This window comes from Antedon bifida, chromosome 10 (assembly GCF_963402885.1).
Source record: "Antedon bifida chromosome 10, ecAntBifi1.1, whole genome shotgun sequence".
NCBI lineage: Eukaryota > Metazoa > Echinodermata > Crinoidea > Comatulida > Antedonidae > Antedon > Antedon bifida.
Genome location: NC_136235.1, coordinates 3,165,208 through 3,226,155, shown reverse-complemented (window position 1 = coordinate 3,226,155; position 60,948 = coordinate 3,165,208). Strand labels below are relative to the sequence as shown.

Here is a 60,948-nt window from a genome sequence, read left to right as displayed (position 1 = left end):
CAGCGCTTCTACGTGCCAAATTTTTTTCCAAATCTTATATTTTTTTGCTCAATTAATTATCTTTCGAAATTGTCATCTTAAAGTTTAGTTTGATAACGTCATCATGCCAAAAAATTAGAACATGTGTGTCCCGTAATTTCACCTATGCTACACTGTATATAGATATACAGTATATACTGTACATATTGTATATGGCATATAGGCACAACTCAGCACTATAAGCATATAATAGGATGGCATACATCAACATTTTCCGATCGTATGTTAACGTACGTGCATGTTTAAAAAAAATTAATTTCAGTAAAATTATAAAAATGATCACCTATAATTCGTCAAAGTGACGAATTAAATTCTAGTTCTTCTTTCTTTCTGTCATTTTTGTGCAGAGCATATCTCTAAAACGTGTAAAGTTAACATTTTATAACTTTGTCAACATGTGGGCATTCACTTGAAGTTGTGCCTTTTTTATTTTTGAATGACGTCAGAGTTGCGCAACATGACTTACGCGCGTTTTTATGAATTTCGCGTATTTAACATAGATCGAAAACCATATAACAATTTAAATTGAAACTTAGCAAAAGTCTAATTTATATCGTGCGCTAACTTTTTTTGCACTAAAAATGGCATGTTTTACACGAAGTTACGCGCGCACACGCGTTTAAAATTTTACAATGCGAAAAATCAATTTCTAATCAACTTTCTACGCGTTTCATGTCATTTTGAGCATGTCAAAAATTCCCACACGTGCGCAAATTTTTACGCGCATGGTGCACACGTAGCGTTAAAAACGTCATTTTTTCGAGTGATTTATGTTTTTCCAGCCTTTTCTAGTAATTTTACCAACTTTTAAACAATTTCGACTTTAAATTACGTCATACGAGCACGTAGAATATGATAATTTGCGCGCTTTTTTGATAAAAAACTTCAAAAATTCGTCAAAATTAAGCCTTTTTTTAAACAATCGTAGTTTTTAAACTAAACGGTAAAAATTATTTTTATTAAACATTCTGGAAGTTGATGAGTTGTAGATATCAGATCATGCATTAATTTGGCTAACTGGACATTGTGACGTCATCGTATGGCCACGCGAATATGAAATTTAGGATTTTTGTATCTTTCGTCATAACTCCTCACATTTAATAGAGCGCATCTCCACTTATCCGTTTTCCATTTTCACCCCGATTTTGATATTGTCTAGGTCAATCAACTATCTTTCGCATGAGTTAAAAATATTTTAATTTTTTTGACGTCATCATGCCTAAAAATTTAAATTACGTGTGGCATTAATTTCATCTGTACAGTAAATTTTAATCTGTTATAGCTCGTAAGAATAAAATGTGATAATCACGATTAAAACGTTTTCTGGAAGCTATTGGATTGTAGATACGAAATCATGTGAAAATTTTGCCAATCTGATGATGTGACGTCATCATATGGCCACTTAACTAAAAAAAGTCGTATTTTCATATTTTACGTCATAGTTCATCACATTTAAAAGAGCGCGCATCAATATTTCACGTATTCAAATTTCTTCTGCACATTAATATGTTGTTGCTGAGATAATATCCTTCCGAAATTGCTATCTTTGTATTTCATTTTGATGCCGCCGCCATGTTAAAATTTGGAATAAATGGCGGCTCCCGTAATTACACCTAATCTACACTGTATTTAATATGTAAACAGATTTTACTGTTTATACCGACTGTAATGGAATAGCCCAAATCGTTTATTTCCTACCTATTTCTATAATGTAGCAGGCCAAATAAGGCGTTATTTTTACAGGATAGAGGGAGGCAAACAATATTTTTCTCGTATCAGAGCCGTTCATCGTTGTTAGGAGATATGTGATTTCTATTACATTTTCTGGTTTTGTTTGTCAGTTGCTTGTCCGGCCTGTAGGTCATAATGCCAACGTGAACGCTTCCTTTTGGCCTCAACCTATCCCCTTAATGTTAAAAGGTACGTCGTTAAACGTCCATGTTTCACCACTTGCGCAGCGGATAACCAAACTCGTCAAAGTGACGAGTTTCATGTCTAGTTGTATATTGTTATTATAATAACTCACTCCCTATACAGGAAGCACCTGAGATTATATTTGAAAAGAATAACAAGTTGATTAGTTATGCACCACTCATTTTTAGGGTAACAATTGTGTTGCATTCCGTTGAGCCCATTTGTTCGTTGAATAATTTACCAGAATAGAATCTGAATGTCAGTTTGCTATGGACTTTACTCCAACAACGCTAACGATGGAGCTGGTTCGTTAAAAGCACATGGAATTTACCTACTGTAGATTTATATCTGGTTTTATTGACACATTTTAAACCAACAATAATAATGGAGAGTATTCGTGCTAGAGAGTAAGTACACCATTCGTTGTTCATGTTAACCTTTCATTATAATCACCTTTCACTATGATTACATTTCATTATGACCACATTTCATTATGATCACCTTTCATTTTGATCACCTTTCATTATGATTACATTTCAGTATGACCACCTTTCATTATGATCACCTTTCATTACGATCACCTTTCATCATGATCACTTTTCATTATGATTAAACTTTATTATGATCACCTTTCATTATGATTTTATTTCATGACCACCTTTCATTATGTTCACCTTTCATTTTGATCACTTTTTTCATTATGTTCAACTTGTATTATGACCACATTTCATTGTCCATCTTTTATTCTGTTCAACTTTCTATATGTTCACAGTACACACCAATCATCATGCAGTACACACAAATGGTCATACGTAGTACACACCAATGGTCATTCATTTAGACGGCTGTAAAACTAAGACTATTTAACCTTCTTTTATGGAATTCAATAATTGCAATGGCCTCCTAGCCGCGCCTATGTCTCGCATAATAAATTATTGTATATATAAATAACAGAGCATTCACAGAGATGTGTAGCGGTTAAAATAAGTACAGTATGTCAAGCATAAAAGAAATCTTAGAGTCGATGGCCTTAGTTTTACAGCCGTCTAATAAACGTCACGTGATATTCGAATTTGTCGATAGGTGGCGGTATAAATTACGCAGTATTTGACTGCATGACGATTGGTGTGTACTGCATGACGATTGGTGTGTACTGCATGACGATTGGGGAGTACTGCATGACGATTGGTGTGTACTGCATGACCATTGGTGTGTACTGCATGACCATTGGTGTGTACTGCATGACGATTGGTGTGTACTGCATGATGATTGGTGTGTACTGAATGATGTTTGGTGTGTACTGAATGATGTTTGGTGTGTACTGCATGACGATTGGTGTGTACTGCATGACGATTGGTGTGTACTGCATGACGATTGGTGTGTACTGCATGACGATTGGTGTGTACTGCATGATAAATGTGAACTGAAGGCAGAGTGTATTTTATGATGAGTGATGAGTGACAGTGGCTGTGTGTGAACTAGTACACCGGGGTAACCCCATACTCGTCTCGAAAGATGTACTAGGTTATTTAAGTGCACATGAGCTAGATTTGTACATTGGACATATAGTTTAATAGTCCTTATCCGAGAAGACTTGTTCTACCACCAAAACCCTGGAGCGAGTGAGCCTCGAACCCTTGCCGATGTTATGGCTACGTAATGATGGTCCCACTGTCTTAATAACCGCTCGGCCACTCACTCGCTCGAGCTATGTCATCCTTTCATTGATAATAACTATAATAATACAACCAACAGGTGCTTAATGATCACCTTTATATTCATCCTTTTCTGACAAGCTTTATGTTTTGTTTACACTTTATTTAACAGCAACAAATTGTGGCAAGCTATTGTTTCAGAGAAATGGCCAGAAGTTGAACGACTGTGTGCATCCGAACCACAACTTGTAAATACTATGTCAGACGAGGTAGGTTGTTATTTTATATCAAATGATTAGCCTAAAAATGTTTTGATTTATACAAATTAAAACATGTACGTTATTTGGAACAAGGCAATCAAGATTGCCTTGTTTGGATTTAACCTTCACGAATGTTTTGTATATAAATCGTATGGTAGGCTTGTCTCATGATGCTGACTGTACATGTAGAACGTTAAATAATGACACTTTTTGTCTAAATTACGTGAATTAAAATTAAACTCTAATGAAATTTGATTTATATTGATGTATCAGTACAGCTAAAAATTACTGCAACGTAACCCACGTTCCAGCTTCGTGCCTACTTCGTGGCCACGATTTATAATTGTTTTTAATCGCGATCCTACGAGAGGCATTGTTTTGCCCCACGCGTCTATTGTTATGTGTTGTTACAAAGTAAACAACATTGTTATCAATGAATCAAAAGGGCAACAGTGATTGAAAATACAGCAGTTACGCCCGATATTTGTATTGCTAGCTAGGTCCAGAGTCTAGAGATTAATGTTTTAAAAAACGAAGTTAGTACCACACACCCTATGCTATTGAGTTCGTACAGAGTACCAATCTAGCATGCCATGCAGTATAACTACTAGTACTAGGCCTATTATATTAGGCCTACCGCAAATGAAACCTATAAAATACGTCAGAATGTTGCCTTAAATGCAATAAAAATATAGTATACGGCCACATTGTGAATTAATCAAATTAAACATCGTATCGCTATGTTTTAAATTCGACGACAATATTATTAATAAAATAGGAATGTTCCCACTACTAGGCCTAACGGCACTCATGCGGCCGGTGAACCTCAGTGAAGTGGGCCACGGCCAACTTCGTTTCAACATGTTTGATTTGCGTATCCGGATATTCACCCCCTGGACATTTACCCCCCGGAAAACTACCCCCCGGACAACCACCACCTGGACAACTACCCCCTTAAGACAACTACCCCTTTAGGACAACTACCCCCCGGACAACAACCCCCTTAGGACAACTACCCCCTGGACAACTACCCCCCGGACAATTACCCCCTAGGAACAACCTGACTCTGCAACAGTGTATAATAGGTTGTTGACCGGGGGTAGTTATCCTAAGGGGGTAGTTGTCCTAAGGGGTAGTTGTCCGGGGGGGTTGTTATCCTAAGGGGGTAGTTGTCCGGGTGGTAAACATCCGGGGGGTAACTGTCTAGGGGGTAGGTGTCCTAGAACCGTTTGATTTGCGTTGTTTTTATTACATGTGATAATGAAATTCGCTCGACCACCGATGTTTCGCGTGTTTTTTTTTTCGCTACCAGTTGGTGCGTGGTGCACTCTTTAATGTGGGTCATAGGTTATTAGATTTTATTCAAAGAATATATTATTATTTTAGCGGTGTTGACTGATTCCTTCGTATAGGGTCATATTTATAATTACTTTTTACGCAATCGTAGTATTATTTTGGGATATATTGTTTTAAATCAATTTTTCTAGACAAACTCTCGTACGACGAAATGAACCGAAGCATTTTTATCAATATTTAAATATCAACAATCGCTAGGCTCTGGGCCTAGCCAACAAGGCCTGTAGTAGCTAGGGAAGGCAGGCCTACTCGGGCGTAGCTGTAGGGGTAGAATTCGTCGATCCAAGGTGGGTTATTATATTGGCATTGTTCTCTTTTGATAGCTGGTAACAATGGTGTATATTCAAGACCTTCCATCGTAGGCATAGCAAAACAAAGCCGATCGTATTATCGCGATCCAAAAACAATACCTTCCCGTCGTATCGCATGGGAACGCGTAGGAACGCGTGGCAAAAGACAATACTTCGTGGGTTTGGCGATCATAAAACAATGCCCCACGCGTAGGCTAGGTTACGCGTGGGAACGAAGCAGTAATTAATAGCTGTACTGAAATAGTCAGTTGAGATATAATTAAAGACCCCTTCCCTGCAATTTTGGACGTTTTTTGGAAAATAATACATATATATCACTTTAAAAACATTAAACCATGTCATTCCTTGTCTTAAATGTACGTTTTATGGTAAATTATGATAAAAAGTGAGAAACAATGCACTACCTAAGTAGCTCGCGGCGATCGACCTCTCGTGGACGGTCTTAGGCCTAGCCTAGCTAGGCTTAGTTTTGTAGGCCTAGCTGGTAAACATCGGTAACGTACGAACATCGTACGCTAGCTATATACCTAGCCTGACGTTGTATAGTTGCTGCATTAATATTCTTTCTATTTTTGCCAGACTCCGTTGATACAAGTTGGGGAAAACCCGGTATTTTCACTGAAAAGTTAGGAGTCTTCCATTTGTTTTTGCCTTACGATCGATCGAAAAGTGGGCGAATTACAGGTGAAAAACAAAAATATCAATCCGCGCGCAATGCATTTTGGGATTTATAGCGGGCCGCTAAAATTATTAGAATCGACTTATTTTTCACATTTTTAACCGTTTAAAGACGAAAAAAATTATCGCAATAGGACCATATAGTATTATTTTTACATTAAATATAGTTTGTGATGTTAAATTAGATCTAAAAAACGTAGGGAAGGGGGCTTTAACTGTTATTTTCCATACAATAATAATAGATAGGTAGGCATATGTATTATCAACATCAACATACAATATCATATTATCAAATATAAAACAATTTTTATTCACAACAGTACACTTTTTTCTGAATGAAATATTTAAGAATAAGGAAAAAGAAAATTATAAGGATATTCATAATTCAATAATGATGATGATAGTATATATTTTATGCATAATTATTTATTTTTAATGTCTCTCTTGAAAACAAATTAAAACCTGTACATAATCCATATACGCATCGAGTCACTTTAATGTAGTACTATGTATGTTTTTTCTTGTTAGGATGATGAAACGTTATTAATGAGAGGTTTGTGGATGTATGGTATTCCAGAAAACTTAGTAATTCAGCTGATTGCTCAAGCATCAGATGTTTGCCTAGATTTCAGCTCATCACATGTAAGGACAATCAGATAGAAAACACAACTAATGCGTATACCTTTATTTACCTTGATCTTGGACATCCTACCTTGATCTTGCAAATCATATATGTTTAGTTCCCACGGTTGTTGGGTCTTTTTTTAATGGGAAAGATTTAACATACTCTTTCCCAGTGTATGTTGAACTTCAGAAACAGTAAGAATTCTGTCCTTCCTATCTACAGTGCACAGGCATGAAGACAGTTAATTAAAACAAAATATGTATCGTTATACGTTATGTTATTTTATATGTGACGATTGTTTTATGTAATTTTGTTGTTTGTTCACAGTGGTTATATACTATTGTTCATTGCTTATCATTAAGAGGGTACTCGATCGCATTGAAACATGTTTTAGAACGAAACAGAAAACACGTGAATACAGGAGGAGCGGTGAGTAGAGTACACATTAATAAAACAACTTGCTTTAAAATACATTTAAAAGGTAGACGATCGACGTTCAATGCTATATGGTTATATAAGATAAGATAATGTGTTAATGTCATGGTCACAAACATATGTTCTATGTAAATGCATTTCTATAAGCAAACCAACGTAATAATGTAAATAAGATTTCCTATTATTGTATGTAGTTTAAAGACTGCTTACACACTAGGACGATAACAATCGACGATAAAAATTGAACATAACCCTTTCCTTACATAAAACAAAGGAAACTAAGTTTTCATTCTAGAACTATAAAATAACCATTTATGATTGATCAAATGACGTCATGATCAATAAGAACAATAACATCGTTGTATCGGTACGATATTATTGCTCTTACTAATCATGACGTCATTTGATTGGACATGAGCAATATTATTTTCGTCAAAGACAGCATAAATGGTTATTTTATATACAGAATGAAAAATCTTCTAATTTCTTTTGTTTTATGTTTATCTTTTTATCGTCGATCGTTATCGTCCTAGTGTAAATGGACATTTAAGCGATTAAAACTGGATTAATTAAAAATGCAATCGTTTTCATGTACGCCTTCCTCTCTTCCATCTACTCTCAACCCTTATAAGAGTGTTATTGATCCCTAACTGTTCCACAATCCACTGTACAACACCGATGTATCAGATTAATCTCTGCCCGTACGTACAATAGAGAACTAATGCCGAAAATATTAAAATTATAGGGCTATGTTTTCTTGTGAATAGTTATAGAACACGTTATTGACATTGATTTACTTACTATTTTGCTATTTAATTACAGACTGGCTACACACCCTTGCATTATTGTTTCATTGCATCGTTTACTTACAAGCAACATCATGATACATCCATCTGCCTGATGACGTATGGAGCATCGTGTTCAACAAAAAATAATGTAATAATCAAATATAATTATATTATTAAATTAAGGATTAGTTTTTACTCAAATTAAAATCAAGTTTTTTAGTAAATTAATGTTTTTACGAGTAAACACTTTTTGACACAATAAACAGTAGACTTAATGATTAGATTGCACAATTTAAATGTTGTGATAAAACAGTAGTTAGACCGCAATTTGGGTACAGAAGGTACAGTATGGTGAGCGTGTGAGTCATTACCGTGATAGAAACATTTCAAATAAAATCACACAGTGATGTAATATAGCCTGTTTCTCCGTAAGCATTAACATCCGATTATTAAAAATTAATGGGTTCAGTCAAACTCAAACTTTATTCGAACAACGCTTTTGGATCAGAGGCACACGCTTATGAAACGGTGCGTTCTAACATTAACAATGCAGTTACAAAAATAAATTACATAACAATTAAACAATTAATAAAAACGATCAGTAGGTAAATTTAAATAAATAAAAATAGTATTGCAGCCAAAAAATACTTAAATCAATGTGGATGATTTTTCAAGATTATCAAATATTGAAACTATTAGAAAAAGTATTTTATTAATAATGTAGATAAAATAATAAATAATATTTAAAGTTATTCATTTACGTGATGGGCGGTCAATCTTAGTATAGTCTTCTATACCTCTATGCAGTAGTTAAGTATTGTTTACAAGGAAATAATATAAAAAGGTCATCAAGTAGTACATAATGTTGCTTTTCAATATTACCATTAGAAAAAATGTCCAAAAATGATCATACCCAAAATATACAAGATCATATACGTGAATTAAAATGTAAGTCTGTCATAGTAGCACGTTTTGCACATTAATATAAAAAGTGGTCTGTATTTTCTACGTTATGATTGTTAGGCTTACATAATTTGCAGAAACCAAACTGTGTATTCTTCGACCATGTATTCATTAAATTGAATCGGTCTTATATTTATAAGTATTACTGTATGCTATTAATTAACACTATTTGGTGTTTTAACTATTATAAGTAGGCTAGCCCTATAACGAATAATTTATTTTACTTGATTGATTACTTTAATTGATTACGAAATAGTTTTGTAAAATGTTTGCATTTATTATTTGTTTAGGAAAGCAAAACACCGATTGATCTGTATAATGAAAATGAGTGTTCAAAGTATGATAAAAAAACTAAAAAGGAAAAAAAACGAGAGCTCATACAACTGATAGAAGGCAAGTAGATTTTTCACACCTGACATTGTTATGTATTGTTAATTTATTGTTGGAAAATATAAATTAGGTGTGTGAATAAATGAGATTCAATGAAACGTAACAATCGTAACTGTCCATGATAGGTTTGTTATTATCTATTAAACCGATGGTAATAATTCAAATCCTGTTGATGGATAAAAATAAACAGAAATTCGATTAAGCTTCTGAACAGACAAAAGTGGAACTTATTAATGACCATGTGACTATAAAGGTTCACTGAATCAGGAAACACGTAAAGATAAGCTGGTTTATCAATGTAGTATTGTGACATTTTGCTGGAAACAGTTTACTAAACTAATATGAATAGTATAACGACGTGCTTGAATGTGGCATTTATTTGTTAGTGATTACTATTTCTCTGTTTAGCTTTAGCAAGATTAAAAAACGCATCCTAATAAATTGAAAATTTACTATAAAATTGCGTCTTACATGGTAATCATACCACTGGTCCAAATACTTACAATCTGAACAATTCATTTAATATAACAGTTTGTTATTTCACTTAATGTTTAAAATAAATGCATGGCACCAATAATTTATTATCCATATATTTGTGTCTTAGAGTTTTCAATTCCAGCTGAAGTAATTGCTAGAGGTAAGGAAGCAACTGCAGTTTTCAAAGAGGCTCTAAAAAATGGTACAGTTACAATAGTCAATTCAAGAAGTATGTTCCTTGGGAAAGAAGGAGCTGGCAAAACAAGTTGCGTGAAAGCTATTCTTGGAAAAAGGTATGTTTTTTTATGATAATATGTAGATTATTCTACTGAATTATTCTATTGCGTATAGAATTGTCGGCGAATTTTAATCCTAGACCTAACAGAAGATTAACACAATTCCCAATGTTGTATTATTATAATTTAAACATTGTTGGTGGTCGTCAATTTTAGTGAAGCCAACTTGAGGAATCCTATACTTAAAGTTCATGTTTCATAGTGTAGAGATGTCCAAAAACGTCTCAAAACAGCAGTTTGATGAAGCTTTGCCTAGGTAAAGCACAAAGTCAACATGCTTCAAAACAGTTAATTTCAATAATAATTATGTAAACATTATATTATGACTGTTTAGTAATGTATATTATCGTTTAGATTCGATCCCAAGGAACAGTCTACCGACGGAATAGTTGTCGCAAACACACTGGTTGAAGCGTCAGGAGACGATTACCAAAAGTGGCAGGAACACAATATTGACGGTATTGAAAAAGTATAGTGTTAAAGGTTCTTGGTTGGTGATTTTCAAAATTAGTTAGTTATTTATTGGGAACTAGATCTAATGAAACAGATTTTTTCCAATTATTCATTTCTAATATAGCATGATCTATTGCATCGATGGAAGATCGCAATAATGTTTAAATGCCGACCATTATAAGATTGTTGGTATCTTTAACATACTATATACAGAAAAAAACACATACATTCAGTGTGAGGAATTAATGGTACAAAAACAATTAATATTTACTGAATTAGCACCTGAAAGAATGTAATGATGGTGGTAAATACCTTCTAAAATTTACTAAGCCTGAATAAACATCAGTTCGAGTAAAACAAGGAATTTAATTGTTTAATTAAGGGTAAATTGGTATTATAAACCTGTTTGTTGGAAGAAGGTTTATCCCACATAATCTATAATGCCTCCTTGATATTACGTAGTTGTAATATAACGTTATTATGTATTTTATAGTAATTCAATTATCGAATGAGATTCGAGAAGAAGCAGTGACAGAATATGTGGCAAAACAATTACTACAAAGAAAATCTAGCACGACTTCGACATCATCCATCGAATCTGATCAGATAGAGAAACCGGTTGAAGTTATGGTACTTTTTTCTCTTCTACTACAAATTATTAGAGTATTATTTGTTGAAGAATTAGACAAAATTTTAACTTATCTTTCTGATTATTCGTAGGATGTTATAAAAGAAGAGGAGGAATTGAATCTAGAGGAAAAGGGTATAATTATTATTGTCCGTTTTGTATTTTTATTACGATCAGAATTATCATCAGTATCGTTTGTATTTTTAATGATGAAATAGGAATAAACAAATAATGTTGTGTTTGCCTTAGATGACAGAGGAAATACACTGGCAAAGAAGTTTCCTGAACCAATTCACAAATTACTTGTTACTAAAATCAGCGATAAACTTGACACTACGGCACATACCGGTAGAACACAGAATGTTGGTGTGCTGGATAAATTTAAATTTTGGGCATCAGGAGACAAGCAGCAGACATCGAGCCGAACTACCAAACCTCAGAATATTAGCAGCATTTGGGATTATGCAGGGCAGCTGACATATTATATAACACACCGAGTGAGTAGCATACAATACATGGTCAAAGTTTTAACAATATTTAATCTTTTGCATGACTTATCTTTTAGGCATATAGATAACAAGTTTAGGTCGAAGGTAGAAGCGGGAGGTATCAGTGTTATTTGTGTGGTTTGCCGTTCAATTACTTTATTAAAGTACACTTTATTCCGTTTAGTTGTTCCTGACAGGAGGCGTTACGTACATTGTAGTGTTCAGTGCAGTAGATGGACTCCATGAGATGGTAAAAATAAGGGATGTAAATCAAAGTACCAACAAGAAAAAAGCTCCAAAAGATTGTGTAAATTTATATATTATGATTTGTCTTCTTTTGAATTATAAGGGAAAGTTGTTACTCCAAGCCATTGTGCCCCAGCAGTCAATCCGAAGTTTCCTCTTCTTACCGTTTCAAAAGTAATTTAATTTGCGGTAATATATGACTGGCTGTTTAGAATGTATTGTGCCTGTAAATTATAGTTATTGTACAGTTATTTATTGTTTTCAGGGATTTTGGGGAATGACGAATTTGGGAATGACTGTTTTCTGGATAAGGTCCATTTATGAATACGCCGTGGTGCGGTATAGGCCTAGCATAGAGAGAAGCTTAAACGGTGTAGTTTTACCGCCCATTATACTAGTCGCTACTCACAAAGACAAAGTTAAAGGAAGAAACGAAGCTGAGAAAATTGCCAAGGTAAGCTTGATAACATTTATTTTAAAGATAAGTTATGTATATTTACATTTGAGAGGATTAGCTTTTTTACCTTTACTTTCTCTACACTAAAAGAGAGATGAATGAAAACAATAAGAATACTATTAAAAGATCACCAAAAGATAATGCTGTTTGAAATACATTTTAAGATTAGAAATACATTTTACACCAATTATAATGCAACATATTTTTAGAATCAACGCTGTAATGAATTTTAATTCACAACATAATATTTCTATCAGTAATACATTTAATAATGGTGCCATCAATATGAAGAAACTGTATTCTCTCATCGACTATATTAGACTTATAGTATAATTTATATATACAGTATATTGTACTGGTTATATGAATACATGTTTAATTATGTTTGATATTACAGATTGAGGCTATGGGTCAAGAAATACTTGAAGCTATCAAAGACACACCGTACGAAAAACACGTAGATCCTGAGATATACATGGTAGATAGCAAATCTCGTAGAGGAATTGAGAAACTCAAAAAAAGAATTGGAGTTTTCATGAATGAGATGAAAAGAAAGATTCCAATCAAATGGGTTGATTTCCAGACCAAGATTCAAGAACTTGGTAAAACAAAGCTGTTGTTGTCCTTAAATGAGGTAAATTGTAACTTAAAGTTAAATAATCGTCGCAATGTTTTCTTTCAATCAAGTTATGTTTTTTAAATTTTAGTAATTTAATATCTGGAAAGAGATTTAAATTGTTTGTATATATGACCCGGAAGTGTGACAGATTGTCTCCTTCACTTCTAAAATGCGAATGCAATTTATATATGTGGTTCATTCCTGTGTTCCAGTGTTGAACGCGCAACACGAGACGTATAGGATGTTAAGTTGATTGCGCGTTCGAAAATCAATATGTAGTTTATTTATCAAAACTCATTTATTGAAAGTGTTCTATTACAACCTTCTTCTAGATAACCAAAATCGCAAATGAATGTGAAATTGCTGATACAGAACTAACTATGGTTCTGGACTACCTGAATGACACAGGTAATATCCTGTACTCTAAGAATGAAGAGAAATTAAAGCATGTAGTGCTAATAAATTTACAAACGATGGTTGAAATGGTGACAGAAATCTTCACTGACAAAATACCAAACAGCATCGACGGAAAGGTAAGTTGCTATCTTGCCCAGCTTGATTAGAATGAGATGTGATACATAAAATAATGGAATTATCACAATTCGAACATTAAAAAGCATTTTATTGTTTTAACATCTCTGTTACTGCCTAAGTACTGCTTCTGAAAAAGTGTGTTATAAATAAAGTGATTGTTTGGCATAAACACGAATCCAAAAAATAGTAGCTGTGATCAAAATAAAATGAACTAATGCTAGTATGTACTGTATGTCTATTACAGGCAATTGATACATGTGTTTTTATGATTCATAGTTATCTATTAATTTTTGTAGTATGTTGTTTTTTTATAGTTGTCTAGGTTATGGAAAAGATTTAGTGTCGAGGGAATTCTGGAAGAGGAATTAGTACGTCATTTATGGTGGAAACTGATTAAATTAGATGAAAGCTACTTGGATATCTTCTTAGATATATTGAAGATGTTTCAACTTGTATTCGAAACGCAAACTGTGACGGTGAGCTTTTGTTGCTTCTTAACTATTTTATGAATTTACACTGAGGGTTATAAATAAATTGCTTTCAATATGGGCGCTTCTAATTCTTACTGACATTTTACAATTTCTACAACATTTAGTCACATGAATTATATTACAATTGACCTCGACGATGATTCAATAATAAGTAGAGAACAAAATCTCTTTTATAGGATGAGGAACGAGAAAATGACAGTGACCGAGTGTTCCTGGTTCCTTCTCGGATACAAATTAGAGACGATGCATTGGAAGTAAGGGAAGATTCCAGTAACACGGTGTCGATCTATTTGACTACCCCCAAACCTATGGACTTTCTTCCTGACGCCGTCTACCACATGCTGATTGTTGAGTTCTTACACCTCTCGAAGATTAAAGGGAGGAGAAGTGATGATTTTCAATTATACCAAAATCGTAGTGATTTTGGATTTGATAACCACGTTGTCAGTTTTGGTGCCGTTGAACATAAAGAGGATAACAAGCAAAGAAGACGACAAGTTAACGCGTTGAAGGTGCGTATTTATTTTTAGTATAATCATTTTTATATTATATGGAAATAGTGAGTAGTAATGTCAGACTTCCCTGGTATAGCCTGTCTTAATAATGGATTTAATCACTAGTTTTTAAGATATTACAATCAATCTTGAATTGGCAAAATGTGCATAATAATATTTCCACAAATGATGGCAAATACAAACATGCATGTAAATCGTGTAAGATGTTACAATTGCGCAGGTTTAGCAGTCAGAATTTGAACCTATTTGATCCTATTGACAAGCATGTTAGCAATCAAGTGACAGTGTCAATTGTTAACAACAATATACACAGTTTTTTGTAATCCTCGAATGTGCCGCAGTTTAACATATTGCCTTGTTACTGTTACAAAAGTAAACCTACCTATGAGAGTAATGGAGTCCAGTATTATTTATCTCTTATGACCATTTGTTTCTGTTAGTAAATCACATTTATAATAATATTAAAATGTCTATATTATATATAGAAATTTTAATAATTTATTTATTCAAAACAAACCATTTATTTTATGTATAATTTTTTTCTACGAACATACTTTTCCAATTTTTAAATAAAGCAAATTGTAATGTGTGACGAAGCGTCAAATAAGTAACAACAATAATTGATGAGAAACTATAAGCTAATCACAATGAATGACTTCTGAATTCTCAATTGACTTTAGTGTTTTTCAATAGTTTCAAATAACACGCAGAGTTGAAATTAGCAAAGATGAGAGAGGTACTACCAGACTGATAGATAGCCCGCAACCAGCGTTTTGCAAAGAGGTAAGGCAGGCCAAACCTACATCGTTCAATGTATGATTGATGTACATGATGTTGACCTAATTAAGATTGAAATTGAAATAATTTGTCATATTTCGCACTATGAGAAATAGAAATTCTAAATGATATACAACATCGGTAATACAAATAAACATTTATATTATCACGTAGGTTTTAGACTTTCTACAGAAGCATTTGGAATCCAAGTGTACAGTCGGCTACAAACTGTCCGTGCTCTGCATAGCGTGTGAATCTTCCAAGCTACATTTCCATGATCTACAACGATGTTTAGACAACCCAACTGTTCCATGTGGGAAAAACGCAATGGTTACACAAGGCTTCAGAAAACTGTTTTTAACAGGTGATTATCAACAAAAATGTACAATTATTCGGCTTTTTATGTAACGAATTTTACTGTACGTCTACCTTATGTAATATTAATGCTTATTTTGAATGGAACAATATTTTTTTAGGTACAGAACGGCCCGACGCAGAACCATTTACACAGTCGAGTCAAAACCCAGGTAATTTACAATGACTTTTTTAATAATAAAAATTAGCCATCGTCAATATCAAAAGTGAATTCGGCCTATAAACAACTTAATAAATATATGTGTTTATATAATACAGGATCATTCGAAACAGAATTTCAGCAAATGTTGGTAAAAACGTCACGCTGGTATGATGAATACGGTTCACTTGACCAGCTGAAGATGTTGTGCAAAGACCTGATAAGACCTTTCAATGATCTACAGAAGGCTGAAAGCACAATGGAGGTGTTTGAGTTAATGGAATCCGCCGGTAAACTTTCTGCTACCAACTTTGAAGTTCTCTTCGACGTAGTCGATGTCACTGGTAAACAGGGTGTTCTTGAGGTTAACAAACTGCTGAAGGACACTTACGAAAAAGCCGACCATCAGGTAAAATCGTTCTCATCGTATCGACAAAAACTGATTAAATTCGGTAACGCACTTTCAGAAGACAATGTAACAACGCTGATCCACCTAGAGAGGGTTTCTAAGAAACAATGCAGCAATCAGTGGACTGTGATATTGGATCTTGAACAAAGGGGTATCCTAAATAAACACAAATTGGAACCATTTATCGAAAAGTTGAAGAAGAATGAGTTAACATTAGCCGCTGAAGAATTAGAAGATAGTGACGAGTGTTGAGTGAATACAACATGGTTTACCGGTACCTAAAAATAAGAAAGAGGAGAGTCGGTATTACCAGATATGTTAGTACCAGGCTAGTTAAAGAATAATGTGTAGAATATACATCGAGCCTTATCACTTGGTTGCTGACTTACTGGCTTTACGCTGAGTAGTCTTCTGACTGCTCAGCTGGTCTGCTTTGTTTCATGATGTAGAAGTCTCAATCCAATAATCAAAGGCAGATTTCACAAGGAATATTGGTACACCCCCGAGAGACAGCTTAAGCCCATTGTTATTTGTCACCTACCTCGAACATGCCAACAACTATCAACTCAGTATATCCTGATGAGATTGATTTCATCTCTCGACATCAACTAGCGCAGCATCGATGACATCGAACGGCTTCTCGCTAAATGCAATCTTGTTGTCAACAAAGATAAAACCGACTTCACCTGTATCAGGAGACAGACAGCAGAGTCCGAACGAGAATGACGGCAGGTAAAGCAAGTTGGCTTTTTTTATTGGGAAGAAAGATGATAAGAAGCTGTCAGCAGAATCCTTCAGAAAACTAAACTAAACTAATTAAAATGTTAAGGGAAAAAATATCTGAATCTCTACAACTCACTCGTGAAACCGATCTTACTCTATAACTGGGAAGTTTGGTCCAACTAAGATTGATGTAACAAAGCACACCTTTCAGTTTACATAATATATGTATAATTGTCATTAATATTGGTAGTAAGTTTGATAAACCAATGGATTGCAATGTAATTATGGTTTGATATACAACATTTTAGTGGTGGATAATTTAAGATGTGTCATTAAAGGTAATGGTATATTAGTTTTTGACCATATTTTCATTTTAATTTTGCATAATCATCGATACATTGGCATTATGTTTTATTTAGTAATTGGTCATTTAAAGTTTGTTGTTAAAGGTAATGCGATACTATGTGTAGTATATTAGGCCTATTAGCTTATTTTCTTGACTATACGTTTTATTGGATTAGTTATTTTTCCATGTTCATTTTACATAACTATATAATATTCATTAATATTAGTAGTAAGTTTGATTAAAAAATGTATGAAAATGTCATTACTATGCTTTGAAACAAAATGTTGGTGATGGATAATATAATGTTTGTCGTTAAAGGTAATGCGGTGGTATATTAGTTTTTTACTATATTTTTCATTTGAATTAGTTATTTTATGTTTCTTTGCATATATTCATTGAAATTATATGTTGGTTTGATTTAAAAATGTATGACAATGTCATTGCTTTGTTTGAGTCAGCATGTCGATGTTGGGCCATTTAAGGTAAAGTGTACTATATATTTGGTGAATTTGTTAACTTTTTTTGACTATAATTTTCATTTTAATTAGTTATTTTACCATTTGCATAAATTGACATTATGTTAGTTTGATTTAGAAATTAGTTGTGATTTATTTAGTGATTGATCAGCTTTGTGTTTAAGGTAACGTGTGTAGACCTCCGTAATTTTGTATATTTTCTTTATTATACTTGTTATACTTTAACATATTCATTTGAATAAAATATATATTAGAATGTATACACACTTGTTATCCATATTTTTGTTTCTTTTTAAAAAACTATTATAATGTATTAACATTACAGTTTGCATACTGGAAAAGTATGTATGTATTCCCTGTTACAATTAAGGTACAATGATATTGATTACCTTACAGTACTTAATATAACAATGACTAAACTAGTAGTTTGTGTTTCTCTGTCTACAGCAAATCATCTGCTATTCTTTCTTAACCCATATAACGGAATTTATAAGTAAAAATGGTTCTATGCCATGATCGTTAAATTCAGCACTATTTACCGAAATACTAAAACATGAAAAGCATACGTTTTAAACAGAGCAGGTTAATCTTCTGTTAAGGTAAATAGCAACAGTCCTATAGTTGAATAATAAAACTAACTTGATATAGTATACATTTGCGTGAAGCTATTGCTAAAACCAAGTAATATAATACAAAACGTATAATTCATTACAATGGATACATAATAATAAAAAATGATATAAACATACTATATTTCGAATACTTCAGACAGCTGAGGCTTGCTACATATTTCCTACGTTTGTTGATTTATTATTGCTTAAGCTTATCATTGTGTATTATAACTTTATAAATCAGCTATCTACATATTTACACTTCCCAAGTAAATAAAATCAAATAATGTATGTTTTATCTATGTTCCTGATTCGTACATTCGAGAACTTCTGAACTTATCTACGGTTTTACACTTCCCAAGTAAATATAATCAAATAATGTATGTTTTATCTCTGTTCCTGATTCGTACATTCGAGAACTTCTGAACTTATCTACGGTTTTACACTTCCCAAGTAAATAAATACAAATATAATGTATGTTTTATCTCTGTTCCTGATTCGTACATTCGAGACTCATGATGCTGTTACATCGTACAACGTTCAGGGTTAAGATAATTCACGATAAAGTGATCTCTACAGTGAATATTCTATTGGTGGGTCAACTCAATTTAAGGTAGTCGTCTCGGTCACAATGTTTTGTTGTTCTTTTTGTTGTGTAGTTTCTTTGTAAACGGTAAAACAAACCAAAACCCCTTTTAAAACCGACTAAATGATGTGATATATAATGCGAGGGTAAGAGTGTACATAACCAAAGTGTAGATTTGTATTATTCTTGTTTCTATCGTAAGCATCAAGGTGGTACGTGAGACAGGGAATGGGCTGGACTATTTTACTTCTTTCTTTTTCGAACAATAACAGAATGATGTGTATGCCCATCGTTTACTATGCCTACACGTTGTTTTAAGTTCAGGCCTCGCGTGAACATACTGGGTATTGATTCGCCAAGGCAATCATTTGGAATCCATCCTTCTTTGTTGTCTTTAAGATTTACAGCCCGTACCCAACCTATTGAAATGATATAAGATAAATGTAAAATAAAAAAAATATATAGTACTTTTTTTTAGGTCTACAATCGATTGAATATATTTACGCTGCCGTACTTACCTATTTTTCTGTTATGTTTATTATATAATTTACGGTACGAACTGTTTCAGAATTATGTATTTATAAATGGAACAAAAATAAAACGACATACTTAGAATTCAACGTCATTTTCAAGAATCTCAGTTAAACAGTAATAGATGGCCAATATCCAATGCGTGTGATATGAAATAATAATTAGGTAACCGTACTGTAGGCTATATTATAGCTGTTCTGATATGATGATAAATGAAGCATCATACGTACCAGATGTTTTATCAGTCAATTCTACCTCGTCACCAGCATCCACTTTCAATTCACCTCTGTCACTTCCAAGAAAATGTTTAGCAATCTTGTACTTGGGTCTACCTGCAACATAAGTTTGGGAGGCTTTAGTACGCTAACCTATGGGCGTCAACATAACCATCCTTTACCTTACTATCCTCAATATACTGCAAACTTAAACGATATTATAATGTTGAGAATGGTTCTTTAAGAAGAATGCTTACTCCATGAGGCATATTGTTCCCCGACGTCACCAGAGGGTCCGGATAAGGTTTTCCGCCAGAATTCGAAACTTCTGCAATATTAAAATAGTTGAAAAGTCTATCAGTGACAAATACTTTAATGACATCTAAAGCAGATTGGCATGACGTTATCATAAATTCATCAGCATATTCTCCCGATACTTTTAGAGACGATGACCTTAGGGGAAGCTTGGTGTTAAGCGACAGCTGGCTTGCCGAGAAGTTGAAAGCCAGAGGCTAAGAAACTATAGGCTATGTTTATTTACTATAGACATGGAAATCGGGCCCGTTCCAACATGAAGAGTTTTCAGTAGCATTTAGACATTTATCTATTCACTTTTAATAACATGTTTTAATAGCAAACACGTTTACAGATAACTTCAATGTTGCTAGTATAAGTATTTATCGTACATGACCAAAAAACAACAAACCTGTCTTGCGAAGATTCCCAACAAATATAATACTTCATTCTCTCACATGTATCCTTGTGCATAACAATCAAGAACACATTCATTGGCAAACCGTTCTTCTTTGGTACTTTAAACGGATATGTTTCGCTGGATGGCTTCTCAACTTCAACAAAATTCTTGTTGGCACAATCGATGAGCTTATACTTAACACTAAATATAGGAAATGGTTTTTATGTATAATTTATTATTCTTTGAATAAAATGTAAAACAGTGTTTGCTATATAGTCGTTTGTTTTAAATCAAATAAAAACATAACTTCATCCCGTTCCAATGGCAAAATTAAAACACGAATAACTAAATTTTGTCAACCACTTCAACCTAACAGTGGAAGACCCAGCTGATAAAATTTCTTTACTTATAATAATGTTGTCACTTTTGCTATATTTGAATTGCATTTAACCACCGCACATAACCGTACAGCAGACCTGAACTTAAAACTGCTAAACGACTGTGTACAATTTAATTCTGTGTGCTTACCAAATTTTTCTGTCTTTCTTGTATTGTTTTTCGTTGATAAGCATCATCACTCGTTCGAATGTTACCAACTTTACATTCGATTCTAACTTTTTCCAGTCTTTGCCACCTTTTTTCTTGCATGAATACACTATGACGTCATTCTGACTTTCAACCCAGCTCTCATTACTAATAAGTTTCTCTGCCTATAGATAACATCAATTTATCTTATTTTAATAATGAATTTGGAAGCACAATAACTTCATTCACTTTAAATAAAAAGACATGATGTTTCTACAACTTTATCTTCATTGATAATGACTGTCATATGTTGAACAAGATCACGAGCCCATCTTACCACTTTTTCATCTGGGTTACAATATTTCTCAATTGCTTCTTGAAGACTCTTAACACAAAAGTTATAATAAAAGCAATACAATGAAGTGAGCATAAGGAGGATTGTGCTCAAATACTCGTTAAATAGAATTCAGTTGAAGTGAAAGTGAAAAACATGTTTATACCAAATAAATATAATTTTAGGTTTTGTTTTATTTGATAAATTTAGTCAACGAGTATATTTTATTTTAAACAATACACTTCTACCAAGTTTGATCCCTGTTTCGGTTGCGTGCATTCGAGAACTAATACTTCTCAACTAACGTGGTATATATAATAATCGGGAGGCTACTCTTGGTAGTAGCCACTCTTGGTCACTTTCGTCAATGCTTTATCTTGCTGGTTTGTTGTAAAGCATTTCTTTGTGTAAATGCCTTTGCATTATAAAAAGAAAATGTGGAAATAGAATTGGGTTGCAAAGTGGTTGGGAGTGTGTCCAGGAAGGTGAAGGTCGAACGATCGTATTAATTTATAGCGCGCCGCCAATGAAATATTAATAATTATTTTTAAATACAACACTAAATTACAAATACAATTGGAACATATTTATGTACATTTTAAATACCTTATATTAAACTGAACATCGTACATACTATACTATACTATGGTTCAGTCCGTTAAAAAAAGTGTAACAAATAGAAATAAGCCATATGTACTGTATTTTATTATACTGATTACTTGTATTATTTTTATTCTTGTATATTGATCGTTTTATTTAAGGACTGTGTTTATTTAAAGTATGTAATCATTTTTATCGTATTAAAGTTTTAATTATTGTAATTTTAAGATTTATCCTTTTCGGCTCTCTGTTTTTTTTTATTATCATTCATCTAATATAAATCTCATTCCACATAGGAGTTAAATTGCAAATCCATTATTATTTAACAATACAGTAGATGGCTATTGAAGATCCAACACCTATGCTACGTGTGCGTTTGTTCTTTTGTGGCAATGGCGGGCCGGTTACATAATAATGTCGCTTCCTTTATAGCGCGAAGCGCATCATGAATGGCGGCTTCTTTCATGTATTTCCCCCCTAAATCAAAGCGGTGGAAATCGCGCTTATTTGGGAGTGGTGACTACAAACTAGTTTATAAGGGGTAACACAGATTGTTTTCTCTAACACTTACCATTTGGTTAAGATATACTGTACTTGATATTACATTGCCGACAAACTTAATTCGTATTTTATAATGGATGGACCAACTGTTGTTAAGAAGGGTAGAGGCGTTAATTTAATATACCGAGGGTTTCAACATTCCAAAGATAAGACGGCAAGAGACTGAAAACAGTATTGGAAATGTATAAAAAGGACATGTTCTGGAAGGGTCCACACCATGGGTGAAGGGGACGCACTTTTTGTTAGTATGGCTACTCCACATAGCCATGAACGAAGAGTCTGTTAGCAGAGACGTAGTAAAGGCTGGATTATGTCAACGTGCTGCCGACAACCCAACACAACCACTCTGTTCATACAATGTTCTTAACCCAATTAGTTAGCGTATTTAATTTAATCTATGTTCATACAATGTTCTTAGCCCAATTAGTTAGCGTATTTAATTTAATCTATGTTCATACAATGTTCTTAGCCCAATTAGTTAGCGTATTTAATCTATCTTCATACAATGTTCTTAGCCCAATTAGTTAGCGTATTTAATCTATGTTCATACAATGTTCTTAGCTCAATTAGTTAGCGTATTTAATTTAATCTATGTTCATACAATGTTCTTAGCCCAATTAGTTAGCGTATTTAATCTATATTCATACAATGTTCTTAGCTCAATTAGTTAGCGTATTTAATTTAATCTATGTTCATACAATGTTCTTAGCTCAATTAGTTAGCGTATTTAATTTAATCTATGTTCATACAATGTTCTTAGCCCAATTAGTTAGCGTATTTAATCTATCTTCATACAATGTTCTTAGCCCAATTAGTTAGAGTATTTAATTTAATATATGTTCATACAATGTTCTTAACCCAATTAGTTAGCGTATTTAATTTAATCTATCTTCATACAATGTTCTTAGCCCAATTAGTTAGAGTATTTAATTTAATCTATGTTCATACAATGTTCTTAACCCAACTCAATTAGCGTATTTAATTTAATCTATGTTCATACAATGTTCTTAGCCCAATTAGTTAGCGTATTTAATTTAATCTATCTTCATACAATGTTCTTAGCCCAATTAGTTAGCGTATTTAATCTATCTTCATACAATGTTCTTAACCCAATTAGTTAGCGTATTTAATCTATCTTCATACAATGTTCTTAGCTCAATTAGTTAGCGTATTTAATCTATGTTCATACAATTTTCTTAGCCCAATTAGTTAGCGTATTTAATCTATCTTCATACAATGTTCTTAACCCAATTAGTTAGCGTATTTAATTTAATCTATGTTCATACAATGTTCTTAGCCCAATTAATTAGCGTAAGCAAAATACATCGCTGTAACTCAAATAACCCAGCTAATCCATAACATTGTATGATATTCTGTTCTTAATCAAACAAACATGGCAGTTTCATTCTTTACTCAACAACTACTTCAACCTGAGTTCTTATCAGTAATATTGTACTATTGGACTCACTCCCTATAATACAGAATGCACATGGGATCTGAAAAGAATAATACTTTGATTATATGCGCCACTCATTGTTAGGGTCACAAGCTACTTTGTTTATTGAATAATGTATCAGATAATAGAATCTGAATGTCAATTTTCCATGGACTTTACCCCCAACAACACTAACGATGGAGCGGGTTCTCTATAACAACATTACATTGAAATAATGTAGATTAATATCCTATTTTATTGACTTATTTTACGAATCCAATAATAATGGAGAGTATTCCTGCTAGGAAGTAAGTACACGATTCGTTGTTCATGTTCATCTTTCATTATGATCACCTTTCATTATGATCACCTTTAATTATGTTCACCTTTCATTATGATTACATTTCATTATGTTCACTTTTCATTATGATCACCTTTCATTATGATCACCTTTCATTATGATCACCTTTCATTATGTTCACCTTTCATTATGTTCACCTTTCATTATGTTCACCTTTCATTATGATTACATTTTATTATGACCACCTTCATTACGATGACCTTTCATTATGATTACCTTTCATTATGATCACCATTCATTATGATTACATTTTATTATGACCACCTTCATTATGATGACCTTTCACTATGATTACCTTTCATTATGATCACCATTCATTATGACCACCTTTCATTGATCACCTTTCATTTTGATCACCTTTCATTATGATCACCTTTCATTATGACCACCTTTCATTATGATCACCTTTCATTATGATCACCATTCATTATGACCACCTTTCATTGATCACCTTTCATTTTGATCACCTTTCATTATGATCACCATTCATTATGACCACCTTTCATTATGATCACCATTCATTATGACCACCTTTCATTTTGATCACCTTTCATTATGATCACCATTCATTATGACCACCTTTCATTATGATCACCTTTCATTGTGTTCAACTTGCACTATGACCACATTTCATTGTCCATCTTTTATTATGTTCTATATGTTCACCTTTCATTGTTCACATCACAAGCTTCATGTTTGCCTTCCATTATTATCATCTATATGTATGATCTTTATTTATTTATTTATTCTTTATACTGGGTTGCCTCTTCAGTCTAAGACTGTTCTCCAAGAGGGCCCAGTGTATTATGATGAGTTTGTGACAGTGGCTGTGTGTGAACTAGTACACCGAGGAAACCCCCACTCGTCTCGAAAGATGTACTAGGTTCATTAAGTGCACATGAGCCAGATGTGTACACTGGACCTACGTTATAGTCCTTATCCGAGATGACTTTTTCTACCACCAGAACCATGGAGCGAGTGAGACTCGAAACCTTGCCGATGTTATGGACGTACGTGTTACGGTTCCACTGTCTTAACCGCTCGGCCACTCACTCGCTCGAGCTATGTTATCCTTTCATTGATAATAACAATAATAACTAGAATTTAATTCGTCACTTTGACGAATTATAGGTGATCATTTTTATAATTTTATTGATCTTCAATTTAAAAAAAAACATGCACATACGTTAAATATGACCGCAAAATATTGATATATGCAATCCTATTACCTGATGCATACAGTATATGCTAATGGTGCTGATTGGTGCCATAGAATATATACTCTATACGATAATAACAATAATAATAAAACCAACAAGTGCTCAATGATCACCTCACCTTCATATTCATTCTTTTCTGACAAGCTTTATGTTTTTTTTACACGTTATTTAACAGGAACAAATTGTGGCAAGCTATTGTTTCACAGAAATGGCCAGAAGTTGAACGACTGTGTGCATCCGAACCACACCTTGTAAATACTATGTCAAACACTGTAGGTTGTTGTTTTATATCAAATGATTAGCCTTAAAAAATGTTTTAATTTATACAAATGAAACATGTATGTTATTTGGAACAACAAAGCTATCAAGATTGCCTTGTTTGGATTCAACCTTAATGTTTTGTATATAAATCGTATGGCAGGCCTGTCTCTGCTGACCATACATGTAGAACGTTAAATAATGACACTTTTTGTCTAAATTCCGTGAATTAAAATTAAACTCTAATGAAATTTGATTTATATTGATGTATCAGTACAGCTAAAAATTACTGCAACGTAACCCACGCCCCAGCTTCGTGGCCACGCGTGGCTACGAGGTATAATTGTTTTTGATCACGATCCTACGAACTGCATTGTTTTTTGATCGCGATCCTACGAGAGGCATTGTTTTGCCACGCGTCTATTGTTATGTGTTGTTACAATGATTGAAAATACAGCAGTTACGCCCGATATTTTTTTATTTAGCTTAGCTAGCTATAGGCCCAGAAAAAAAAAATCAACGAAGTACCACACATCCGCTATACGCTATTAAATTCGTACAGAGTACCAATCTAGCATGCCATGCAGTATAATTACTTGGCCTATATTACCTGTAAACGGCCCCTTTTTCAGCGGCGGGTAAGGTGATTTGATTTGATTATTTGGGTTAACGATGACCACTCCACTGAGCAAACCTTACCCGCCCCTGAAAAAGGGGCCGTTTTGACCTGGTTTGCCATGTTTATGATATTTCGTGTGCTAATCGAGTCGAATGCAGTTTTAATGATGCACTCTTGGCGTTCCATATCTGTTCGTTTGTTCGTGTCGACACATTCAGTATCAAATGGCGATATTTCTGTATTTTTTCAATCAATTGCTTGCTTGCGAGTATTATATAAGGTATGGTTTAAAGATATTTGGCTATGTTCGGCTTCGGGATGTTATACCACACTTAGGCCTAGGCTAGGCTAGGCTGTAGGGGTCGTCGGTTTCGTGTTATGGGTCGTCCAATTCTAGGTCGTACGATCCCCGAAGGTTCAGGGACGATTCGGCCCTGAGACGATTCGGCCCGGGACTATTCGCCCCACTTTTGGTGGGACGATTCGGCCCACTTTTGGGCCGAAACATCCCACTTTGTGGGCCGAAACGTCTCACTTTAGACCAAATTCATATTCATTTTTTTTTTATTTATCAAGTTTTTAAAGGTGTTTAACAATCCGTATTTTATTGATATTGACAAAGTTGATATAATGTATATAATAAATTACTAAAAAAACGTAATTTTATATTCAATTTATTACTTCGAAAACCTTGTTTATTTCGTGCATTCGCCAAGCGGCCAACAGAGGGCGTAACTTATTTACATCGCGCGCGTAACTAAAAAATGATTATTTTCGACAATGTTTTCAAAATGTTTGCTTTATTGCATCTTTATCCCTAGTAGTGCTACCCCATAGTCTCTCTGAAAATAAAGTTTGGGGAAAAAAGCTTATTTTATGCTTATAAATGCATATCAAAGCCGATAAATGTAAGTGTGCCGAATCGTCTCAGGGCCGAATCGTCCCGGGCCGAATAGTCCCGGGCCGAATCGTCCCGGGCCGAATCGTCTCAGGGCCGAATCGTCCCGTTACCATCCCGAACCCCCCGGTTCAGGGACGATTCGGCCCTGAGACGATTCGGCCCGGGACTATTCGGCCCACTTTTGGTGGGACGATTCGGCCCACTTTTGGGCCGAAACATCCATCCCACTTTGTGGGCCGAAACGTCTCACTTTAGACCAAATTCATATTCATTTTTTTTTTATTTATCAAGTTTTTAAAGGTGTTTAACAATCCGTATTTTATTGATATTGACAAAGTTGATATAATGTATATAATAAATTACTAAAAAAACGTAATTTTATATTCAATTTATTACTTCGAAAACGTTGTTTATTTCGTGCATTCGCCAAGCGGCCAACAGAGGGCGTAACTTATTTACATCGCGCGCGTGACTAAAAAATGATTATTTTCGACAATGTTTTCAAAATGTTTGCTTTATTGCATCTTTATCCCTAGTAGTGCTACCCCATAGTCTCTCTGAAAATAAAGTTTGGGGAAAAAAGCTTATTTTATGCTTATAAATGCATATCAAAGCCGATAAATGTAAGTGTGCCGAATCGTCTCAGGGCCGAATAGTCCCGGGCCGAATCGTCCCAGGGCCGAATCGCCCCCCCCCCCCCCCCCCCTGGTTACGGGCCTGCCTAACGGCACTCGTGCGGCCGGTGAACCTCAGTGAAGTAGGCCACGGCCAACTTTTTGTATCAACATGTTTGATTTGCGTTGTTTTTATCACATGTGATAATGAAATTCGCTCGACCACCGATGTTTCGCGTGTTTTTTTTTTTTCGCTACCGTACCAGTTGGTGCACTCTTTAATGTGGGTCATAGGTTATTTGATTTTATTCAAAGAATATATTATTATTTTAGCGGTGTTGGCTGATTCCTTCGTATAGAGTCATATTTATAATTACTTTTTACGCAATCGTAGTATTATTTTGGGAGATATTGTTTTAAATCAATTTTTCTAGACAAACTCTCGTACGACGAAATGAAACGAAGCATTTTTATCAATATTTTAAATATTAACAATCGCTATAGGCTCTGGGCCTAGCCAACAAGGCCTGTAGTAGCTAGGGAAGGCAGGCCTACTCGGGCTTAGCTGTAGGTGTAAAATTCGTCGATCCAAGGTGGGTTATTATATTGGCATTATTCTCTTTTGATAGCTGGTAATAATGGTGTATATTCAAGACCTTCCATCGTAGGCATAGCAAAACAAAGCCGATCGTATTATCGCGATCCAAAAACAATACCTTCCCGTCGTCGTATCGCATGGGAACGCGTAGGATCGGAACGCGTGACAATGCGATAAAAAAAAATACTTCGTGGAAGCGCGTGGGATCGCGATCAAAAGACAATACTTCGTGGGTTTGGCGATCATAAAACAATGCCCCACGCGTAGGCTAGGTTACGCGTGGGAACGAAGCAGTAATTAATAGCTGTACTGAAATAGTAATACATACTATAATCGTCAGTTGAGATATAATAAACTGTTATTTTCCATACAATAATAATATGTATTATCAACATCAACATATAATATCAAATATAAATCAATTTTTATTCACAACAGTACGCTTTTTTCTGAATGAAATATTTAAGAATAAGGAAAAAGAAAATTATAATTCAAAGGATATTCATAATTCAATAATGATGATAGTATATATTTTATGCATAATTATTTATTTTTAATGTCTCTCTTCAAAACAAATTAAAACCTGTACATAATCCTTATACGCAATGAGTCACTTTAATGTAATACTATGTATGTTTTTTCTTGTTAGGAGGATGAAACGTTATTAATGAGAGGTGTGTTGTATGGTATTCCAGAAAACTTAGTAATTCAGCTGATAGCTCAAGCATCAGATGTTTGCCTGGAATACACCAACTCGTCATCTTTTGTAAGGACAATCATATAGAAAAGTACACAACTATTGCGTATACATTGATTTACCTTGATCTTGGACATCCTCCTTAATCTTGCAAATCATATATGTTTAGTTCCCTTCGTTGTTGGGTCTTTTATTAATGGAAAAGAAGTACATACTCTTTCCCAGTGTAGGTTGAACTTCAGAAACAGTAAAAATTCTGTCCTTCCTATCTACAGTGCACAGACCTGAAGACAGTTAATTAAAACAAATATGTTGAGTATTATTATACGTTATGTTATTTTATATGAGACGATTGTTTTATGTAGTTTTGTTGTTTGTTCACAGTTGTTTCCTACTATTGTTCATTGCTTATCACGCAGTGGGTACTCGATCGCATTGAAACATGTTTTAGAACGAAACAGACAACACGTGAATACAGTAGGAGAGGTGAGTAGAGTACACATTAATAAAACAACTTGCTTTAAAATACATTTAAAAGGTAGACGATCCACGTTAAATGCTATATGGTTATATAAGATAAGATAATGTGTTAATGTCATGGTCACAAACATATGTTCTATGTAAATGCATTTCTATAAGCAAACCAACGTAATAATGTAAATCAGATTGCCTATTATTGTATGTAGTTTAAAGGCTGATTACACACTACTGTGGGACGATAACGATCGACGATATAAGAAAAACATAGCCTGTTTTACATAAAATAAAAAAAAAGAGCCTTCATTTTAAAACTATAAAATAACCATTTATTATTGATCAAATGACGTCATGATCAATAAAAACAAAAACATCGTTGTATCGGTACGATATTATTGCTCTTACTAATTATGACGTCATTTGATTGGACATGAGCAATATTATTTTCATCAAAGACAGCATAAATGGTTATTTTATATACAGAATGAAAATTCTTCTAATTTCTTTTGTTTATGTTTATCTTTTTATCGACGATCGTCATCGTTCTAGTGTAAATTGACCTTTAGGCAATTAGGATTAAATAAAAATGCAATCGTTTTCATGTACGCCTTCCTCTCTTCCATCTACTCTCAACCCTTATAAGAGTGTTATTGATCCCTAACTGTTCCACAATCCACTGTACAACACCAATTTATCAGATTAATCTCTGCCCGTACGTACAATAGAGAACTAGTGCCGAAAATATTAAAATTATAGGGGTATGTTTTCTTGTGAATAGTTATAGAACACGTTATTGACATTGATTAACTTACTATTTTGCTATTTAATTACAGACTGGCTACACACCATTGCATAGTTGTCTCGATGTACGGCATTTAACTTACAAGCAACATCATGATACTGCCATCTGCCTGATGACGTATGGAGCATCGTGTTCAATTAGAACACACTATGTAATCATCAATATTATAGAATTATAATAAATTAATGATTTTTTTTTTTATTTAATGATTACAGTAGATTGCATAATTTAAATGTTGTATAAATGTTGTGATAAAACAGTAGCTAGACTTCAATTTGAGTACAGAAGCTACAGTATGATGAGGATGAAAGTCATTAACGTGAGATTCACAGATAGAAAGATTTAAAATAAAATTACACAGTGATTGAATATAACCTGTTTCTCCGTTAGCATTAACATCCGATTATTAAAAATAATGGTTTCAGTCAAACTTTATTCGAACACTACGTTTTTGGATCAGAGGCATACGCTTATGCAACGGTGCGTTCTAACATTAACAATGCAGTTACAAAAATAAATTACATAACAATTAAAAAATTAATAAAAACGATCAGTAGGTAAATTTAAATAAATAAATTTAGTATTGCAGCCACAAAATACTTAAATCAATGTAGATAATTTTTCAAGACTATCAAATATTGAAACTATTAGAAAAAGTATTTATTAATAATGTAGATAAAATAAATAAATAATACTTAAAGTTATTAATTTACGTGATGGGCGGTCACTCTTAGTATAGTATTTCTATACCTCTATGCAGTAGTTAAGTATTGTTTACAAGGAAATAATATTAAAAGGTCATCAAGTAGTACATAATGTTGCTTTTCAATAGTACCATTAGAAAAAATGTCCAAAAATGATCATACCCAAAATATACAAGACCATATACGTGAATTAAAATGTAAGTCTGTCATAGTAGCACGTTTTGCACATTAATATAAAAAGTGGTCTGTATTTTCTACTTTATGATTGTTAGGCTTACATAATTTGCAGAAACCAAACTGTGTATTCCTATTAAATTGAATCGGTCTTATATTTATAAGTATTACTGTATGCTATTAATTAACACTATTTGGTGTTTTAACTATTATAAGTAGGCTAGCCCTATAACGAATAATTTATTTTACTTGATTGATTACTTTAATTGATTACGAAATAGTTTTGTAAACATGTTTGCATTTATTATTTGTTTAGGGTAACAAAACACCGATTGATCTGTATAATGAAAATAAGTGTTCAAAGTATGATGAAAAAACTAAAAATGAAAAGAAAGGAGAGCTCATACAATTTATGGAAGGCAAGTAGATTTTTTACACCTGACATTGTTATGTATTGTTAATTTACGGTATTGTTGGAAAATATAAAGTAGGTGTGTGAATACATGAGGTTCAATGAAACGTAACAAACAAAGCATAATCTTATAATGCAATCCATTTTATCATTATTTTACCGAATCTCAATTTTTAATATCGAATATCAATGTTTATATCGTTTTAACTCTGTAATATAAATTTTCTCTGTATACTTATTTGTTTTATCATATTTAGATTTCAACAAAATATCAAAATATTTTCTATTATCTTTTAACCTCAGACTGTGTAATATCACTTAAATATTCATAGATAGATAGATAGATAGATAGATAGACAGATATAACCTTTATCGTATTGTTTATCATTGCAATAAAAGTGGGCTGCTCCCACAAAAGAGAAAAACAAGCGTAACTGTCCATGATAGGTTTGTTATTACCTATTAAACCGATGGTAATTCAAATCCTGTTGAAACGTTTACTGAATCATGAAAACTTCAAGATAAGCTGGTTTATCAATGTGGTATTGTGCCATTTTGCTGGAAAAAATAAGAATTAAAACGTTTTTAAACTTGAAAAGTTCTATACAATTAAAAAATCTGGATCCAAAAACGACACTAAATAACTACAGTCATTGAATCATAGCAAACAACAAGATAAGTTGTTAGTGATGATATGGATAGTATAATGACGTGCTTGAGGCATTTATTTATTACTGATTATTCTATGTTTGATTCTAAGCTTTAACATGATTTAAAGACGCATCCTAATAAATTAAACATTTGATATACAATTGCTTCTTACATAGTAATCATACCACTGGTCCAAATGCTTACAGTCTGAACAATTAATTTAATATAACAGTTTGTTATTTTCGGAAAAAATGATCTTTTTCTTTGATAATATAAATACATGGCACCATTAATTTATTATCCAAATATTTGTGTCTTAGAGTTTTCAATTCCAGCTGAAGTAATTGCTAGAGGTAAGGAAGCAACTGCAGTTTTCAAAGAGGCTCTACAAAATGGTACAGTTACAATAGTCAATTCAAGAAGTATGTTCCTTGGGAAAGAAGGAGCTGGCAAAACAAGTTGCGTGAAAGCTATTCTTGGAAAAAGGTATGTTTGTTTATGATAATATGTAGATTATTCTACTGAATTATTCTATTGCGTATAGAACTGTCGGCGAATTTTAATCCAAGATCTAACAGAAGATTAACACAATATTCCCAATGTTGTATTATTATAATGTACACATTGTTGGTGGTCGTCAATTTTAGTGAAGACAACTTGAGGAATCCTATACTTAAAGTTCATGTTTCATAGTGTAGAAATGTCCAAAAACGTCTCAAAACAGCAGTTTGATGAAGCTTTGCCTAGTAAAGCACACGGACAACATGCTTCGACACAGTTAATTTCAATAATAATTACGTAAACATTATATTATGTTTATTATTGTTTAGATTCGATCCCAAGGAACAGTCTACCGACGGAATAGTTGTCGCAAACACACTGGTTGAAGCATCAGGAGACGATTACCAAAAGTGGCAGGAACACAATATTGACGGTATTGAAAAAGTATAGTGTTATTGTAAAACAAAAGCTTCTTGGTTGGTTTTTTTTTCTTCAAAATTAGTTCTTTATTGGGAACTAGAACTAATGAGACAGATTTGTCCAAAAATATTTCTCATTACTACTATAGCATGACCTATTGCATCGATGGAAGATCGCAACAATGTTTATGTTGACCATTATCAGAATGTATTGGTAGCTTTAACATATACTGTATACATACAAAACACATACATATTTCGGTAGTCACATCTCCTTCAGTGTGAGGAATTGATTGAACAAAAACAAATATATACCGATTACCACCTGGAAGAATGTAATGATGATGGTAAAATACCATATATAAAATACCAATATATACCAAGCTTGAATAAACATCAATGAAGTGGAAAAGTTCGAGTAAAACAAGGGATTTAATTGGCTAACCGGCCGTAGATTGGTATTATAAACCTGTTTGTTTCCTTGATATTACGTTGTTGTAATGTAACGTTATTATGTATTTTATAGTAATTCAATTATCGAATGAGATACGAGAAGAAGCAGTGACAGAATATGTGGCAAAACAATTACTACAGAGACAAACTAACACATCATCCATTGAATCTGATCAGATAGAGAAACCGGCTGAAGTTATGGTACTTTTTTCTTCTACTACAAATTAGTAGAGTATTATTTGTTGAAGAATTTGACGAAATTTTAACTTATTTTTTTATTATTTGTAGGATGTTTTAAAAGAAGATACAAAGGAATTGAATCTAGATGAAAAGGGTATAATTATTATTGTCTGTTTTGTATTTTTATTATGATTAGAATTATCATGTATTGGAACAACTATTTGTTTGTATTTTGAATTATAAAATAGAAATAAACAAATAATAATGTATTTGCTTTAGATGACAGAGGAAATACACTGGCAAAACAATCTGAAAAATTTCACAAATTACTTGTTAAAAAAATCAGTGACAAACGTGACACTACGGCAAACACTAGTGGGACAGTTGGTGTGCTTGGTAAATTAAAATTTTGGGCATCCGGAGACAAGCAGCAGACATCAAGCCAAACTACTAAACCTCAGAATATTAGTAGCATTTGGGATTATGCAGGGCAGATGACATATTATATAACACACCGAGTGAGTAGCATACAATACATGGTCAAAGTTTTAACAATATTTAATCTTTTGTATGATTTATCTTTTAGGCATATAGATAACAAGTTTAGGTCGAAGGTAGAAGCAGGAGGTATCAGTGTTATTTGTGTGGTTTTCCGTTCAATTACTTTATTACAGTACACTTTATTCCGTTTAGTTGTTCCTGACAGGAGGCGTTACGTACATTGTAGTGTTCAGTGCAGTAGATGGACTCCATGAGATGGTAAAAATAAGGGATGTAAATCAAAGTACAAACAAGAAGAAAGCTCCAACAGATTGTGTAAATTTATATATTATGATTTGTTTTCTTTTGAATTATAAGGGAAAGTTGTTACTCCAAGCCATTGTGCCCCAGTTAGTCGGTTGACATTAGCTTAACAAGCCGAAGTTTCCTCTTCTTACCGTTTGAAAAGTAATTATAAATTAATTTGCGGTAATATATGACTGGCTGTTTAGAATGTCTTGTGCCTGTAAATTATAGCTATTGTACAGTTATTTATTGTTTTCAGGGATTTTTGGGAATGACGAATTTGGGAATGACTGTTTTCTGGATAAGGTCCATTTATGAATACGCCGTGGTGCGATATGGTACGCCTAGCATAGAGAGAAGCTTAAACGGTGTAGTTTTACCGCCCATTATACTAGTCGCTACTCACAAAGACAAAGTTAAAGGAAGAAACAAAGCTGCGAAAATTGCCAAGGTAAGTGACGTAAGCTTGATAACATTTATTTAAAAGATAAGTTATGTATATTTAGATTTGATAGGATTAGCTTTTTTACCTTCACTTTCTCTACCCTAAAAGAGAGATGAATGAAAATAATAAGAATACGAGAATACTATTAAAAGATCGCCAAAATATAATGCCGGTTTGAAATACATTTTAAGATTAGAAATACATTTTACACCAATGAATGCAATATATTTTTAGAATCAACGCTGTAATGAATTTTAATTCACAACATAATATTTCTATCAATAACACATTTAATAATGGTGCCATCAATATGAAGAAACTGTATTCTCTTATCGACTATATTGGACTTATAGTATAATATATATTGTACTGTCTATGTGAATACATGTTTAATTATGTTTGATATTACAGATTAAGGCTATGGGGCAAGAAATACTTGAAGCTATCAAAGACACACCGTACGAAAAACACGTAGATCCTGAGATATACATGGTAGATAGCAAATCTGGTAGAGGAATTAAGAAACTCAAAAAAAGAATTGGAATTTTCATGAATGAAATGAAACGAAAGATTCCAATCAAGTGGGTTGATTTCCAGACCAAGATACAAGAACTTGGTAAAACAAAGCTGTTGTTGTCCTTAAATGAGGTAAATTGTAATTTAAAGTCAAATAATTGCAATGTTTTTCTTTCAATCAAAGATTTTAGTAATTTAATATCGGGAAAAATGTAGGCGTAATTACTGCTGATAAAAATAACCACTTTGAAGGAAAATATTATTGTGACACTGAAAAAAGATTCAAATTGTTTATATTTATGACCCGGAAGTGTGACAAATTGTCTCCTTCACTTCTAAAAAAATGCGAATACAATTTAGGCCTATATATGCCGTTCATTCCTGTTACACAGTGGTCAACGCGCAACACGAGACGTATAGGCTGTTTAGTTGACTGCGCGTTCGAAAATCAATATTTACGCCCTAGTTTATGTATCAAAAATAATTTATTGAAAGTGTTCTATTACCTCCTTCTTCTAGATAACCAAAATCGCAAATGAATGTGAAATTGGTGATTCAGAACTGACTATGGTTCTGGACTACCTGAATGACACAGGGAATATTCTGTACTCTAAGAATGAAGAGAAATTAAAGCATGTAGTGCTAATAAATTTACAAACGATGGTTGAAATGGTGACAGAAATCTTCACTGACAAAATACCAGACAGCATCGGCGGAAAGGTAAGTTGACATCTTGCCCAGCTTGATTAGAATGAGATGTGAAAGATAAACTAATGAAATTATCATAATTCGAACATTAAAAAGCATTTTATTGTTTTGACATCTCTGTTACTGCCTAACTTCTGTTTCTGAAAAAGTTTGTTATAAATAAAGTGATTGTTTGGCATAAATACGAATCCAAAAAATAATAGCTGTGATAAAAATAAAATAAATTAATGCTAGTATGTACTGTATGTCTATTACAGGCAATTGATACATGTGTTTTTATGATTCATAGTTATCTATTAATTTTTGTAGTGTATGTTGTTTTTTATAGTGGTCTAGATTAAATCAATTATGGGAAAGATTTAATGTCGAGGGAATTCTGGAAGAGGAATTAGTACGTCATTTATGGCGGAAACTGATTGAATTAGATGAAAGCTATTTGGATATCTTCTTAGATGTATTGAAGATGTTTCAACTTGTATTCGAAACGCAAACTGTGACGGTGAGCTTTTGTTGTTTCTTAACCATTTATGAATTTACACTGGGTAAAAAGCCATTTAAAAATGGTTTCAATATGGACACTTCTAATTCTTACTGTCATTTTACAATTTCTACAACATTTCTTAACATAAATTATCTTACAATTGACCTCGAAGATGGCGGGAAACAATGGGAGACATATTTTAATTTAATAAAAAGTAGTGAACAAAATCTCTTTTATAGGATGAGGAAAATGACAGTGACCGAGTGTTCCTGGTTCCTTCTCGGATACAAATTAGAGACGATGCATTGGAAGTAAAGGAAGATTCGAGTAACATGGTGTCGATCTATTTGACTACCCCAAAACCTATGGACTTTCTTCCTGACGCCGTCTACCACATGTTGATTGTTGAGTTCTTACACCTCTCGAAGATTCAAGGGAGGAGAAGTGATGATTTTCAATTATACCAAAATCGTAGTGATTTTGGATTTGATAATCACGTTGTCAGTTTTGGTGCCGTTGAACATAAAGAGGATATCAAGCAAGGAAGACGACAAGTTAATGCATTGAAGGTGCGTATTTATGTTTGGCTATCATCACCACACCAAAGTTCTAAGTCAAAATCTGTGCACATACGTACAAATAATGTTTCTAACACACACTAAACAGCAATCATTTGCAAATTACATGATGATAAGCCTCAATTAAGATATAATTTTACTCATCCTGTAATTGGCAAGATGTGCATAATATTAACACAAATGATGGTAAATACACACATACAAACTAAATTGTGTAATATGTTACAATTGCTCAGGCTTAGCAGTCCCATTTGATCATATTGGCAGCCAGGCATATTATTAGCAATCATTAGCAAAGCGACAGTGACAGTGTTAACACTATACCTCGTTATTTTGCACTCCTCGAATGTGCCGCAGTTTAACATATTGCCTCGTTACGGTTACAAAAGTAAACCTACCTATGAGAGTAATGGAGTCCAGTATTATTTATCTCTCCATTTGTTTCTGTTAGTAAATCACAATTATAATATAGAAAATTCCATAATTTATTCATTTAAAACAAACTATTTATGTATAATTTCTTTCGACTATTTTAGGAACTTTCTAATTTATGAATATAGCAAATTTTAAACGTCAATAATAACCACAATAATTCCTGATGATTGACTATTGTGTTTTTCAACAGTTTCAAATAACACGCAGAGATAAAATTAGCAAAGATGAGAGAGGTATTACCAGGCTGATAGATAGACCACAACCAGCTTTTTGCAAAGAGGTAAGGCAAGCCAATCCTCATCGTTCAATGTATGATTGATGTACATGATGTTGACCTGAATTGACTTAAGAGTGAAATTAAAATAATTTGTCATATTTCGAACTATGAGAAATAGAAATTCTAAAATGATACACAACATCGGTAACAAAAAAAACATTCATATTATCACGTAGGTTTTAGACTTTCTACAGAAGCATTTGGAATCCAAGTGTACAGTCGGCTACAAACTGTCCGTACTCTGCATAGCGTGTGAATCTTCCAAGCTACATTTCCATGATCTACAGCGATGCTTAGACAACCCGACTGTTCCATGTGGAAAAATCGCAATGGTTACTGAAGGTTTCAGAAAACTGTTTTTAACAGGTGATTATTAAAAAAAATGTACAATTATTTGGCTTTTTATGTAACGAATTTTACTGTACGTCTACCTTATGTAATATTAATGCTTATATTGAATGGAACAATATTTTTTTAGGTACAGAACGGCCCGACGCAGAACCATTTAAACAATCGAGTCAAAGCCCAGGTAACTTACAATGACTTTTTTAATAATAAAAATTAGCCATCGTCAATATCAAAAGTGAATTCGGCCTATAAACAACTTAATAAATATGTGTTTATATAATACAGGATCATTCGAAACAGAATTTCAGCAAATGTTGGTAAAAACGTCACGCTGGTATGATGAATACGGTTCACTTGATAAGCTGAAGATGTTGTGCAAAGACCTGATAAGACCTTTCAATGATCTACAGAAGGCTAAAAGCACAATGGAGGTGTTTCAGTTAATGGAATCCGCCGGTTATCTTACTGCTACCAACTTTGAAGTTCTTATCGACGTAATCAATGTCACTGGTAAAAAAGGTGTTCTGGAGGTAAACAAACTGCTAAAGGACACTTACAAAAAAGCCGACCATCAGGTAAAATCGTTCTCACCGTATCGACAAAAACTGATTAAATTCGGTAACGCACTTTCAGAAGACAATGTAACAACGCTGGTCCACCTAGAGAGGGTTTCTAAGAAACAATGCAGCAATCAGTGGACTGTGATATTGGATCTTGAACAAAGGGGTATCCTAAATAAACACAAATTGGAACCATTTATCGAAATGTTGAAGAAGAATGAGTTAACATTAGCCGCTGAAGAATTAGAAGATAGTGACGAGTGTTGAGTGAATACAACATGGTTTACCGGTACCTAAAAATAGGAAAAAGGAGAGTCGGTATTACCAGATATGTTAGTATCAGGCTAGTTAAAGAATAATGTGTAGAATATACATCGAGCCTTATGACTTGGTTGCTGAATTACTGGCTTTACGCTGAGTAGTCTTCTGACTGCTCCGCTGGGCTGCTTTGTTTCATGATGTAGAAGTCAAAATGATACGATTCCTACTCAGTATACTGGTCTAAATCCAATAATCAAAGGTTCAACAGTAAATTTCACAAGGAATATTGGTACACCCCAGAGAGACAGCTTAAGCCCATTGCTATTTGTCACCGACCTCGAACATGCCAACACCTATCAACTCAGTATATCCTGATGACATTGATTTCATCTCTCGACATCAACTACCGCAGCATCTATGACATAGAACGGCTTTTCGCTAAATTCAATCTTCACCTGCATCAGGAAACAGACAGCAGAGTCCGAACGAGAATGACGGCAGGTAAAGAAAGTTGGCTCATTGATTGGGAACAAAGAGGATAAGAAGCTTTCTGCAGCGGCCTTCAGAAAACTAAACAAAATATGGACAAGTAATAAAAAGGTTAAGGAAAAAAAAGTCTGAATATCTACAGCTTTCTCCTGAAACCGATCTTACTCTATAACTGGGAATTGGGGTCCAACTAAGATTGATGTAACAAAGAACACTTTTCACAGTAAATTTATTCTATAATTTAATCATTTTCATTTTGCATAAATATACTGTACGATTCATTGATATTAGTAGTAACTTTGATTAAGAAATGTATTACAATGTAAATTACTATGGTTTGATACAACATTTTAGTGGCGAGTATTTAAGGTTTGTCGTTAAAGGTAATACGGTGTTATGTTTATATATTAATTTTTTTATTTCAATTAATTAATTTACAATGTTCCCTTTGCGTAAATATTATAATTACGATACATTGATATTACGTTAGTTTTATTTAGAAATGTATGACAACGTAATTACCTGGCTTGCTCAGCATGTTGGTAATTGGTCATTTAAAATGTGTTGTTAAAGGTAGTGCGATACTATGTGTAGTATAGACCTATTAGATTATTTTCTTGACTATACGTTTTATTTTTATTAGTTATTTTTCCATGTTCATTTTACATAACTATATAATATTCATTAATATTAGTAGTAAGTTTGATTAAAAAATGTATGAAAATGTCATTACTATGCTTTGAAACAAAATGTTGGTGATGGATAATATAATGTTTGTCGTTAAAGGTAATGCTTTGGTATATTGGTTTTTTACTATATTTTTCATTTCAATTAGTTATTTTACCATGCTTCTTTGCATAGGCCTATATTCATTGAAATTATATGTTGGTTTGATTTTGAAATGTAAGACAATGTCTTTGTTTGATTCAGCATGTCGGTGTTGGGCCATTTAAGGTAAAGCGTACTACATTATATTTGGTGAATTAGTTTATTTTTTTGACTATATTTTTCAGTTTAATTTGTTATTTTGCCATGTTCCTTTGCCTATGTAGTATAATCATTGACATTATATGTTAGTTTGATTTAGAAATTAGTTGTGATTTAGTGATTGATCAGCTTTGTGTTTAATGTAACGTGTGTAAACCTCCGTAATTTTGTATATTTTATTACTTTATTATACTTGTTATTTTAACATATTCATTTTAAATAAAATATATATTAGAATGTATACACACTTGTTATCCATATTTTTGTTTCATTAAAAAAAACTATTATAATGTATTAACATTACAGTTTGCATACTTTTGGAAAAGTGTGTATGTATTCTCTGTTACAATTAAGGTACAATGATATTGATTACCTTACAGTACTTAATATAACAATGACTAAACTAGTAGTTTGTGTTTCTCTGTCTACAGCAATTCATCTGCTATTCTTTCTTAATACATAAACTGGAATTTATAAGTAAAAAATGGTTCTATGCCATGATAGTTTACTAAATTCAGCACTATTTACCGAAATACTAAAACATGAAAAGCATACGTTTTAAACAGAGCAGGTTAATCTTCTGTTAAGGTAAATACCAACAGTCCTATAGTTGAATAATAAAACTAATTGGATATAGTATACGTTTGTTGATTAATTATTTCTAAAGTATATAGATCAGTTATCTACAGTTTTACACTTCCCAAGTAAATAAAATCAAATATAATGTATGTTTTATCTCTGTTCCTGATTCGTACATTCGAGACTCGTGATGCTGTCACATCGTACAACGTTCAGGGTTAAGATAATCCACGATAAAATGATCTATACAGTGAATATTCTATTGGTGGGTCAACTCAATTTAAGGTAGTCGTCTCGGTCACAATATTTTGTTGTTCTTCTTCTTGTGTAGTTTTTTGTAAACAAAGCAACACCCCTTTTAAAACCGACTAAAATGGATGTGATATATAATGCGAGGGTAAGAGTCTACATAACCAAAATGTAGATTTGTGTTATTCTTGTTTCTATTATATGAATTAAGGTGGTAGAGTCAAGTGAGAAAGGGAATTGGCTGGACCTTTTTTACTTCTTTCTTGTTCGAACAATAACAGAATGATGTGTATGCCCATCGTTTACTATGCCTACACGTTGTTTTAAGTTCAGGCCTCGCGTGAACATACTGGGTATTGATTCGCCAAGGCAATCGTTTGGAATCCATCCTTCTTTGTTGTCTTTAAGATTTACAGCTCGTACCCAACCTATTGAAATGATAAAAATGTAGAATTAAGTAAAAAACTTATATGTTACTTTATTTTAGGTCAATTATATTACAATCGATTGATCGATATATTTATGCTTTCAAGTATATGCCACCGTTGACTACGCTGTCGTACTTACTCTACCTATTTTTCTGTTATGCTTATTTTACGATATACGAACTGTTTCAGAATTATGTATTTTACAAATAAAACGACATACTGAGAATTCAACGTCACAGCAAGTAATACTTTTTAGGCCAATATCCAATTCGTGTGATATGCGAAATAATTAGGTTACCCTACTGTAGGCTATATTATATCTGTTATGATATGATGATAAATGAAGCATCATTATATACGTACCAGATGTTTTATCAGTCAATTCTACCTCGTCACCAGCATCCACTTTCAATTCACCTCTGTCACTTCCAAGAAAATGTTTAGCAATCTTGTACTTGGGTCTACCTGCAACATAAGTTTGAGAGGCTTTAGTACGCGGAACTATGGGCGTCAACATAACCATTACCATCATTTACCTTACTATCCTCAATATACTGCAAACTTAAACGACATTATAATTTTGAGAATGGTTCTTTAAGAAGAATGCTTACTCCATGACGCATATTGTTCCCTGACGTCACCAGAGGGTCCGGATAATTCGAAACTTCTGCAATATTAAAATTGTTGAAAAGTCTATCAGTGACAAATACTTTAATGACATCTAAAGCAGATTGGCATGACGTTATCATAAATTCATCAGCATATTCTCCCGGTACTTTTAGAGACGATGACCTTCGGGGAAGCTTGGTGTCAAGCGACATCTGGCTTCCTGAGAAGTTGAAAGCCAGAGGCTAAGAAACTATAGGCTATGTTTATTGTCTATAGACATGGACATCGGGCCCGTTCCATCACGAAGAGTTTTCAGTAGCATTTAGACATTTATCTATTCACTTTTAATAACATGTTTTAACAGCAAACACGTTTACAGATGACTTCAATGTTGCTAGTATAAGTATTTATCGTACATGAACAAAAAACAACAAACCTGTCTTGCGAAGATTCCCAACAAATATAACACTTCATTCTCTCACATGTATCCTTGTGCATAACAATCAAGAACACATTCATTAGCAAACCGTTCTTCTTTGGTACTTTAAACGGATATGTTTCGCTTGATGGCTTCTCAACTTCAACCAAATTCTTGTTGGCACAATCGATGAGCTTATACTTAACACTAAATATAGGAAATGGTTTCTATGTATAATTTATTATTCTTTGAATAAAATGTAAAACAGTGTTTGCTGTATAGTTAAATCAAATAAAAACATAACTTTATTCCGTTCCAATGGCAAAATTAAAACACGAATAACTAAATTTAGTCAACCACTTCAACCTAACAGTGGAAGACCCAGCTGATAAAATTTCTTTACTTATAATAATTTTGCCACTTTTGCTATATTTGAATTGCATTTAACCACAGCTGCACATTACCGTACATCAGACCTGACCTACCTTAAAACTGCTAAGCGACTGTGTACAATTTAATTCTGTGTGCTTACCAAATTTTTCTGTCTTTCTTGTATTGTTTTTCGTTGATAAGCATCATCACTCGTTCGAATGTTACCAACTTTACATTCGATTCTAACTTCTTCCAGTCTTTGCCACCTTTTTTCTTGCATGAATACACTATGATGTCATTCTGACTTTCAACCCAGCTCTCATTACTTATAAGTTTCTCTGCCTATGGATAACATCATTTATCATTTTAATAATGAATTTGGAAGCACAATAACTTTATAAAGTATATCGTTTAAATAAAAAGACATGATGTTTCTACAACTTTACCTCAGATAAAGTTACGCCTTCAGTTTCTTCAAACTCCATTTTATGAAGAATATTATTTGAGACGTGTTTATGTTCTTTCTCTTGCAATTTACTATCTTGTTCTTTACATTCATTGATAATGACTTTCATATGTTGAACAAGATCACGAGCCCATCTTACCACTTTTTCATCTGGGTTACAATATTTCTCAATTGCTTCTTGAAGACTCTTAACACAAAAGTTATAATAAAAGCAATACAATAAAGTGAACATAATGAGGATTGTGCTCAAATACTCGTTAAATAGAAATCAGTTGAAGTGAAAGTGAAAAACATGTTTATACCAAATAAATATAATTTTAGGTTTTGTTTTATTTGATAAATTTAGTCAACGAGTATATTTTATTTTAAACAATACACTTCTGCCAAGTTTGATCCCTGTTTCGGTTGCGTACATTCGAGAACTAATGCTTCTCAACTAACGTGGTATATATAATAATCGGGAGGCTACTCTTAGTAGTAGCCACTCTTGGTCACTTTCGTCAATGCTTTATCTTGCTGGTTTGTTGTAAAGCATTTCTTTGTGTAAATGCCTTTGCATTATAAAAAGAAAATGTGGAAATAGAATTGGGTTGCAAAGTGGTTGGGAGTGTGTCCAGGAAGGTGAAGGTCGAACGATCGTAATAATTTATGGCGCACCGCCAATGAAATATTAATAATTATTTTTTAATACAACACTAAATTACAAATACAATTGGAACATATTTATGTACATTTTAAATACCTTATATTAAACTGAACATCGTACATACTATACTATACTATGGTTCAGTCCGTTAAAAAAAATGTAATAAATAGAAATAAGCCATATGTACTGTATTTTATTATACTGATTACTTGTTTTATTTTTATTCTTGTATATTGATCGTTTTATTTAAGGACTGTGTTTATTGAAAGTATTTAATCATTTTTATCGTATTAAAGTTTTAATTATTGTAATTTTAAGATTTATCCTTTTCGGCTCTCTGTTTTTTTTTTAATTATCATTCATCTAATATAAATCTCATTCCACATAGGAGTTAAATTGCAAATCCATTATTATTTAACAATACAGTAGATGGCTATTGAAGATCCAACACCTATGCTACGTGTGCGTTTGTTCTTTTGTGGCAATGGCGGGCCGGTTACATAATAATGTCGCTTCCTTTATGTATAGCGCGAAGCGCATCATGAATGGCGGCTTCTTTCATGAATTTCCCCCCTAAATCTAAGTGGTGGAAATCGCGCTTATTTGGGAGTGGTGACTACAAACTAGTTTATAAGGGGTAACACAGATTGTTTTCTCTAACACTTACCATTTGGTTAAGATATACTGTACTTGATATTACATTGCTGACAAACTTAATTCGTATTTTATAATGGATGGACCAACTGTTGTTAAGAAGGGTAGAGGCGTTAATTTAATATACCGAGGGTTTCAACATTCCAAAGATAACACGGCAAGAGACGGAAAACAGTATTGGAAATGTATAAAAAGGACATGTTCTGGAAGGGTCCACACCATGGGTGAAGGGGACGCACTTTTTGTTAGTATGGCTACTCCACATAGCCATGAAGTGGACGAAGAGTCTGTTAGCAGAGACGTAGTAAAGGCTGGATTATGTCAACCTGTTGCCGACAACCCAACACAACCACTCCGTCAATTTAACTTATTTTCAAAATGTTCTTAGCCTAATTAGTTAGCGTATTTAATTTAATCTATGTTCATACAATGTTCTTAGCCCAATTAGTTAGCATATTTAATTTAATCTATGTTCATACAATGTTCTTAACCCAACTCAATTAGCGTATTTAATTTAATCTATGTTCATACAATGTTCTTAGCCCAATTAGTTAGCATATTTAATTTAATGTATGTTCATACAATGTTCTTAGCTCAATTAGTTAGCGTATTTAATGTATCTTCATACAATGTTCTTAACCCAATTAGTTAGCGTATTTAATTTAATCTATATTCATACAATGTTCTTAGCTCAATTAGTTAGCGTATTTAATTTAATCTATGTTCATACAATGTTCTTAGCCCAATTAGTTAGCGTATTTAATCTATGTTCATACAATGTTCTTAACCCAATTAGTTAGCGTATTTAATCTATCTTCATACAATGTTCTTCACCCAATTAGTTAGCGTATTTAATCTATGTTCATACAATGTTCTTAGCCCAATTAGTTAGCGTATTTAATCTATGTTCATACAATGTTCTTAACCCAATTAGTTAGCGTATTTAATCTATGTTCATACAATGTTCTTCACCCAATTAGTTAGCGTATTTAATCTATGTTCATACAATGTTCTTAGCCCAATTAGTTAGCGTATTTAATCTATGTTCATACAATGTTCTTCACCCAATTAGTTAGCGTATTTAATCTATCTTCATACAATGTTCTTAACTCACTTAGCGTATTTAATTTAATCTATGTTCATACAATGTTCTTAACCCAATTAGTTAGCGTATTTAATCTATGTTCATACAATGTTCTTCACCCAATTAGTTAGCGTATTTAATCTATCTTCATACAATGTTCTTAACCCAATTAGTTAGCGTATTTAATCTATGTTCATACAATGTTCTTCACCCAATTAGTTAGCGTATTTAATCTATCTTCATACAATGTTCTTAACTCACTTAGCGTATTTAATTTGTAATCTATGTTCATACAATGTTCTTCACCCAATTAGTTAGCGTATTTAATCTATGTTCATACAATGTTCTTAACCCAATTAGTTAGCGTATTTAATCTATGTTCATACAATGTTCTTCACCCAATTAGTTAGCGTATTTAATCTATGTTCATACAATGTTCTTAACCCAATTAGTTAGCGTATTTAATCTATGTTCATACAATGTTCTTCACCCAATTAGTTAGCGTATTTAATCTATGTTCATACAATGTTCTTAACCCAATTAGTTAGCGTATTTAATCTATGTTCATACAATGTTCTTCACCCAATTAGTTAGCGTATTTAATCTATGTTCATACAATGTTCTTCACCCAATTAGTTAGCGTATTTAATCTATGTTCATACAATGTTCTTAACCCAATTAGTTAGCGTATTTAATCTATGTTCATACAATGTTCTTAACCCAATTAGTTAGCGTATTTAATCTATGTTCATACAATGTTCTTCACCCAATTAGTTAGCGTATTTAATCTATGTTCATACAATGTTCTTCACCCAATTAGTTAGCGTATTTAATCTATGTTCATACAATGTTCTTAACCCAATTAGTTAGCGTATTTAATCTATCTTCATACAATGTTCTTAACCCAATTAGTTAGCGTATTTAATTTAATCTATGTTCATACAATGTTCTTAGCCCAATTAGTTAGCGTATTTAATCTATGTTCATACAATGTTCTTCACCCAATTAGTTAGCGTATTTAATCTATGTTCATACAATGTTCTTCACCCAATTAGTTAGCGTATTTAATCTATGTTCATACAATGTTCTTCACCCAATTAGTTAGCGTATTTAATCTATGTTCATACAATGTTCTTAACCCAATTAGTTAGCGTATATAATCTATCTTCATACAATGTTCTTAACCCAATTAGTTAGCGTATTTAATCTATGTTCATACAATGTTCTTAGCCCAATTAGTTAGCGTATTTAATCTATATTCATACAATGTTCTTAACCCAATTAGTTAGCGTATTTAATCTATGTTCATACAATGTTCTTCACCCAATTAGTTAGCGTATTTAATCTATCTTCATACAATGTTCTTAACCCAATTAGTTAGCGTATTTAATTTAATCTATATTCATACAATGTTCTTAGCTCAATTAGTTAGCGTATTTAATTTAATCTATGTTCATACAATGTTCTTAGCCCAATTAGTTAGCGTAAGCAAAATACATCGCTGTAACTCAAATAACCCAGCTAATCCATAACAATGTATGATATTCTGTTCTTAATCAAACAAACATGGCAGTTTCATTCTTTACTCAACAACTACTTCAACCCGAGTGCTTATCAGTTATTGTACTATTGGACTCACTCCCTATAATACAGAATGCACCTGAGATCTGAAAAGAATAATAATTTGATTATATGCGCCACTCATTGTTAGGGTCACAAGCTACTTTGTTTGTTGAATAATGTATCAGATAATAGAATCTGAATGTCAATTTGCCATGGACTTTACCCCCAACAACACTAACGATGGAGCGGGTTCTCTATAAGAACATTACATTGAAATAATGTAGATTAATATCCTATTTTATTGACTTATTTTACGAAGCCAATAATAATGGAGAGTATTCCTGCTAGTGAGTAAGTACACGATTCGTTGTTCATGTTCATCTTTCATTTTGATCACCTTTCATTAAGATCACCTTTCATTATGACCACCTTTCATTATGATCAAGTTTGATTTTGATCACCTTTGATTTTGATCACTTTTCATTATGATCATCTTTCGTTATGATCACCTTTCATTATGACCACCTTTTATTATGATCACCTTTCATTATGATCACCTTTCATTATGATCACCTTTCATTATGATCACCTTTCATTATGATCACCTTTCATTACGACCACCTTTCATTATGATCGATATTAGTGTTCTCTATCTATAGTTTCAGTTATTAGTAAGTAGCAGCAGCTGACTAATCAGATTATTAATACCAACATTGATAAATGTGGTTTTATTCCTTTCCTTTTTGTTAATAATGTTGCCTGATTTTAAGTGGTGGAAATATGTATATGACTTAACCATAGCAGAAGTTACAAATTCAAAGAGTATACGTTTACAATATTTCAAACTATTTCTTATAGATTTATTGCCATTGTAGTGGATAGGCTATCTTCATGTAGCTTTTGTAAACGGTAATAAGGTAGCATGGATGTATTTACTTACTTCAATTTTAATAATGAATAGCTTAAAGCCAGAAATGCCAATCACATGAGAAAAATATCAATTTAATCTAAACTAAACGATAACGTATATTGGTTTGATTCAGCATTATTTGTGATGGGGCATCTAAGTTTTATCGTTAAAGTGACTGTTATACACCTTGACTACTTTTAGTTTTATTTAGTTATTTTACCATGTTGATTTATAACAATTGTACTAATTATAGGCCTACAATTTGACGATATTTCATTTAAAAACGCTCTTATAATGCGATACTATATCACATCTATATACTTTTGGAAAATAATGATAGTCGACTTAAACCTAATCTAGAGTATATACAATAATAACAACAAACGTTACAATTAAGGTATAACAATGATTGTTTTGATTTAAATACTATTTTCTATAAGGTAATTCATCCATTCTTTTTTAATTATCAGATACTGATTATATTTATTACATAGAAATTAAAGTTTATTGTTTTTGAATGATATAATAATACGTAAATATGGGTAAATATAAGTAATTACAAGTGAAAAACAAAACACTTCAGCCAGTTTTGATCTCTGTGTCAGTTGCGTCCATCCTAAAACGTTTCAACTAAAGTGGTATATAGGGGAGGCTACATTATCAAGTAGAAGCCATTCTTGGTCACTTTCTTCAATGCTTTATTTTTTGTAAAACATTTCTTATAAAAAAAAATGGGGGGGGGGGGGTGGATAGAGAATTGGGTTGCGAAGTAATTGGGAGTGTGTCCATAGAGATTTTTTCCCTAGTAAACACAAGATGTGATATTTTATTTTGTTTTGTGAGTGGGCTGGGTACAATCCACCATAATTGATTTTGAAAACAAAAAGATTCAGATGAAATAAAAAAACGATAGTTGCTGAATTGTAAGAAAATCAAGAAATATAGCTAATTTTATGAAGCTTACTGTTTGCCATCGTCGCTCGATGGACAAGGTTTTACAGAAACTTCTGTAACATTAAAATAGTTGGCATGGATGATGACATTTTACAAAACTTTCATTATCTTTACAATTTTTGTTTGGATCTCAAGATTGCCTTGACATAATATTTATGTCAAGTTCTTTAGGTATAAACCTATTATTCTTCCACCTTCATCGAGTGTTTCGTATTATCAATGATTCACTTATAATTTCACTCTTCCCTGGTTGCATCATAAACGTTTCCAAATGACTTGGGTGTTCAACTTTTTTTTGTTAGAGGCCCCCAACATACATAGTAGGTCTAGAACCTTTATAACAAACAAGAACACTTGTCATTGTTAAACCTTTCCTCGTCGGTAATTCCAACGGATTGGTATCACGGATGACTTCATGAACTTCATACAAAATTTATTTTGTTATGATCAATGAACTTTTTAGAAGGCCCCGAACATACACAGTATAGGTCTATAGAACCTTTATAACCAAACAAGATTACTTCTTGTCATTGTTGTTAAACCTTTCCTCGTTGGTGCTTTCAACGGATGGGCATCACGGAAGGCTTCTCAACTTCACAAACAATTTATTTAATTCTGAATGTTTTTTATTATCAATAATAAGTCGTGTTATTTATACATATTTTTATGGTTAATTTCAGAGTTCTCTTTAAAACATAATACTGAATGAAGTCATCATTTTGATTAGGGTTGGCTGTTGTATATTAATATTTACCTTGAATTTACCTTAAACTGTACGACTGTGAGAACTACTAAGTGTTTCCCTGCTACCAGTTAACCTAGGTAAAATCTGTTTGAAGAGCGTATTAAAAATGCCTATGTATACAAGTAGGCCTACAGTAATAATTTTATCCAGCAATTCAATCTGAATCAAGGTGCGTGTTGGAATGTGTCACGGTTCACTGGTCTTTTTGTATGCAGTTGACAAATACCACTAACTTATTATACTGTATTTATAGTATTAACATTATTTTGTCATATATATTCTCAGTTAACTATTTATTTTATAAATTCTATTTATTCTTGTTTGATAAATTAAAGATTGTTTGGAATATCACAGGGAAATTCTATAATACTATACAATTTAAAGACAAAATACCAATGAATTTTTAGACCTAGGCCCATTGTTGACAAATGAGAAATATACTAAATAAAAGTTAAACCTACTGTATTAACCATAACCATGCATTTACTATCATAATATCAATACAGTATCCAATAACATACCAAACAAGAAATACAAAATGCTTGGCAGGGGCAGCTTAAGCAAAATGCATGGCTGTAATTCAAATAAGCCAGCTATTCATAACATTGTATGATGTTCTGTTCAAACAAACATGGCACTTTCATTCTTTACTCAACAACTACAAATAAACTGAGTGTTAAGTTATTGTATATTGTTATTATAATAACTAACTCCCTATACAGGAAGCACCTGAGATTATATCTGAAAAGAATAACAAGTTGATTAGTTATGCACCACTCATTTTTAGGGTAACAATTGTGTTGCATTCCGTCGTGCTCATTTGTTCGTTGAATAGTTTACCAGAATAGAATCTGAATGGACCTTACCAACAACGCTAACGATGGAGCGGGTTCTTTATAAGCACATTAAATTAAAATAATGTAGATTTGTCGAAACCAACAATAATAATGGAGAGTATTCCGGCTAGTGAGTAAGTTCACGATTCGTTGTTCATGTTAATCTTTCATTTTGATCACCTTTAATTTTGATCACCAGCTTTCATTATGATCACCTTTCATTTTGATCACCTTTCATATAATTATGTATGATCTTTATTTATTTATTTATTTATTCTTTATACTGGGTAGCCTCTTCAGTCTAAGACTGTTCTCCCAGAGGGCCCAGTGTATTATGATGAGTTTGTGACAGTGACTGTGTGTGAACTAGTACACCGGGGTAACCCCCTACTCGTCTCGAAAGATGTACTAGGTTCTTTAAGTGCACATGAGCCAGATGTGTACGCTGGACCTACGTTATAGTCCTTATCCGAGATGACTTTTTCTACCACCAGAACCATGGAGCGAGTGAGACTCGAAACCTTGCCGATGTTATGGACGTACGTGTTACGGTTCCACTGTCTTAACCGCTCGGCCACTCACGCTCGAGCTATGTTATCCTTTCATTGATAATAACAATAATAACTAGAATTTAATTCGTCACTTTGACGAATTATAGGTGATCATTTTTATAATTTTATTGATATTCAATTTAAAAAAAAACATGCACATACGTTAAATATGACCGCAAAATATTGATATATGCAATCCTATCACCTGATGCATACAGTATATGCTAATGGTGCTGATTGGTGCCATAGAATATATACTCTATACGATAATAACAATAATAATAAAACCAACAAGTGCTCAATGATCACCTCACCTTCATATTCATTCTTTTCTGACAAGCTTTATGTTTTGTTTACACGTTATTTAACAGGAACAAATTGTGGCAAGCTATTGTTTCACAGAAATGGCCAGAAGTTGAACGACTGTGTGCATCCGAACCACACCTTGTAAATACTATGTCAGACATGGTAGGTTGTTGTTTTATATCAAATGATTAGCCTTAAAAAATGTGTTGATTTATACAAATGAAACATGTACGTTATTTGGAACAAGGCAATCAAGATTGCCTTGTTTGGATTCAACCTTCACGAATGTTTTGTATATTAATCTTATGGCAGGCCTGTCTCTGCTGACCGTACATATTATATAGAATCTATATCATTATAAATTATGGTTAATTCTGACATAGACGAGCACAATGGAAAATCTTCGGGACAAATCTCCGCCTTGGATACCTACCTTATCTATATCAGATGTACCGCGAAACTTAGATTTGTTAACATTAGTTTCCACTATTACGATATTGTTCCATATTTCTATCTTAGGAAGTTTAGGAGTTTTATAACAAAATGTATGATTTCATCGGTAGATTTTTAACTCTACGCGCGGTAGAAGTAATTTCCGGGTTCACGGTAAGATGTGTCAATCACCTTGCAACTTCCTGCATGGTTGGTTTCAACTAAGTTGGCCATTGGTGGCGATAGCCATTTTAGTTTTTTGTTTATTTTCGGACCGCGTGTGTTAAGTATAATAGTATGGTATAGTAGTACATAAAGATCAAATTCAATATATTCATAAAACATATAGTATATTGTGGGAAAGTATATAAAATTACATTGAGAGAACTGATAAGAGCTTTTGTTTGAAATCGAATGAAACCCCGATAGCCGAGTTTTTGAGTAAGCTGCCAGGACTTTATGTATACTGTGCGCTATCTGTGTCCCGTTAGGACGCTGGGATACTTCTGCCCATGTTGCAATTAATAATTACCCCCACCCCCTCTAACTACCAAAACGCCCATCCACATTTATACAAACAATATTGTATTATATTTATAACACAATTATACTATTTTTAGTAGATTTCATCGGAGTGTTATCTACAATTATTTACCAAGCATGTCCTTCTAAAACCTTTTTACCCGCCGAGTCATTATCATTCCGAGAACGATCGTCTACACTTCTTAGAGGGGGAGCCAGCGAAGCGAGCTCACCCTCTAGTTAATCAAATTTAACATCGTATCGCTTTGTTTTAAATTCGACGACATTATTAATAACAAAATGTACATTTTCCCACTACTAGGCCTAACGGCACTCATGCGGCCGGTGAACCTCAGTGAAGTGGGCCAATTAACCAATTTGTAATCGCCAGACAAGTATCAACATGTTTGATTTGCGTTGTTTTTATCACATGTGATAATGAAATTCGCTCGACCACCGATGTTTCGCGTGTTTTTTTTCGCTCCCAGTCCGTGCACTCTTTAATGTGGGTCATAGGTTATGTGATTTTATTCAAAGAATATAATTATTATTTTAGCGGTGTTGGCTGATTGATTTAACATGGAATATATTGATTTAAATCAATTTTTCTAGAGAAACTCTCGTACGACGAAATGAAACGAAGCATTTTTATCAATATTTAATATCAACAATCGCTAGGCTCTGGGCCTAGCCAACAAGGCCTGCCTGTCTCTGTAGCTAGGCAGGCCTACTCGGGCCTTGCTGTAAGCGGTAGAATTCGTCGATACAAGGTGGTTATTATATTGGCATTGTTCTCTTTTGATAGCTGGTAATAATGGCGTATATTCAACCCTTCCATCGGAGGCATAGCAAAACAAAGCCTCTTGTAATATCGCGATCCAAAAACAATACCTTCCCGTCGTATCACATGGGAACGCGTGGTAACGCGATGAAAAAACAATACCTTTCGTGGAAGCGCGTGGGATCGCGATCAAAAGACAATACTTCGTGGGTTTGCCATCATAAAACAATGCCCAACGCGTAGGCTACGAAAGGTTACGCGTGGGAACGAAGCAATAATTAATAGCTGTACTGAAATAGTAATACATATACTATAATCCTCAGTTGAGATATAATTAACTGTTATATTCCATACAATAATAATGATTTACACAATAGATAGGTAGGCATATGTATTATCAACATGGAATTTTAAAAGTAAATTATGCATACAATATCATAATATCAAATATAAAACAATTTTTATTCACAACAGTACGCTTTTTTCTTAATAAAATATTTAAGAATAAGGAAAAAGAAAATTATAATTCAAAGGATATTCATAATTCAATAATGATGATTATGGTATATATTTTATGCATAATTATTTTTTGTAATGTCTCTCTTCAAAACAAATTAAAACCTGTACATAATCCATATACGCAATGAGTCACTTTAATGTAGTACTATGTATGTTTTTTCTTGTTAGGATAATTACACGTTATTAATGAGAGGTGTGTTGCGGTATGGTATTCCAGAAAACGTAGTAATTCAGCTGATTGCTCAAGCATCAGATGTTTGCCTGGAATACTCCAACTCGTCAACTTATGTAAGGACAATCATATAGAAAAGTACACAACTATTGCGTATACATTGATTTACCTTGATCTTGGACATCCTCCTTAATCTTGCAAATCATATATGTTTAGTTCCCACGGTTGTTGGGTCTTTTATTAATGGAAAAGAAGTAACATACTCTTTCCCAGTGTAGGTTGAACTTCAGAAACAGTAAAAATTCTGTCCTTCCTACCTACAGTGCACAGACCTGAAGACAGTTAATTAAAACAAATATGTTAAGTATCGTTATACGTTATGTTATTTTATATGTGACGATTTTTTTATGTAATTTTGTTGTTTGTTCACAGTTGTTTCCTACTATCGTTCATTGCTTATCAGACAGAGGGTACTCGATCGCATTGAAACATGTTTTAGAACGAAACAGAAAACACGTGAATACAGTAGGAAGGGTGAGTAGAGTACACATTAATAAAACAACTTGCTTTAAAATACATTTAAAAGGTAGACGATCGACGTTCAATGCTATATGGTTATATAAGATAAGATAATGTTTTAATGTCATGGTCACAAACATAATGTTCTATGTAAATGCATTTCTATAAGCAAACTAACATAATAATGTAAATCAGATTGCCTATTATTGTATGTAGTTTAAAGACTGCTTACACACTAGGACGATAACAATCGACGATAAAAAATGAACATAACCCTTTCCTTACATAAAACAAAGGAAACTAAGTTTTCATTCTAGAACTATAAAATAACCATTTATGATTGATAAAATGACGTCATGATCAATAAGAACAATAACATCGTTGTATCGGTGCGATATTATTGCTCTTACTAATCATGGCGTCATTTGATTGGACATGAGCAATATTATTTTCGTCAAAGACAGCATAAATGGTTATTTTATATACAGAATGAAAAATCTTCTAATTTCTTTTGTTTATGTTTATCTTTTTATCGTCGATCGTCATCGTTCTAGTGTAAATTGACCTTTAGGCAATTAGGATTAAATAAAAATGCAATCGTTTTCATGTACGCCTTCCTCTCTTCCATCTACTCTCAACCCTTATAAGAGTGTTATTGATCCCTAACTGTTCCACAATCCACTGTACAACACCAATTTATCAGATTAATCTCTGCCCGTACGTACAATAGAGAACTAGTGCCGAAAATATTAAAATTATAGGGGTATGTTTTCTTGTGAATAGTTATAGAACACGTTATTGACATTGATTAACTTACTATTTTGCTATTTAATTACAGAATGGCTACACACCATTGCATAGTTGTCTCGATGCATCGCATTTAACTTACAAGCAACATCATGATACTGCCATCTGCCTGATGACGTATGGAGCATCGTGTTCAACAATACGCTATGTAATTATATATAATTATATTATTAAATTAAGGATTAGTTTTTACTCAAATTAAAATCAATTAGAACACACTATGTAATCATCAATATTATAGAATTATAATAAATTAATGATTTTTTTTTTATTTAATGATTACAGTAGATTGCATAATTTAAATGTTGTATAAATGTTGTGATAAAACAGTAGCTAGACTTCAATTTGAGTACAGAAGCTACAGTATGATGAGGATGAAAGTCATTAACGTGAGATTCACAGATAGAAAGATTTAAAATAAAATTACACAGTGATTGAATATAACCTGTTTCTCCGTTAGCATTAACATCCGATTATTAAAAATAATGGTTTCAGTCAAACTTTATTCGAACACTACGTTTTTGGATCAGAGGCATACGCTTATGCAACGGTGCGTTCTAACATTAACAATGCAGTTACAAAAATAAATTACATAACAATTAAAAAATTAATAAAAACGATCAGTAGGTAAATTTAAATAAATAAATTTAGTATTGCAGCCACAAAATACTTAAATCAATGTAGATAATTTTTCAAGACTATCAAATATTGAAACTATTAGAAAAAGTATTTATTAATAATGTAGATAAAATAAATAAATAATACTTAAAGTTATTAATTTACGTGATGGGCGGTCACTCTTAGTATAGTATTTCTATACCTCTATGCAGTAGTTAAGTATTGTTTACAAGGAAATAATATTAAAAGGTCATCAAGTAGTACATAATGTTGCTTTTCAATAGTACCATTAGAAAAAATGTCCAAAAATGATCATACCCAAAATATACAAGACCATATACGTGAATTAAAATGTAAGTCTGTCATAGTAGCACGTTTTGCACATTAATATAAAAAGTGGTCTGTATTTTCTACTTTATGATTGTTAGGCTTACATAATTTGCAGAAACCAAACTGTGTATTCCTATTAAATTGAATCGGTCTTATATTTATAAGTATTACTGTATGCTATTAATTAACACTATTTGGTGTTTTAACTATTATAAGTAGGCTAGCCCTATAACGAATAATTTATTTTACTTGATTGATTACTTTAATTGATTACGAAATAGTTTTGTAAACATGTTTGCATTTATTATTTGTTTAGGGTAACAAAACACCGATTGATCTGTATAATGAAAATGAGTGTTCAAAGTATGATGAAAAAACTAAAAATGAAAAGAAAGGAGAGCTCATACAATTTATGGAAGGCAAGTAGATTTTTTACACCTGACATTGTTATGTATTGTTAATTTACGGTATTGTTGGAAAATATAAAGTAGGTGTGTGAATACATGAGGTTCAATGAAACGTAACAAACAAAGCATAATCTTATAATGCAATCCATTTTATCATTATTTTACCGAATCTCAATTTTTAATATTGAATATCAATGTTTATATCGTTTTAGCTCTGTAATATAAATTTTCTCTGTATACTTATTTGTTTTATCATATTTAGATTTCAACAAAATATCAAAATATTTTCTATTATCTTTTAACCTCAGACTGTGTAATATCACTTAAATATTCATTGATAGATAGATAGATAGATAGATAGATAGACAGATATAACCTTTATCGTATTGTTTATCATTGCAATAAAAGTGGGCTGCTCCCACAAAAGAGAAAAACAAGCGTAACTGTCCATGATAGGTTTGTTATTACCTATTAAACCGATGGTAATTCAAATCCTGTTGAAACGTTTACTGAATCATGAAAACTTCAAGATAAGCTGGTTTATCAATGTGGTATTGTGCCATTTTGCTGGAAAAAATAAGAATTAAAACGTTTTTAAACTTGAAAAGTTCTATACAATTAAAAAATCTGGATCCAAAAACGACACTAAATAACTACAGTCATTGAATCATAGCAAACAACAAGATAAGTTGTTAGTGATGATATGGATAGTATAATGACGTGCTTGAGGCATTTATTTATTACTGATTATTCTATGTTTGATTCTAAGCTTTAACATGATTTAAAGACGCATCCTAATAAATTAAACATTTGATATACAATTGCTAATTCTTACATAGTAATCATACCACTGGTCCAAATGCTTACAGTCTGAACAATTAATTTAATATAACAGTTTGTTATTTCCGGAAAAATGATCTTTTACTTTTATAATATAAATGCATCACCAATAATTTATTATCAATATTTGTGTCTTAGAGAGTCCAGTTCCAGCTGAAATAATAGCAAGAGGTAAGGAAGCAACTGCAGTTTTCAAAGAGGCTCTAGAAAATGGTACAGTTACAATAGTCAATTCAAGAAGTATGTTCCTTGGGAAAGAAGGAGCTGGCAAAACAAGTTGCGTGAAAGCTATTCTTGGAAAAAGGTATGTTTGTTTATGATATGTATAGATTATTCTACTGAATAGGTAAAATATGTTAATAATTCAGAATTTATTGCGTATAGAATCATTCTTTCAATCGTTAATAGTACAGATTTTATAGCGAATTTTAATCCAAGATCTAACATAAGAACAAGTTAGTAATTTTAGTGAATTATGTGTAAGACAATTGAAAGCCTATACTTGAGTTTCATAGTATAGACATGTACCAAAAATGTCTCTAAACTGTTTAACAGGATTCTACTTTGTCAAGATCACTCGCGGTAATTTTGGATTCTGGCCAATCAACGACATGATTGATGTGACGTCATCTATCAATAACTTTTTTGTGTTAGTCCGTCGAGTCCAAGAAGACAATAAATAGGCTACCAGTGCCGTAGCAGGCTTAGCCTAGTATTGGAGCTTCTTATTATTCATACAAACAAATACGACGTGAATGATTGTTTGCATAAAAATAAGACATTAGGCCTATTAGGCAACACGTCCCTCTAAAATATAGGTCTGTGTGTGGTAGGCTACTGCTCTAGGCATACTGAGTCATATTATTCTAGTCCGGGCCGTGTTAGCAACATGCAGTAGCCTCGAGGCCTACAAGCACCTACTTTCCCCCACACCGCTCACGAATTCCGCGCGCTGTGTAAATGGGACAACCTACGCGGTTTTCCGCTTACCATACCACTTACCGTTTACCTCTCGTCTGTGTAAATTGGCCTTGCCATTGTAAAGCACACAGTCAACATGCTTGACACAGTTAATTTCAATAATAATTACGTAAACATTATATTATGACTGTTTAGTAATGTTTATTATCGTTTAGATTCGATCCCAAGGAAAAGTCTACCGACGGAATAGTTGTCGCAAACACACTGGTTGAAGCGTCAGGGGACGATTACCAAAAGTGGCAGGAACACAATATTGACGGTATTGAAAAAGTATATTGTTATTGTAAAACAACAGCTTCTTGGTTGGTTATTTTCAAAATTAGTTCTTTATTGCGAACTAGAACTAATGAAACAGATTTGTCCAAAATTATTCATTACTACTATATAGCATGACATTGCATCGATGGAAGACCATTATCAGAATGTATTGGTGGCTTTAACATATACTGTATACATACAAAACACATACATATTTCGGTAGTCATATCTCCTTCAGTGTGAGGAATTAATGGTACACAAACAAAATATACCGATTACCACCTGGAATAATATAATGATAATGGTAAAATACTATACCATCTAAAATGTACCAAGCTTGAATAAACATCAATGAAGTGGAAAAGATTGAGTAAAACAAGGGATTTAATTGACTAACCGTAGATTGGTATTATAAACCTGATTGTTGAAAGAAGGTTCCTCCTTGATATTACGTTGTTGTAATGTAACGTTATTATGTATTTTATAGTAATTCAATTATCGAATGAGATACGAGAAGAAGCAGTGACAGACTATGTGGCAAAGCAATTACTACAGAGACAAACTAGCACACCTTCGACATCAACCAGTGTAATTGATCAGATAGAGAAACCGGTTGAAGTTATGGTACTTTTTTTCTTCTATTACAAATTATTAGAGTATTATTTGTTAAAGAATTACACGAAATTTTAACTTATCTTTCTGATTATTCGTAGGATGTTTTAAAAGAAGAGGAGGAATTGAATCTAGAGGAAAAGGGTATAACTATTATTGTCCGTTTTGTATTTTTATTACGATCAGAATTATCATCAGTATCGTTTGTATTTTTAATGATGAAATAGAAATAAACAAATAATGTTGTATTTGCCTTAGATGACAGAGGAAATACACTGGCAAAGAAGTTTCCTGAACCAATTCACAAATTACTTGTTACTAAAATCAGCGATAAACTTGACACTACGGCACATACCGGTAGAACACAGAATGTTGGTGTGCTGGATAAATTTAAATTTTGGGCATCAGGAGACAAGCAGCAGACATCGAGCCGAACTACTAAACCTCAGAATATTAGCAGCATTTGGGATTATGCAGGGCAGATGACATATTATATAACACACCGAGTGAGTAGCATACAATACATGGTCAAAGTTTTAACAATATTTAATCTTTTGCATGACTTATCTTTTAGGCATATAGATAACAAGTTTAGGTCGAAGGTAGAAGCGGGAGGTATCAGTGTTATTTGTGTGGTTTGCCGTCCAATTACTTGATTAAAGTACACTTTATTCCGTTTAGTTGTTCCTGACAGGAGGCGTTACGTACATTGTAGTGTTCAGTGCAGTAGATGGACTCCATGAGATGGTAAAAATAAGGGATGTAAATCAAAGTACCAACAAGAAGAAAGCTCCAAAAGATTGTGTAAATTTATATATTATGATTTGTCTTCTTTTGAATTATAAGGGAAAGTTGTTACTCCAAGCCATTGTGCCCCAGCAGTCAAGCCGAAGTTTCCTCTTCTTACCGTTTC

At 32.9% G+C, this 60,948-nt stretch overlaps 2 protein-coding genes across 2 annotated transcripts; one reads left to right on the top strand and one right to left on the bottom strand.

The window, feature by feature from the left end:
- Positions 1 to 2,263: 2,263 nt before the first annotated feature.
- LOC144854573 (uncharacterized) lies at positions 2,264 to 16,570 on the top strand. Its single transcript, XM_078712514.1, has 20 exons — positions 2,264 to 2,360; positions 3,781 to 3,877; positions 6,742 to 6,855; positions 7,166 to 7,267; positions 9,315 to 9,417; positions 10,019 to 10,184; positions 10,542 to 10,645; positions 11,134 to 11,270; positions 11,361 to 11,403; positions 11,518 to 11,765; positions 11,941 to 12,063; positions 12,268 to 12,456; positions 12,857 to 13,093; positions 13,411 to 13,611; positions 13,927 to 14,088; positions 14,280 to 14,615; positions 15,312 to 15,401; positions 15,570 to 15,759; positions 15,872 to 15,922; positions 16,029 to 16,570. Exons 1-20 carry the CDS (start codon positions 2,338 to 2,340, stop codon positions 16,568 to 16,570), a joined length of 3,258 nt encoding a protein of 1,085 aa, XP_078568640.1. The 5' UTR covers positions 2,264 to 2,337.
- A 2,394-nt stretch (positions 16,571 to 18,964) lies between these two features.
- Positions 18,965 to 21,173, bottom strand: LOC144854455 (rho guanine nucleotide exchange factor 19-like). Its single transcript, XM_078712416.1, has 5 exons — positions 21,029 to 21,173; positions 20,513 to 20,701; positions 20,064 to 20,134; positions 19,822 to 19,923; positions 18,965 to 19,479 (listed from the first exon to the last, which is right to left on the bottom strand). Exons 1-5 carry the CDS (start codon positions 21,073 to 21,075, stop codon positions 19,304 to 19,306), a joined length of 585 nt encoding a protein of 194 aa, XP_078568542.1. The 5' UTR covers positions 21,076 to 21,173; the 3' UTR covers positions 18,965 to 19,303.
- Positions 21,174 to 60,948: the final 39,775 nt, after the last annotated feature.

Excerpts from the sequence above, each read along its gene's own strand:
- LOC144854573 (XM_078712514.1), top strand. The coding sequence starts at position 2,338 with ATGGAGAGTATTCGTGCTAGAGA. Across the intron at positions 11,766-11,940 it reads CATATTATATAACACACCGA|TTGTTCCTGACAGGAGGCGT; the intron begins GTGAGTAGCATA and ends TATTCCGTTTAG. Across the intron at positions 13,094-13,410 it reads TGTTGTTGTCCTTAAATGAG|ATAACCAAAATCGCAAATGA; the intron begins GTAAATTGTAAC and ends ACCTTCTTCTAG.
- LOC144854455 (XM_078712416.1), bottom strand. The coding sequence starts at position 21,075 with ATGATGCTTATCAACGAAAAACAATACAAGAAAGACAGAAAAATTTG. Across the intron at positions 20,702-21,028 it reads AAGAAAGACAGAAAAATTTG|TGTTAAGTATAAGCTCATCG; the intron begins GTAAGCACACAG and ends TCCTATATTTAG. Across the intron at positions 20,135-20,512 it reads TGGGAATCTTCGCAAGACAG|AAGTTTCGAATTCTGGCGGA; the intron begins GTTTGTTGTTTT and ends TTAATATTGCAG.